Source organism: Talpa europaea (assembly GCF_964194135.1).
Source record: "Talpa europaea genome assembly, chromosome: 14".
Classification (NCBI taxonomy): Eukaryota; Metazoa; Chordata; class Mammalia; order Eulipotyphla; family Talpidae; genus Talpa; species Talpa europaea.
Genome location: NC_140082.1, coordinates 71,560,647 through 71,632,735, shown reverse-complemented (window position 1 = coordinate 71,632,735; position 72,089 = coordinate 71,560,647). Strand labels below are relative to the sequence as shown.

Genomic DNA, 72,089 nt, shown 5'->3' with positions numbered 1-72,089 from the left:
TAAAAAAAAAAAAAAAACAGAAACAACAAGTGGTGGCAAGGATGTGGACAAAAAGGAACTCTCATAAATTGTTAGTGGGAATGTAGACTGTGCCAATCTCTATGAAAAACAGTATAGTGGTTTCTCAATATATTAAAAACAGATCTACCGTATGACCCTGCAATTCCACTCCTAGATTCACCATAGCACTATTTACAATAGGCAAATTATGGAAGCAACCTCAGTGCCCAAGGACAGATGAGTGGATGAAGAAAATGTAGTGTATACAATGGAATTCTATTCAGTAGTGAAAAAAGATAAACTCATGCCATTCACAGCTACATGAATGGAGCTATAAGGGATCATGCTCAGTGAAATAAGTCAGAAGGAAAAAGAAAGATATCAGATGGTTTCACTTACAGGAGGAATGTAGGAGAACCAAATAAGGGATTAGGGAAAAAATAGTAACAATAAAAAACACAACAAAACAAAACAAAAATAAATAGACAACTATAAATCAGAGACATTCTTCAGGGGAGGGGGAGGCAGAGGGATCAAAATGAGGGCGGGAAGAGCACAAGGGACTATGGTGATGGCTCTCGGGTGACTTCATGGTGGAAATTCTATGGGGACTACAACTGAGAAAAGAAAGCAAACATTGTAAAAAAAAAAAAAAAGAACAACAATGTAAAATATATATATAGATAATTTTTTTTAAAAAAGAAAATGTAGCATATATACACACAATGGAATACTACTTAGTTATAAAGAAAAAGATGAATTCTTGCCATTTGTAATAACATGCATGGATCTGGAGAAGATTATGCTAAGCAACATAAGCCAGAAGGAAAAAGAAAAACACTCAAATATGAAATATGGAGAACGAAACAGAGAAACTGACAAAACCAAACCAAAACAAGCCCTAAAAAGCTGACAATAAAGTTGAGGTTACCTGAGGAGGACAATATGTTCCTCTAAGGACAAAATGTGATGAGATCTACAAAAACCCTACTAGAACTAGTAAGCAAATTTAGTATGCTTGCAGTATAACAAACTAATTGTAGTTCTGCAATTATCAACACAAAATCAGAACTTGAAATGACTTAAATCTGTTTAAAATAGCATCAAGAGGGCCTCCCCTTGTGGCGCCGCAGTTGAGCGCTGGGCTGCGAGGCTGCCCTACAGCCTCTGCCGTGCCAGTCTGATCCCTGGCCACCGGAGAGGGTCCCACATGGCGCGACAGACCTCTCCTGCTGCGCCTGCTGCTCCCCTCAGCAGTATATTTCTTTGTCAGTCTGCCTGTTCTGTTCCCCACTCTGGCTCTGGTGAGTTCTCTCACCCTCCCATGCTTCTGACTGTATCCAGTGCTTGTATAAATAAATAAATCTTTAAAAAATAAATAAAATACAAAAAATAAAATAAAATAGCATCAATAAATATGAAAGAGGCAGCAGTCCTTCTGCCCACCTGTGACTATGCAGGTGCTTCCTTTCACCAATTCTCTTCCTCCTCAGGGCAGCAGCTTCCTGCCTGCCTGACCTGTACCAGCTCTTCACTGACCTCCCTCAGCAGAGACTGCTCTCCTCAAGACTGCTCGCCTACAACCATGCAGGCCTCTCTCAGCAAACCTGTCCCTTTCAGGGAAGCTCTTTCTGCCCACTTGTGTCTATGCAAGTGTCTTTTACTCTCCTGTCCCTTTCCCTAATAAACCTGCTCTTACAAATATAACTAACGTCTCTGTCTCAAGGAAAAACTCGCCTGGGAAACATACCACGTGCTGCTGAAAGGGGAGCTCTGGTGACACCTTTCCCAGAATGAACCCAAGGACCCCGCACTCCAAACCCATTGACTCTGAAAATGACATCACTATTCAGCTATCACCAGCCACTGCAGCACGAGTTCGGTCTCCAGCCAGGGAGCTAACCCACATGGCGCAGCAGACCTCTCCTATCTTGCCCGCTGCTCCCCTCAGCAGTGTATTAGAGTAGATCCGCCTGTTCTGCTCCCCACTCAGATTCTCTGGTGAATCCGCTCACCCCCCACACCTCTGGCCTACACCCCAGTTCTTCTATGAAAAAATAAAGAAAATTTAAAAAAAGAAATATGAAAGAGTAGAGATAATTCTGACAAAGGGTACGAAAAATAGATACACCCTAAACTATAAAACATTGCTGAAAGTAACTGAAGAAGGTCTTTTTAAAAAGGACACCATAGGGGCCTCCCTCGTGGAGTAAGGGTTAAGACGCAACCTATGAAGCAATCCGCAGCCACTGCAGCACGAGTTCAATTCCCGGCCAGCCAGGAAGCAACCCACCTCTCCTGACTTGCCCGCAGCAGACCTCTCCTGACTTGCCCGCTGCTCCCCTCAGCAGTGTACTTCGGTCAATCTGACTGTTCTGTTCCCCACTCTGTCTCTGGTGAATCCTCTCACCCGCCCCACACACACCTCTGGCCAACCCCAGCTCTTGCATGCATAAATAAATAAATCTTTTCAAAAAATGATGGTAGCATGTGGCAATTTCTAACATTCAAAAAAAAAAAGGGCAAGATACATGCTGTTCTTTTTTTTTTTTAAGATTTACTTATGCATACAAGAACTGGGGTACAGGTCAGAGGTCCTAGGGAGGTGAGAGGATTCACCAGAGACAGAGTGGGGAGCAGAACAGGCAGAATGACTGAAATACACTGCTGAGGAGAACAGCGGGCAAGACAGGAGAGGTCTGCTGTGCCATGTGGGTAGCTGGCAGGCCAGGGATCAAACTTGTGCTGCAGTGACTGCAGATAGTTTCACAGTGCTTAACCCCTTGCGCCACCAGGGAGACCTGATACATATTGTTTAAGTCAGAAAACAAAATATCACTAAAACATCAATTTTTTTAATATTTTATCTTATATAATTCTTACATCATTTTTCATCTTTGTACAATGTATGCATTTTCATTTTGGTTATATTCCCCATACAATTGCACCCCCCCTTATTTTGACTCTAGTTCTTCCTCTCCTCACTCCTCCCTAATCCCCCTCCCCCGCCCCGTAGTGTGTCTCTGGTTTATAGTTGCTTGTTGATTGGTTTATAGTTGCTTGTTGTTGATTATTACTTTGCATTGATTAGTCTTTTTCCTGGTCCCTTATTTAGGTTTTCTAAATTCCTGCTATGAGTGAGACCATCCGGTATTTTTCTTTCTGACTTACTTCGCTGAGCATGATCCCTTCTAGCTCCACCCTTGTTGCTGCAAACTGCATTTGTTTGTCTTTTTTGATTGCTGAATAATATTCCATTGTGTATATGTACCACATTATCTTCTTATCCAGTCATCTATTTTGGGGCATTTGGGTTGTTTCCAAAGCTGAGCTATTGTAAATAGTGCTGCTATAAACATAGGGGTACAGGTGCCCTTTGGAATTACTGTTTCTGTGTCATTTGGGTAAATACCTAGGAGTAGAATTGCTGGATTATATGGAAGCTCTATGTTTAGTAGGTCAAGAAATCTCCACACAGCTCTCCATAGTGGTTGGACCAGTTTGCACTCCCACCAACAGTGCAGGAGAGTTCCTTTTTCTCCACACCCTCGCCAACATTTGTTGTTGCTAGTTTTTTTAATATGTGCCATTCTCACTGGTGTAAGATGGTATCTCATTGTAGTTTTGATTTGCATTTCCCTGATTACAAGTGATGATGAACATTTTTTCATATGCCTGTTGGCCATTTGCATTTCCTCTTCAGAGAAGTTTCTTTTTAGCTCTTCTGCCCATTTTTTGACTGGATTATTTTCTTTGTTGTTGTTGAGTCTCATCAGCTCTTTGCAGATTTTTGTGATCAGTCCTTTATCATTAGTGTTGTATGCAAAAATGTTCTCCCAGTTGGTGGGGTTTCTCTTTGTTTTTGTTATTGTCTCTTTTGCTGTGCAGAAGCTCTTTAATTTGATGTAGTCCCAGCTGTTTATCTTTGCCTTCACTATCACTGCTTTGGGTGATGTGTCTGTAAAGATGTCTTTGATGTGCAAATCCCGTAGTGTTTCGCCTATATTTCCTTCTATATATTTTATGGTTTCAGGTCTTATGTCTAGTTCTTTAATCCATTTTGAGTTGATTTTTGTGTATGGTGTGAGGTAGTGGTCAAGCTTCATTCTTTTGCATGTAGCTACCCAGTTTTCCCAGCACCATTTATTGAACAAACTTTCTTTGCTCCAATGCATAGTCTTTGCTCCTTTGTCAAAGATTAGTTGACCATAAATCTGTGGGTTTATTTCTGGATTTTCTATTCGATTCCATTGGTCTGTATGTCTGTTCTTGTTCCAATACCATGCAGTTTTGATGATTATGGCTTTGTAGTATAGTTTGAAGTCTGGGAGTGTGATGCCTCCATTCCCTTCTTTTTTTTTTTTTCAGGAGAGCTTTGGCTATTCGGGGTTTTTTGTGATTCCATATGAATTTCATCAATAATTGTTCTATTTCTTTGAAGAATGACATTGAAATTTTGATTGGAATAGCATTGAATCTGTATATTGCTTTTGGAAGGATGGCCATTTTAATAATGTTTATTCTTCCAATCCATGAGCAGGGGATGTCTTTCCATTTCTTTGTGTCTTCTTCTATTTCTTTTAACAGTGTTTTATAGTTTTCTTTGTATAGGTCCTTTACCTCTTTTGTTAGATTTATTCCCAAATATTTGATTTTTTTTGTTTCAATAAAAAAAGGGATGGTTTTTTTGATTTCTTCTTCTTCAGATTTATTGTTTGTGTATAGGAAAGCTACTGACTTTTGTGTGTTGATTTTGTATCCTGCCACTTTACTGAACTGATTGATGAGTTGAATTAGTTTTTCTGTGGAGTTTTTGGGGTTCTCTATGTATATTATCATATCATCTGCAAATAGTGATAGTTTGACTTCTTCTTTTCCTATTTGGATTCCTTGGATGTCTTTCTCTTGTCTTATTGCTCTGGCTAGGACTTCCAGTATTATATTGAAAAGCAGTGGTGAGAGTGGACATCCTTGTCTTGTTCCAGATCTTAATGGAATTGCTTTCAGCTTTTCACCATTGAGGATGATACTGGCTGTTGGCTTGTCATAGATGGCCTTTATGATGTTGAGGTATGTTCCTTGTATCCCAAGAATTTCAAGGGCTTTTATCATGAATGGGTGTTGCACTTTGTCAAAAGCTTTCTCAGCATCTATTGATATTATCATATGGTTTTTATATTTCTTTTTGTTGATGTGTTGGATAACGTTGATTGATTTTCGGATGTTAAACCATCCTTGTGTCCCTGGAATGAATCCTACTTGGTCGTGGTGAATTATCTTATGGATACATTGTTGGATTCTGATAGCTAAAATTTTATTGAGGATTTTTGCATCAGTGTTCATTAGGGAGATTGGCCTGTAGTTTTCCTTTTTTGTGTTGTATATCACTTATATCTTGATAAAGTTGTTTGAAAAAAAAAAAAGATCAAGAAGGATATGGGTCATGTAGCTAACAAACCACAGTTTGCAGAACTGAACCAAGGGCTTCAGCCCTCTTTTCTTCTCTGAGTCAGGACCAGGGCTTTTCAAAAGCTCCAAATGTGCATTTTACAAAGGCAATCAGAGCAGCCAGGCTCTCCACCTCTGCCCCCCATCCTTACTGCCTCTCTTCACCTCAACTCCCCAGTTTAAGAGGTTATGAAACATTATATGCTTATGAAACTACATCTCCACCTCACTTCCACCATGAGACAGACTTAAAATTCAGTAACTCCAAGAAGAAAGATATTTTATTGTGTGAACAGAGTCCCACCAGAAGGAATGCACTACCAGAGATTCCAGTTGTTTCCATTGTATTCTTTTTTTTTTTTTAAGATTTATTTATTTATACAAGAACCAGGGTACAGGCCAGTGGTGAGAAGGGTGAGAGGATTCACCAGAGACAGAGCGGGGAACAGAACAGGCAGACTGACTGAAACACACTGCTGAGGGGAGCAGCGGGCGAGACAGGAGAGATCCGCCTCACCATGTGGGTTGCTCCCTGGCTGGCCGGGGATCGAGCTCATGCTGCAGAGGCTGTGGATTGCTTCATAGTGAGGTGCTTAATCCCATGCGCCACTAGAGAGGCCTTCAGTTGTATTCTTAATTAAGAGATATATGTCCCTCTGCCACAGTATAGAGGAAAACACCCAGACACCACTAAGGGTCACTGAATGTTACAATCAGATTTAACTGCATGTAATAGAAAACCCAATCATTTACATACAAGAATTTATTGTCTCACTTTTATTAAAGCCCAGAGGTAAGAAAAAAGGGACTATTTTGACAACTCTGTGATGTCATTAGGCTCTCAGGCTTCTTCTGTCTCCTTTAATATGTGGCTTCCATCCCCGAGGTCACATGATGTCTGCTGGAGATCTCTGATCTGAGCAGCAGGAGCAAGGAAGGGAGAAAGGCAAAGGGCGGTATCCCCACTGCCCTGGAAGGCAAAGTGGTGCTACCCAGAGGAGGGAGAGGTGATCACCAGGCGGTCAGGTGCCTGACCATTTGAGTCAAAAAGATCGTGGACACCAGAACAAGCCTGGGCTGGCACTTGGGCTGGCTTGTACCCTTGTGGGCGCTCCCTGAAAGAGTGGATCACCAGAGCTGAAACATGACCTTTGGGTAAACAGTTGACATTTGAACAATATAGATTTGAACTGTGAGGTTCATGTCTAAGTGAATTCTGTCTTTTTTTTTTCCCCAGTGGAGAGTACACAGGCAGTACTCCATCAACACAAATTGGACAGTCCAGTTTCTCACATTTGGAGAAACTGCCAGGGTCAGCACATCCAGAGTGCAGTGGATAAACAACACCCTGGGAAAACCACCTTCATGACCATGGTATTGCCCCTGCCAGGTAAGTGTGCAGATTTTCTTGTTAACAGACCAGTAAACACAGAATATTGATAAACACAGACCAGTATTATAAATGCATTTTCTCTTCTTTCCAATTTTCTTAATAACCTTCTCTCTAGCTTACTTTACTGTGAGAACACAATATATAATACATATAACATATAAAATATGTGTTATCAGTAATTTATGTTATGGTAGCAGATGACTATCAGTAATTAAGTTATAGAGAAATCAAAAGTTACACTCAGGTTTTTTACTGCTGCGGAGAGAGGTGCATGTGGTCAGCGCTCCTATTATTCAAGGGTGGACTGCAAGGCACAATAATTGAGTGTGGTGCTAAGATTTTCTTTCCCTTGCAGAGATTCCACGAAAGAGCTCCACTTCTGTGTCCTGGTCCCACCCTTCAGGGACTGCATTACAAGTGCAGGCAGGGCCTCTCCCCATGGAGTTAACCTGGCACTGGGAAACACCATAAAGGTTCTGCCCTTGCAGCTTTCTCCCAGGCTACTCAGATACCCAGTGTTTCTGAACTGCCTGTGGTAAGCTGGGTGAACAGGCACAGTCAAGCAAGAGGAGTATTTGTTGTGCCTGAGCACATACTTGAAAAGTGGTTACATTCCCCAAATTCAGAAAAGTAAGTATATTATCATCAGGGGAGGTAGAAAAGCAGTGGGAGTTCTGTTCAAAATGAAGGAAATGTTTCTATCAGGTAGTGAGAGGTATAGAAAAGGCAGTCAGAAGGCGGTTGCTCTCATCAGCCCTGGCTCTTCTCTCAGCCAACAACATCTGCCCAGCCCCCATTCTCTGATGCTAGAGCCAGGAGCATATGCCCCGCACCCCAAGTGGCCTCACCATGCCTTATGAAACTGAGCTTCTGGCTGCTTCACACCTGGGAGGCATCAGGTATTTGACCAAGTGGTTGGCTCTCCAACTGGAGGTCTCCCTTAAGCACAAGCTTGGGAAGTAGGCAGCCCCCCTACCCCAAAAGAGGAGTGTTGCTGCCTTCACCATGGTGACCATCTGGGTATTTTTTCCAGATTTGGTGCTCTGACCATACTCCTCCAAGGACCAGCTTCTCCTCAGCTGCTGGGCTCCTCCACCAGTGTCGGTGAACAAGATCCAAGTGAGCCCAGCTGTATTCCCTCAAAACTCATAAAAGCACTAGAGGCCCCAGGACACAACACCAGGAGAGGGTAGGAAGCCTGGAAGGGAATATCCTGGACTTCTGGGCCTCCTGCCCAAGCAGAGTACTTCAGTTACAATTATAATAATAACATTCTTTTTGTTTAAAAATAGATTTAAGAGAACTAAGGGCTATAAAGTAAAATAAGTCTCCCTCTTCCCACACTTAGGGGGCACTCCCAGGAACCACAACAGGTATAATTTTATAGAAATATTCTTTCCAAGCGTATTCTGCTGAATGCACTTGAAATGATTTTATTTATAAATAATTCATTTAATAATAGTGACTAATTTATAATGTACACCTTATTTACACTGAAATTGTAAGTGGAAAAACTAAAGTAACTAAAAACAAGTGGCTGATCACCCCCCCAGAGTGCAGTTTTTGAAATGACCACCAGGTGTCAGAGTTATCAACAATATTCTCAAAAATACGACTGGAAAGTTACAGGGGAAAAGTGCCTGGTTGGAAATGAGATGGCAAGATCCCTCCCTGAACAGAGTTTATTTGGCCCTTTGACCCAGTATTTCATCTAGTTAGGGTTGGGGGAAGGGATTAAATGAACCTGCAGAAAAAAAAATATTTATTTCTTAGACCACAGATTCCCCTTCAGCTGGGTACCCTTTGATCTTTACAGCTCTGTTAAAGCGCTATTACATTTCACATGGGAAATAGAAGAATGGCTGGAAGTTAACCCTTCTACAGCTGCGAGGCTACTTTTGAAAGCCAGAGCCATATTTCCACTCCCCAGTCGGCAGCTGAGAAGGAGTGGAAAGAGAGAGGGGGACACCCACAGGAGGAAGCTTTGTTAAAGCCATCCCTGATTTTCAAAAGGAAATTCCACTTCTTCATGAGTTCTTCCTACTTAACCTTCCTACTTAACCTCACTTCCAATTTGACTGCTCACATATATTTCCTTTACCAGGCCAGATCTGGCTGTTGTCTAGAGCTGCCCAGCTAGGAAACATTGGCCTCCATGCTTGAGAGCAGCGGGTAGGGCGGCTCCCACCACAACTTTCAGGATGTCGCCCAGGGGTAGTTACACTGCTCTTCCTCCAGGGGTCAGGGGTTGGCACTACACATAGGCTCAAGGACTCCCAGCGACGCCCATGGCAAGCCTCATCCTGTATATTTTTGAATTTCAAATATCCAGGCGAGGAGGGATGGTACTGAAACATTTACAACAAAATGAGTGTGAGAAGGGGACGACCTTGGCTCCAGAATGAGCAAACCTCTTCTTGGAGGGCACAACTAAGAAGTATCAGAGAGAAAGGAGAATCCTTGGTATATGTCCCAGCTGACGTGTCTAGGCTGTTCCTTGGATCACATGCCACTTCTGGCTGTGGGGCTAGGACGGGGTTAACAGACCCATATATCCTAGAGCTTTTCATAGGTGCAACATTTCTATGGATTAAGATGCCAAGCTTGTGGAAGTGGGTAGGAAACAGGAGAAGAGAGGTAAGAAAGCAGTTCAACTTTTCACTGACCATGTTATTGATATTGAAATACTACTTGAGACTTGTGATTTCCATGAATTGTGACAGGCAGATTAAGGCAACCTTTCCAGGTGATTTGAATGACCTCATCTGCTAAACTGGCACATTCTATGTAGGCCAAATGAAGCAACAGTAATTATTTAAGTCACTATACAACTTAAATGCTACATACATAATTTAAGATGATACACCTGGGGTGCCATACACATAATAAAAATGCCAGCTATTATTAAAACATAGGTAGTATTCATATTCAGATATGAGTATGCATTGTGTTTGATGTTTCAAACATAATATACAAGCCAAATGCTTCACTTAAAATAAAAAGGGATAAAACAATGTTTATATTGGGATCCACATTAATCTACCATGACTGGTATAATAACTGTTGCTTTGATGTGGCCAATGCTGGTATGGCAACTGAGATTTTTTTTTCCATTATCCCATTGCATATAAGAGGTAAAGAACAGAAAGAATCTCTCATAATGCTAACCATACTATACCCCTGATCATTTCAGTGTTCTGGGAATGTTCTCCCTATGGAGATCAGACTGAGCCAAAGGAGTGGCCTCATCTGCTCCAGGTTTGTCTACCTCAAGGAGGCCAGGATAAACATGGGCCTTCCCTGAGGGTACCAAAGACACTACTTGGTGACTCCTGGACCCACCATATTCCTGATAATTCAAAGAGCATCCCAAATCCCTGAAAAGTCTTGCTATCCATCACAGTTTCTAATTCATTAGGTCACTTGAATGACAAAGGTTTCACAAGCCCAAAACAGACATCACTGGTGTAGGTATATCTTGAGATCCCCAGCTCCAAGGTCCTCTGGAGAAGAAACAACAACCAACAGTGTCTCGCGGGTGCGCCTCACAGAGTCAAATACCTGCTTGCCACCCACCCCCTCCAGTTTAATCACGCGTTGGGTAGGTGAGTCAGAGAGGAGGTGGGTGGTTGTGTTTGGTTTTGCCATGTTTTTGGTATCCTAATAACAATGGCTCCTCCCTCTACTTAATCTTTCCACAGAGACCCCACCTCCAAGCCTAGCACTCAGTCAAAAGGCCTGATTCAGAACCTCCAGTCTCTTCACCAGTACCCAGGCTGTTTCCCTTCTATAAAGTGAGTGAGGAAATTGTTAATATGAACACATAAAAATAAAAGACTTCCTGAATTTCCTGAATCAGGTATGAGTTTGGGGGTAAGATAAGGCCAAGTTAAAAACTCAAAGGTCACCGACCATAATTATCCCTTCCATAAGGGCAGCCTTCCGCACCTGTAGCCAAGCAGCTTCTGAGGCTGACAAATAGCTGTGCCTGTCGAAACGCCAGAGGAAGCATTCCTCACCAGGTCTCCCAGCCCTAGCTTCAGCGACAGGGACCAGAAAAGTAAACAGACTAAACCAAGAGAAACAAGAGAGAACTGGTTCTCCTGCTCTCTAGATGGTTCATGACATTTCGATTATATTCAACACAATACAGCTGAATTATTTTTAACCTTCAAGGGAACTCCTGGCTTCACAAAAGAAATATTAGATGGTAGAGTTGAAGGATAGTGAGAAGCAGAGACCAGGAAAAAATTCACCGGTAGAAATGAGCCTGAAAATGGTACTCTCCACAGTGTGGGATAGGTAATGTATGGCACATTTTATTCAAGGAACTATGAATGTTTTGTTTTAGGTGTTGCTTATTGGCAATTTATCTCTCAGCATTATATTCTGAATTTTCTTTATGCAGTTTCACCACTAGTTCAGCAAACGGCAGAGAACCCTCAGTCCTGATCTTAGTAACTCTGCTGCATGTTTACTAGATTATAATAGAACAGCTCAAGATAATCCCACCTAAAGTCAACACAAGAGTTCTTAATGCAGCCTTTTGGACAACTTGACTCAGGGTCTAAACAAACTGACCTCACTTTTTATACCTCTACCGTGGGGTGGGAGGTGAGAGAGGAGAGAAAAGTCCATTCCTCCTTTATTCCACTTTTCTTCCCCACCCCATGCTATGAAAATCTTTCAAAACTTATCAAACGTATAAAGTTCTTTTGATTGTGGTACTAGAATTTAACACAAGACTTGCAAATTCTAGTGCTTTACAGGTGCCAAATAGATTTCTTTCACAGTATCATCTTGAGCTGAATTCTTCTGACCCTGAAGCACCTGCTTTTTTAATATATCCATCCTTCTTGAAATAAGCCCACTTTTAATAGAGACATGGGTATGAGAAATAGCTTACTTTTCCCTTAATTCTATTACCAGAAAAACAATACACAAGTTTGATCATATCTGGCAGCTGACCGCCAACCTCAACATTTGGGAAGCAATAGGGAGTAATGGAGATTCTGGTGAACTGGTAAGCACATAACTAAAAGTAGCAGCCTCTGTTTGTTTCACCGAAAAGTGGGTTCATGTCTCTAGAGAAGGAAGAAATCCCGATTCTTACGTATACTCTTCCAATATTTAAATATGGACTAGTAGCTTTAAAAAAAAAAAAAAAGGTCATTAGGTCAGCACTTTGCTACTTTCTTCTAATGTCAAAAGGTACTATGACTGGAAATAAAAGAACTACCCTGGAAGTCAGGTACCCAAGTCTGTTAAACCTAGCTCAGACACCAATCAATACTTTCTATCCCGAAGCAAGACACCTAACTACCTTGGACCTGGTCTGAACAATTTAGAGGTTCAAAAATCTTTTTAATCTTGAATTATTATACTATAGTATTAAATATGTTTCTAGACTGTCATTTCCCACAAGAATAACCACAAATGTAATTTAAATGGGAAAACACACACAAGATATAGCATTATGCCACACCAGGGTCTATGAATGCTATTTAGACATGATCTTGCTATGGCCAAGCTACTTGGTTAATAAAGCCACCAAAATGCCAACATTATTTCAGAGAAGATCTCCTCTATGATAGCACCAATCATTGGAGAAAATAAAAATTGTCCTATGTCCTGTGTATTATGACTGTGAAACAAAAATATCCTAGGTCTTTTGAGCCAAAACCCAGGATTCAAAGGAACACTGAGTGAGAAAGCAAAGCTGACCAATAGGCTGTCTTGAGCAACAAGCCCTGCTTTTCAAGTTCATGCTCAGTGTATCTGTAGTGAGATTCGTAGTTGCCACATCATGGCCTCCTGCATGAGCCAACTGTACTCGAACAACTCTTGTTACAAAACCCTTGGCTAGAGCCCACATGTGTACGCAAGCACACAGCTCACCCTGCAATAAGTACACAGGATTTCAGATATGGGAACTTTTCCTTCAGGGAGCACAGGAAGGAAATAAAAAATATTAAGCTGGAAGATAATTAGTAATGGGTAAGTGGGGGGATTTTCCCATTGTAAAGGTTAAAAATAGGCACATCTCAGAGCAAATAAAAGTGTTCATATTCTTGGGACATATAAAATACACAGCTTTGGCAAACTGAAGGCTCAAACAGGAGTAGAAAACCAAGTGAATTATAGCTGGCCAGCTTCCTTACACAGCTCGGCTTCAAGTGAAGTTGGGAGGGGGCATTTGGCACCTACATTCCTAAATGCTTTTGTTCATCTATTGTGAACAATGGACCCTTTTATTTTGCTATTGGCTGCTGTCAATAAGTATCTAGTATGTTAAAAGAGTGAATTTTTTTTTTAAGATTTATTTATTTATTTATACAAGCACTGGGTACAGTCAGAAGCACGGGAGGGTGAGAGAATTCACCAGAGCCAGAGCAGGGAACAGAACAGGCAGACTAACGAAATACACTGCTGAGGGGAGCAGCGGGCGGCAGGAGAGGTCTGCGCGCCATGTGGGACCCTCGCCGGTGACTGGGGATCGAACCGGCTCTGCAGAGGCTGCGGGCAGCTTCACAGCCCAGGGCTCAACCGCTGCACCACCGGGGAGGCCCAAGAGTGGATTATTTTTGACTCTAAAACCTAACATGATGTATCTCTTCAGTTCTGTCTCTCTTAGAGGCATTTTTCTCACTGTGCCCTGTTACTGCCCTGGCTTAAGTAAACAACATCTATTCTAAGTCAGTTCATTCTTACCCTAAGGCCTTTGTGTTGTCTGTTCTCTTTACCTACAATGCTCTTTACCGTTCACAAGGGCAGTCCATTCAGATCTCAGCTGCCAGGTTACCCATCAGAGAGGCCCTCTCTGGCCACCCAATATAAATTATCTACCCATACGTCCTATGTCACAGCACCCTATTTTAATTCTCTGCCCAATGCTTTATGCCACTTTTATATATTTCCTCATTCCCTATCTTCTCTTGCTAGTTTATAAGCTCATGGAAATAAGAATTGTTGTGTCTTGTTTGCTACGTATTTCCAGCATCTAGATCAGTACCCTCAATAAATATTAGTTGAGGGACTCCTGGTGGCACAAGGAGTTACACCTCAGCACTGTGAAGCTATTAGCAACCACTTCAGCACGAGTTCGATCCCCAGCCAGGGAGGTGCCCCCCATAGCACAGCAGACCTCTCCTGTCTCACCCGCTGCTACCTTCAGCAGTGTATTTCAGTCAGTCCGCCTGTTCTGCCCTCTACTCTGGTGAATCTTCTCACTACCCCCAACCTCCACACCTCTGGCCTACACCCCAGCTCTTGTATGCATAAACAAATAAAATAAATCTTTAAAAAATAAATAAATACTAGTTGAAAGAATGGGTGGATGATTGGATGGACAGAAGGATCCATCCACCAAAGATTTATGAAGTGCCCTATGAAGCACTGGGAATTCAATGAAGAGTAAGACCTTCCTTCAATGGCTCCACAGACTATGAGTGAGAACAAATATTTGTACGACACAATATACAAGAAAAATGCTTATAGATGTGTACCAAGCCTCCTACCCAAGATAAGTGTGAGGACAATTTCTAAGGAAAATTAACAGTTGGCTGAAAGGGCAAAGGATACTCTGTTGAGGAATATTGCAACCAAAGTATTAAATCTGAAAGCAGAGCATGGGTTCCAGGTGACCTAGGAGGTCTGATGTAGCTGTGCCACAGGTAAAGGAATGAAAGAGGGCCTCAAAAAGGGACATGGGAGCCTTGGAGATCAATCTCTGGACATTGGATTTTAATGTCCTAAATAAGTAATGGGAGCTACTGAGACATTTTTAAGTAGGGAAGTAATGTGATGGTTTTATGCTTTATAAAGATAATCTTGGCAATGACAGCAACTAGTTAGAGAAAAGAACAAAGCACTCAGTAAGTGTTGTCTAGCCAGGTTAAAAAAAAAATGCAAAGAATTCCAACTCTTAGTGGCAATGGAGATAGAAAAGAGGAGACAGATTTGAAAGCTATTTAAAAGGTAAAATCAATAGAGCTTCGGGGAAGTTAAGAGAAAGGATGGGGTTAAAGAAAATCCCAGTTTCTGGTTTGTGTCATCAAAATTAATGGTTCTGCTTTGGGCCTGTGAAGCCCTGCATTCGTTCTGTTTGTAATGACTGAATCTGAGTCTGTTTGCTTACATGAGCTCATGGACACTTGCCCAAGTAGCTATCTATAATCCTAGAACAAATGTTAGTTTTCTACTTAATAGGTAAATTTGTATAGAACTCCCTCTGATGTGTGTGTGCATCAAATCTACAATGTTAATGATTTATCTGTTCATGCAGATACACATGTTATTATTTCAATGTACAGCCATTTTTGGAGGCACACACTGATCCATCACCACGGAAGGATGACTATTGGTCTAAATATAGATATGCCTGTCACCTCAGAGAAAGAACAGGCCAGAAGTCATGATTCTACTTACTCTAAGGAAGTCTTAAAGTAATAAAATTGAGAAACAAATTAATGTAATTTTTCTTAAGTCTGCAAATCTGATCTAAAAACCAAATTATGATTGCCTCACCTAGGTTTCACTTTTCTTGGTCTTAATTGCTCATTTAGCCCCCAGCTCCCTCTAAAGCTGCCCTGCCCCCTCCCCAAGATATTTCTCAAAGTCCTCAAAGGGTATCTCACAGATTCTGAAAAGCAAGTACAATCAGCTATCTGGCCAGACACCCTGCAGGGATATCCAGTTTTTCCTTTTCTCCCTCGATAGCTCCCATCTGCTGCTACTACCTGAGAGGCCAAATAAAGAGCACTCAGTAAGTGTAATCTCTGGTGCCAGCTTGGGTGTAGATCCTGACTTTGCCACTTAATGAGCTGTCTGATCTAGGGCAAGTTATTTAGCTTCTCTGGCTGTTTCTGCCCTTGTAAAATAAATAATATTATCTATAACCTACCTCATGGATAGCTGTGATGCTTAAATGAGTTAATATTTACAAAGTACTCACAATAATGCCTGCACATAGTAAGCACTCGGTAAGTGTAAGCTATTATTCCTACTATTGCTGCTCCTGCTGGCACTGGGGAAACTTCTGATAGATCCTGCCATAAAGTGCAAAGCTACAGGAGTTATATTATTAAGGTAAGAAACAATGCCCTCCTTTTTTTTTTTTTTAAGTTTTTTATTTATTTATGCATACAAGAACTGGGGTGCAGGCCAGAGGTGTTGGGGGGTAAGAGGATTCACCAGAGACAGAGTGGGGAGCAGAACAGGAGACTCTACTGAAATACACTGCTGAGGGGAGCAGTGAGCAAGATAGGAGAGGTCTGCTGCACCTTTTGGGTTAACTCCTGGCTGGGGGATCGAACTCATGCCCTCATGCCGCAGTAGCTGGAGATGGCTTGCACCACCAGGGAGGCCCCAGTGCCCTCCTTTCATAATACGGTACCAAAAGGGTCACAAAACTGTACTACTTATGCCCAGTGCTTTCTGAAATTACCAGTAAGAGAGTACTTTACACTTTCACTTGAACCCTCCTCACACCACCCTCCCCAAGGACAGAGACAGGAGTCTGAGGCACCCAGCTACAAGACAAATGAGTGACAGACACCACACGGTGTCCCTCCCTCAGGCAAGGCTTTGTTACAGGGTCAAGTAGGTCCAGCCTGGCTCTAGCTCCCTTAGAATGAGTTCTTTCCAAAAGAATCCTTCCTTCCTCACCTAAACAGACTCCTGGAAACACTGATTCCCAATTGTTCTAAAGAAAAAGTTTAAATCATCCTTTTAAAAGAATGAAAGACCAGTTGTATCATCAAATTACTTGTAGATGGAAAGCAACAGATAAACTAGGTAAAAATATGCTCAGTTGAAGACTAAATAGTTCTGATATGGACTTCTTTCTTTGATGATGAAGTATCTGTGAAGTCTTAACATTATGACAGGGAGATGAAAAAGAAATTTTAAATATGAGTCCATCAACCCTAGCATCAAAAACCACCCAATTCATAGGAATAATTGTAATAAAGATATGCAAGGCCTACCAGAAAATAAAGAAGCCTATTTAAAACCTATATAGAGAAATATGACATATTGCTAGACAAGAAGATTCAATATTATAAAGATACATGTCCTCCCCAAATTGATCTGCAGACTTTATTAAATTCCTTTCAAAATCTCAGCAATTTTTTTGTGGAAATTGACAGGATGATCCCATATTTTATATGAAATGCAAAGGGACAAATATGGCCAAGACAATCTTGAAAAAGAAAAACAAAATTGAAGGCCTCCCCAGTGGCACAGCGGTTGAGCGCTGGGTTGCAAAGCTGCCCGCAGCCTCTACAGTGCCGGTTCGATCCCGGGCAGCTCCTCGGCCACCAGAGGAGGGTCCCACATGGTGCGCAGACCTCTCCTGCCGCCCGCTGCTCCCCTCAGCAGTGTACTTTGGTCCTTCTGCCTGCTCTGCTCCCCACTCTGGCTCTGGTGAATTCTCTCACCCTCTAGCGCTTCTGACTGTACCCAGTGCTTGTATAAGTAAAATAAATAAATCTTTAAAAAGAAAAAAGAAAAACAAAATTGAAACAAAACTGAAAATCATATATTGTATTGTAAACCAGTATTACTGCTATTAAAAAAATACAATTTAACAAAGAAATTGAAAGAGTTACACTGCAGTGGCAAAACTTACTATACAATTATAGCAATTATGTCAGTACAGTATTAGCACAAACTTTTGCCAGTTAAAGCATAAAGTTACACAAACCAATGAAACTAAGAGTTTAGAAATAGGCTATCATCTGTACAGCCCTCGAACTTATAATAATGATACAATTGTAGGACAGAGAGGAAAGGACAGTCTTTCAAAATGGTGCTGGGTCATTTGAATATTCAAACAGAAAAACAAATAAACTTTGACCTCTGTCTCACAACAATCACAAAACCTAACTCTAAAAGGATTGTAGGGAGCCTCCCTGGTGGCGCAAAGGGTTAAGCACTGCACTATAAGCAATCCGCAGCCTTTGCAGCACTGAGTTTGATCCCCAGCCAGCCAGGGAGCAAACCACATGGCGAGGCAGACCTCTCCTGTCTCCCAGCTGCTCCCCTCAGCAGTGTATTTCAATCAATCCACCTGTTCTGCTCCCCACTCTGTCTCTGGTGAATCCTCTCATCCCCTTCACCTCTGGCCTGTACCCCAGTTCTTGCATACATAAATGAATAAATCTTTTAAAAAATAAAACGATTGTAGACATAAGCTGGAAAGCCAAAATATTCAAACAACCAGAAGATATTTTAGGAGATTATCTTCATGCCCTTCAGGACAGGCAATGACTTCTAAAAAAATTTGTGTCTACAGGACACAAAAAGCATAAACCATAAAGGAAACAACTAATGAACTGAATTTCATTATGAACTTCTGCTCATCAAGACACCATTATGAGGGGGCCTCCCTGGTGGCGCAGTGGTTGAGCGCTGGGTTGCGAAGCTGCCCGCAGCCTCTGCGGCACCGGTTCGATCCCCGGCTGCTCCCCGGCCACTGGAGGAGGGTCCCACATGGCACGCAGACCTCTCCTGCCACCCGCTGCTCCCCTCAGCAGTGTACTTCGGTCCTTCTGCCTGTTCTGCTCCCCGCTCTGGCTCTGGTGAATTCTCTCACCCTCCCGTGCTTCTAACTGTACCCAGTGTTTGTATAAATAAATAAATTAAATTAAATAAATCTTTAAAAAAAAAAAAAAGACACCATTATGAGAATGAAAGCAAAGCATGCAGTGGGAGAAGGCATTTACAGTATTACACATTCACCAAAGGACTCATATCTAGAATGTATAAAGAATATCACAAATCATTAGGAAACAGATGCAATAAGTTTAAAAAGGGGCAAAATACCTGATAAAAGAAAATATCCAAATAGCCAGAAAAAAAATATTTAAAATGGGCTCAACATCATTAGTCATTAGAGAAATGCAAATTAAAAGTACAGTAAGATACTACTGCAGTTGGACCTCCCTGGTGGTGCAGGCAGTAGAGCACAGCGCTGTGAAGCTGCAGCATGGATTCCCCAGACAGCCAGGGAGATACCCACATGGCACCACAGATCTCTCCTGTCTCGCCGCTGCTCCCCTCAGCAGTGTATTTCAGTCCGCCTGCCTGTTCTGCTCCCTACTCTGTCTCTGGTGAATCCTCTCACTCTCCCACACATCTGGCCTGTGCCCCAGTTCTTGTATAAATAAATAAATCTTTTTTTAAAAATTTTAAAAAAAGATACTACTGGAGTCCTGGTAATATTCTATTCCATGATTTGGGTGGTGGTTTCATAGGAAAAAAAGTCATTGAGTTGTATACTTTGGATTTGTACACTCTTCTACGTATGTTATGGTTTAATAAAAATGTTTACTAAAAAAAAGAAAGAGAGAGACTTTGGCCATTTATATCAACCAAATGCAATGTGTGGACCTTGTTTGGCTCTTGCTTCACACAAGCCAACTGTTAAAAATAATTTATGAGACAGTTGGGGAAAATTGAACACTTGACAACATATTTGATAATTAAAGGATTATTTGGTTTTTGAGTGTGATGAGGGTACTGTGGAAATGTTTTCAAGGAAGTTCTTCTCTTTTAGAGCTACAAACTGAAGTACAAATACATATATTACAAATATCTTGAATTTGCGTCAAGACAACTATAAGAGGAAGGATGGATAAAACAAGAACATATTGATTGATGACTATTGTAGCTGGATGGTGGGCCCATGGGAATCACTGTACTATTCTATCTCTGTGTATGTTTAAAATTTTGCAGAGGGCCTCCCTGGTGGCGCAGCAGGTTGAGTGCAGCGCTGTGAAGCTGTCCGCAGCCTCTGCAGCACGGGATCAATTCCCAGCCGGCCAGGGAGATTCCCACATGACACAACAGACCTTCCTGCCTCACCCGCTGCTCCCCTCAGCAGTATATTTTGGTCCGTCTGCCTGTTCTGCAACCTGTTCTGTCTCTGGTGAATCCTCTCACCCTCCTGCACCTCTGGCCTGTACCCCAGCTCTTATATAAAAATAAATAAATCTTAAATAAAACAAAACAAAATAAAATTTTGCAGAATAAAAATCTCTTTAGGGGCCTCCCTGGTGGCTCAAGAAGTTAAGATGCAGCCTACGAAGCTACCTGCAGCCACTGCAGCATGAGTTTGATCCCTGGCCAGGGAGCTACCCACATGGCACAGCAGACCTCTCCTGACTCGCCCACCACTGCCCTCAGCAGTGTATTTCAGTCAGTCCACCTGTTCTGTTCCCCATTCTGCCTCTGGTGAATCCTCTCACCCTCCCCCCCACAACTCTGGCCTGTGACCCAATTCTTTACAAATAAATAAATCTTTAAAAAAAAAAAAAAAAAAAACCAAGAGGGCCTCCCTGGTGGCACAAAGGGTTAAGACACAACCTACAAAGCTACCTGGAGCCACCGCAGCATGAGCTCAATCCCTGGCCAGGGAGCTACCCATATGACACAGCAGACCTCTCCTGACTCACCCGCTACTCCCCTGAGTACTGTGTTTCAGTCAATCCACCTGTTCTGTTCCCCGCTCTGTCTTTGGTGAATCCTCTCACTACCCACACCTTTGGCCTGTACCCCAGTTCTTATATGCATAAATAAATAAATCTTTGGGGAAAAAAAATAAAAATCTCTTTTAAAGCTATAGCAAATTCAAGGTTTAGACTTTTTGGCTATTAGTGACTCTTCTCTTCTACCTCCCCAACCTAATCAAATTATACTATATATAGTGAAATGGAAACCACAGACATTGAACCCTTGGGCTACAGAGACTTCCAGAGGTCATCTTGGTCATTCTATTATCAAGCAGAATGTCTGAAACAGAGGAGAATCCATACCACATCTGTGCACTGACCAGCGTAAGTCAATGCCTACTCTCAGAGAAGCACTTAAAGAGAGGCCTCCCTTGTGGCACAGGGGTTAAAGTCTCAGCACTATGAAGCCATCACCAGCCACTGCGGCATAAGTTCAGTCCCCGGCCAGGGAGCTACCCACATGGCACAGCAGACCTCTCCTGTCTTGCCTACTGCTCCCCTCAGCAGTGTATTTCAGTTAGTCTGCCTGTTCTGTTCCCCACTCTGTCTCTGGTGAATCCTCTCATCCCCTGCACCTCTGGCCTGTACCCCAGTTCTTGTATGCATAAATAAAAAAAAAATAAATTAAAAAAAAAGCAGTTAAAGAAACATTACTGGGAACCTGGATATGGCAGAGCAGTCATTTACCCATATTCTTTAGGGTGTGTGCCAGTATAAGGTATCTAAGCAGTCTAGTTGTTCACCCTAAAACAAGACTTTTTTAAAATTTATTTTATTTATTTATGCATACAAGAACTGGGGTGTAGGGCAGAGGTGCGGGAGGGTGAGAGGACTGATCAGAGACAGAGTGGGGAGCAAACAGGCAGATGTATTGAAATATACTGCTGAGGGGAGCAGCAGACGCAACAGAAGTCTGCTGTGCCATGTGGGACAGCGCCCTGGCCAGGGATCTTACTCCTACTGCAGTGGCTGCTGAACTCCTGCTGCAGTGGCTGCAGATAGTCTCATAGTACTGAGACTTAACCCCTGCGCCACCAGGGAGGCCTAAACCAAAAGAGTCTAGAAGAAGCTCCTATGACCTCCCCTGAGCTGACCCTACTCCTAAATATTAAGTTTATGTTAACTAGCCCCATCTAAGCTAGATATCGGTGTCTTCTTGCCTGGCAAGGACTGCCAACAGAGTAAAATATAGCAAGTTTGTATTTAACACTGTGGATAGGTTCTTGGAAACTTCCACTTTAAGCTAAACAACATATAACAAAAGCAGGCCCTTAAATGATATCATTTTGTTCAACTTTGGCATAGACTGTGTTTTCTCATCAACATTTTAACACCACTTAATAACTTAATGAAATAATATTACTTAAGGACCTGCTGTGAAGTATGAATTCCTGTATAAATCAACACCAGGATGCCAGACTGAACTGAAGTCCCCTCAGTTTACCAACAAATCTCCATGTTATACCTACCTTGGTATGCTAACACTTGTAGACAAAATGCTGTATTTCAACAGGGACTTCTTGGAGAAATGAACTGTATCCTTGATAAGGAGCTTCCAGGCACTCCCTGTGGTGGCTTCCACAGGAAGGAAAACCTTTTAGTGTCCTTCCACAGGCTCACTTATCTACTACTAATTAGGCCAGTGAAATGATGAGGGCTTCAAAGGTGAAGAACCAAGGTTTCATATATAAAAGAAGAGCAAAGTTCAAAAATTAGTTTACAGGACTTGCCCCATTTCTTCTTTTGACCCACAGGAATTTAAATGTGTACTTTTTAGTCTAACAGCCATCTCTGAAAAATAATGTAGTGGAAGGTTTCAGGACACAGTTTCGATGCACCCAGTTCTCCCACACACCAGCTTTGTAGCCTCAAGTTTTTTGTGCTTTTTGTAAAAATGGGGATAATAAAAACACAAATTCTCTAAGGTCAACAAGATTAAAATAGCACAATATATGTAAAGCACTTAGAACAATGCCTGGTTAAGCGTCAGCTCTTTATATTATTTATTTCAGAGGCCCTGCCAAGGACATGTGCCATCACGGGAAAGAACAGATAGAATGAAAATAGTGGACACTAGGAAAGAAAATGTAGAGAACAAAATGCAATGAAAATCTGTGGTTAAACCTCACATCTATTTCTATTTTCACAGTGTTAGTCAAAATTTTGGGCATAGAGAAAAAGATTCTCATAAGGGGTCTGAGGTATAGCAGGGAAGTTAAACATCCTTATTTTTCAGAAATGTATAGAGAAAGGCTGTATGCAGAAATATATGTAGAAATATGAAGATCCAAACTCTATTAAATGAGGTATTAAAGGAACCAGCAAATCTGTAACACTCTGTCAGTCCTGACTGAGCCAAGCACCCTTTCACAAGCCACAAAAACACAGCTAAGAGCCACTCTTTAACTCTTTTGTTGTTAATGACTGGCATTCACCAGCTCCTTCAACCAACTTTTTTTTTTAATTTAGGCTATTATAGTGCTTGGCATTGGCCCATACATTCAATATTATTTAGCAAAGGTCACAATTTTTAAATAATAATAATTAATTAAAGAAGTCCAGGGATGATTTTAACATTTTTTTAAACTTTGTTAAAATTAGCTAGGAGTCTTAAATTTTTAAGTCTTAAAAGTCTAGCCGTTAGATCATTACTTCTATATGGGCTATGTAAACATATTCAGAAAACATATTTTCTCCTATGTTGTTAACAATCATGATCATGTTTTACCATTGATTATTATTTATGATTATTATAATGACAGAGGATGAACAGCATATATGAAGCCAAGAATAAGAAAAACTGCCCAAAGGGCCTGTTGTCTAATATGCTGGGACTCCAGGGGCTATTAATTATTTATCTACTTTTCAAAGTTAATAAATAGGAATGTCTTTTTGCCCTTTATTCCCTAGATGACTCTAACCAAGTGAGAAAATGGGTATGTATGTACTACAGAGTTAGCAGAGAAGATGCAGGTGATGGAAAGGAGGTGGTTCTAAAAAAAAAAAAAAAAAAAAAGTATATTTAATGTTAATTAAATATGCATAATACTGCTTTCTCTGGCATGTTTTTATTTATGATTAAATCCTCATGAGAACTTTGATGGCTTCTGAGTGAACTTTAAAAAAACATGAGTGATATTACTCAGCATTCAAAAAAGATAAACACATGCAATTTGCAGCAACATGGATGGCGCTGGAAAGGATCATGCTCAGCGAAATAAGCCAGAAAGGAAAAGAAAAATACCGGATGGTCTCACTCATAGCAGGAATCTAGAAAACTTAAATAAGGACCAGGAAAATGAATAACTGTAAGAAAGTGAAAATCAAAATCAACAAAAAACTATGAACCAGAGACACTCTATGGGGGGTGGGGGGCGGGGAGGGGAGGGATTGGGGTCAAAATAAGGAGGTTGCAATTGTATGCGGAATATAAAAATAAAATTTATTTTAAAAAAATGAGTGCATTAAAGCCATAAATATTTATTAACACAAAAAATAAGTAAAATTCAAATAATTTCTGTTGACACTTAAAAACCTATACTTAGAAAATGCAAACACTGGAAAAAAGTATAAAATGAAAAAAATAAGAACTTGCTCCTCACCACCCCAGTCCTCCCACCTAAAGGTAATCTACTATTTATGCTTTTCTATACTACCCATAAAAGTAATGCCTGGATATATGTATTCATTTACTTAGCAAAATGAATCATATTTTGCATACTTTTATTACGCGCATTTTTAACTTAATAACATATCTTTTTTTCCCCCAAATTATGTTTACTGAGGTAAAGTAGGTTTCTTTCTATCCGCTCAGGGGATGGGAGGCTATAGGTTCAAAGCTCTACAAATAATGTTGTGATACTATTTCCATTCTTTTTTAATGGAATGCTTCAGTGACTACCTTTGCACACATAGCAGCTCAATGTTATGTGCATTTTTTAATGTGACCTACCAAAGTCAGTGCAGCAAACAGTCGACTCCAAGCAGTCTATTACCAGTTGTGGGGTGGGGGGGGAGAGAACAATCTAGTGCTTTGGTATATTTCTGTTCCTTCAGAACTTTTCCTTAGACTGTTTATGCGTACCAAATGCATCTCAGGAACAGTTTGAGATGGCTGCTGAGAAAAGCAGTTTTCATTGAGAGGAAGGCGAACACTTCCACTTGTTCACTTCTGAATATAAATGCTCAGTGGCAAGGCAGGAGTCCTGTCTTTGCACTCAGATCCACCTGATGTGCCACTCCTACCCACTTTACAGGAGTGTACTGAATGCTCACGGCATGAGTGGAATGTTGATAGAATGGGAAAAATAAGCAAGCACTTGCACGGAGAGACATACATGGAACAGCAGGCAAAACTCCCAGATTATGTATCTTTCACTCTCTTACACAGGTATTAGAAACACTCCACCAGAGGAAGACTAATATGAAGCACAATATTCAGAGGTGTCTGCGTAAAGATGCACAGGAACACAGCTAAATGGCAGAGTTGGAATAAAAAAGTGACTAGAGTCCACAACTCAGAAATAGCAACAATAATATGACTATATCTTCACATTTAGTTGCTTCAAATCTTTTTTGAAATGATGGGAGGATTTCAATTATATTTTGAAACCTCTCAACATAGTATTTTTGTTATATTTGTTTTCTCACTTAACTCACACATCAACTCTGGGGCAGGTAAGCCAGTGTCATAACACCCACTCCAAAAACATGAAATCAATGAAGGGCAGCAGTTAAATGACTGGTTCAAGGTCAAACATTTAAGTGTTCTGACTCCAAGAATCATGTTCTTTCCTGAATTCAGCCAGTTGACCCAAGCCCAACAAGTTCAGTTTGTCAACTTTAGAAATCTCAACAAAGAAAAGCTAGGATAATCAAGCTAGAGATATTTAAATATAAATGTAATCTTCTGGGGCCTCCCCGGTGGCGCAGCGGTTGAGCGCTGGGTTGCGAAGCTGCCCGCGGCCTCTGCGGCGCTGGTTCGATCCCCGGCTGCTCCCCGGCCACCAGAGGAGGGTCCCACATGGTGTGCAGACCTCTCCTGCCGCCTGCTGCTCCCCTCAGCAGTGTACTTCGGTCCTTCTGCCTGCTCTGCTCCCCGCTCTGGCTCTGGTGAATTCTCTCGCCCTCCCGCGCTTCTGACTGTACCCAGTGCATGTATAAACCAAACAAACAAATAATAAATAAATAAGACATGCCTCTAGAAAATTAAAAAAAAAAAATGTAATCTTCTCAGGGTTATCTCGGGTCCTGAAAACTACCTTTTCCTGAAAGAAATTAATAAACTGAGTAATATTGGTACTGATATGTACCAGGTTGAAATACCAAACTTAAATCTTGATAGAAGAGTAACAATCTATATTTGTTTTACAAAGATTTTTATGAAAATTTGGTTTTATATTTCATTACAAACTCCCATGCTATCTTGGCTTTTTAAAATCTGGTGTAGATGGGGCCTCCCCGGTGGCGCAGCGGTTGAGCGCTGGGTTGCGAAACTGCCTGCGGCCTCTGCGGCGCCGGCTCGATCCCCGGCTGCTCCCCGGCCACCAGAGGAGGGTCCCACATGGCGTGCAGACCTCTCCTGCCGCCCGCTGCTCCCCTCGGCAGTGTACTTCGGTCCTTCTGCCTGCTCTGCTCCCCGCTCTGGCTCTGGTGAATTCTCTCACCCTCCCGCGCTTCTGACTGTACCCAGTGCATGTATAAACAAAACAAACAAACCAGCAAACAAATAAATAAAGCATGCCTCTATTAAAAAAAAAAAAAAATTAAAATCTGGTGTAGCTCCTCATTTTTACAGTTAAGACATTGTTTTAAGGAGTGGTTTGCCATTTAGAAACCTAACACATTTCTTGAGTTGTTTTTTTTGTCAGTCAGGACTGGCTTAGATGAGTGCTTTTCAAACATTTTTCAGGAAGGCCTATCGAAAAAGTGTATTTTACTTCTAAAGCACAGATAAGGTACTGTCATTGAAACAAAAAATTTTACAATCACCTTCGTATGATTTACTTAGATATTTTCTATGATTTTTTAATTTTCCATTCATTTTTTAAAATCATAATTATAGACTAATTCACCGATTTCATGACTCACAAATGGTCATGCCCCACAATCTGAAAAACACTGGCTTAGATGAACAATACAAAGATCCTGCCTCAAAGAACTTACACCCTCGTTGTTGAAAGGAAGAAAAAATGTGCATGCATATGGACCTCATAAATTCAGAACTCTAATAAGAGCAATCTTGGTCACGTTAAATAGAAAAGCTGGGATATCCTATTGAGTACAGACAGCAGTTGATTCCAGTTTCTTTTTCCTTTCATCCTTTCACTTTTGCCAATGAAGTGTGAGCCTTATCTTGTCCACCACTAAGTGATTGCTTTCTTTATAAGAACTATAGACTATTCAGAAGCTAGTGCTATGGTTCCAATAAATCATTGTAAACGATTCTGGGAAAATTAAAGTTTGGACTCCTTAACAGTATGGTTGTTCAAAGTTAATATGCCAACAGGGTTCTCTGAAGGTGTTAACTATCTAGTAATTCAGGCTCTGTTGGATACAGTGACAATGCCCTATGAACTTAGCTAGAACTCTGGTCTGTCTAGGTGAATAAAAACAGTGATTATGAGTCACCTCACAATGACACCAACTGGAAGTATATTTAAGAGGTGAGAATTACAAAGCTAAATCTCTGTAAGGGCCTACATTGGTCTTCCTTGTTCTCCTTCCTGTCTGAGGAGCCACAGAGCTCAGAATTCTTTACTAATTTCTCATAAGCATCATCTTTTACATTCTAAAGTCAAAAAGGGTGGTCTCCAAAGGCCTCATAGTTACTTTGAGTCATTAATATTTTAAGTTTCAGCGATAAGATGCCTTAGTTGAGTAAACGTTTTTTCCACAGGGGAACTTTAGAGAAAAAAATGTTTACGTTTCTGAGATGTTTGTACATCTCAGGTGAACGTGTATGAACACAGACGTGTAATAATCATCTGTGGTGACTACGATTATTGCTGCATTTCTATAGCCACAAAAATGGGAGTCACGGTGACACAGAAGCCTCACATTCCACCTAAAAATTTCAAGCCTGGAGCTCATGTTGAGTTATAATTCTCCTTACAAAAGATTCGAATCCTGCTTCCCCCAAAATGCAGGCTTTGAAGCAATAGCTGGGTCAGTATTACTGTCGCCTAAACCGGACAGAGACTCCAGAAGCAGCTGGAGGGGAGGAGGTGCTGAGCGAGAGCTAAAAATGAGAGAAACCCCCAGTCAAGTCCCTCCCCTCCTCTCCTCTCCCGCAGCCTTTTTGGTACTCCCGGTCAGATTCCGCTTTCACAGATGCTTCCACCTCCCGGGGTGGCGCACGGGTTCTCCCCGGCGCGTCCTCTCAGCCCCCCGAGGACGGGCCGGCCACGGCGACTGCGCGAGGCGCCGGCCGGTAAAGTCACGCTTTTCCATACTCGAGCCGGCGGCCGTTCGTCCCGGTTCTCGTCCTGGTTCCCACTGCGAGCGGCCGGGGCCCGCCGCCGCCCTGCGCCTCGAAGTTCTCCTCACGAAGCCCGGCGCCCTGCTCGACCCGGGCCGTCGGCCGGGGAGGGCGGCCCGCGGCCCCCGCGCGCCTCCAGCGCCCAGGTCGCGCCGGGGCCCTCACGCCCGCGCTCGCGGCCGTCCCGGGCGCGCCGGCCTCGGGGGCGGTGACAGGCTCCGTCCTCGCGGCCCGGGCCCGCCGCGGCGCCGGGGGGCGTCCGGGCGGGCCGCGGCGCTCAGGCGCGGGTCGGGTCGGCCCCGCAGCCCCGGAGCTGCTCCCCGAACGCCCGGGCCTGCCCCCCGCGCACGTGCCGGGTGACAGGCCCCCCTATAGGCTCCATACCTGCCGCCGGAAGTGAGTGAGGAGGGCAGTATAGGCATTTCCTGTGACGCGGGCGCCTGGCCTCCATTAGGCAGCAGCTGGGGGAAGAATCAACACACCAGGGAGCGGAGCGGAGCGGACCCGAGGACAGAGGCGGCAGCTGCCTCCGCCGCCACCCGCCGCCGCCGCCGCCGCCGCCGGGGCTCAGCCCAGCGGCGGGCCCCGCGCCCCGCAGCCGCCCCGCGGCGCCCCCGGCGCGACCCCCGGGCCGCGCACCCCGAGCTGCCTCCGGGAGGGGGGGGGGAAAGGGCCCGGATCCTCCTTCTCCCCCTCCTCCTCGCCCTCCTCCCTCCTCGTACCCCGGCCCTGACCCCCCCCCACCTCCCCGGCCCCTCGCCCGACCCTCCCCGGCCCCCGCCTCCCTCCCCCGCCTCGCCCCGCCGGCTTCCCACCACGGCCTCTCTCGGCGAGGAAACTCTGGCCTCCGCTTCCTCCTCCTCCGACTCGGACACCGGCGGAGCCTCCCCGCCCCCGCGGAAGAAACCCCGAGCCTCGGCGGCGGAGGGAGCAGGAGAGCCCGGGGCTTCGGCAGGCAGAGCAGGCCTCTCCCCTCCGACCTCGTCGTCCTCGCCCTCCTCCTCCTCCTCCTCCGTGGTGGTGGTGGTGGGACTCTCCCCGGCCGCCGCCCCTCCGGCCGCCGCGGCCGTCCCCCACCGGAGCAGCGGCCACAGCCCGGTCGGCGGCAGCATCATGCAGGCCAACGGGTCCGGAGGAGGAGGAGGAGGCGGCGGCGGCGGCGGCGGGGGCGGCGGGGGCCAGGGACAGACCCAGGAGCTCGCGTGCCTGGCGGCCCAGAACGGGGAGTCGTCGCCGTCGTCGTCCGCGGGGGACCTGGCCCACGCCAACGGGCTGCTGCCCGCCGCCCCCTCCGCCGCCAGCAACAATAGCAACAGCCTGAGTGTCAATAACGGGGTCCCCGGCGGGGCCGCCGCCGCCGCCACCGCCGCCGCCGCTTCCTTGGCCGCCTCGGACCTGGGCAGCAGCCTCAAGAAGAAGAAGCGGCTCTCCCAGTCGGATGAGGATGTCATCAGGCTGATAGGACAGCACTTGAACGGCCTAGGGCTCAAGTAAGTCCCCCGCAGGCAGCCGGCGGGGACGGCCGGGCCGGGGTGCGGGCGGGGGCTGCGGAGAGTTCCCGCGGCCGGGACCGGCGGGCCGCTCGGCCTCCCGGGGCAGGCGCCGGCCTGCAGGGACGGGAAGGCCCGTCAGCCCGGCCGGTTGTGAGGCGAGACGGGCAGCCGGAAGGGACCGTTGAAGCCCAGAGACGGGCCCTCCCCACGCGCCTCCAGAGCCCGATTGTCTGTCAGCACAGACGCGGGGGGCGGATGGAGCCGGGGATGATGAGCCTGCGGGATCCGCTTTTCAAGTGCCTCCCAGAGGCTTCTTTGTGGGACACCCCCGCCCCCAGCCGTGATAGACGCCCGGGCAGACCGCCGGGTCAGTCGCGACGGTCGTCCACCCGTGCCTGGGGAACCGCGGGGCCGGGTGACTCGGGAGGAGGTCGGTGAAGAAGTCTGACGGGAGTAGTGAAGGAAGCCGCCTGGTCGGTGCCATTTAAAGGCCCTTATGTGCTTGCAAGGGGCCTCGTAACTGGTGTGCAAACCTAATTTAATACCCAGGAGATGATTGCCTCTGAAAAGGGTCATCTGATCTGGTGAATCATTTATTTTCGAATACAATTTAGGTGGCCTTGTACACCTAAAATAGGGTGAAGGTAGACAGCGACCTTGGGCGAAAACCACCGTTTGGTACACACAAAGAAAAGCTAAGGGGTAGAAGGTAGGATGGGCGGGAGTGCCCTGGACCACCTGGAGGAGGTGGGCTGAGCACGACCAGAATAAGAGGAAGGGGGGAAACATGCAACAGTTTCCTAGCTTCAAAGGGTAGATTCAGCTCTTTAGCCAGTGTGTACTTTGGGGGTGATAGATTTGTTCTGGGAGAAATGGAGCACTTTTTAAATGACATAAGTGTTTGGGGTCTCAGATTATTATTGTACTGTTTAAAAATAAATGGAGCTGAATTAGAAAGCATTGAAATTTAAAAATTATGTAAGGCCTATAAAGGAAGTTTCTTAGGCATCATAATATTTGCTGGAAGAAGCCACATTTGATCAATCTTTTAAACTCTCAAAGAAAAATATATTGTAAGAAGATTTTACTTGGTTACCTAAGGAATAGGATTAGTATGGAAACAGATTGTGTAAATGCTAACAGAACATATTACTGAGACAAGAAGCAAGCTGACAGCAGCAGGAGGAAATAACTCGTGACTGTTTGGAACCTACACCATAGTAAATTTGCTATTTTTAGTATAGAGAGAAAGGGAATGATTTTTGATGCTGGATTTATTTTATTTGAAAGATTGACCAAGTAGAATTTCTGTGCAAAAATAATACCTGGATGTGAAACTCATCTAACACAGGTCGTTTATTTACCTTATGGAGCTCTAGTTGTTTTTATCCTTCAAAATGTAGTAATGGAGTTACCGTGTAGATCCTGGCTTTTCAATTATTTACAACACACCTTATATTTCATTTAACTTCTGAGGCATTAAATAGCACAAGTATGAAGAACTTAATTTTGATTCAGTTTCAAGAATTTGACTAGACATAAGTGTAGGTGATGGCAGCATTAAAATCTGTTAGTTGAGCCAAGCACATTAAAGCTATTTTTTTCTTCATGAGGTTTCTTAAAAACTTTTGCAACTGTTTTCATAGACATTAATTTATTTGGAAGAGTAAAACCCTAAAGTTGGTCAGGTCTTTTTTACACTGTATCTCTCCTGCAGCCAGACTGTTGATCTCCTCATGCAAGAGTCAGGATGTCGTTTAGAACATCCTTCTGCTACCAAATTCCGAAATCATGTCATGGAAGGAGACTGGGATAAGGTAAAGTAGGGCATATAGAGCTGTGTGACTGCTGCTAAAATTATATATTTGATGTGCATTTTGTGACATTTCTGTTTTTTTTTTTTTATACCAATTTTTGCAGGCAGAAAATGACCTGAATGAACTAAAGCCTTTAGTGCATTCTCCTCATGCTATTGTGGTAAGAGGCGCACTTGAAATCTCTCAAACGTTGTTGGGAATAATTGTGGTAAATACACTTTCGTTCTTAGTTTCACATTTATGCTTATTTTAGTAGGTTATTGATAACTCTGGGCTCCGGCTCTTTTAAAGGATAAGACTGAAAAATAGGGTTCATATATTTAATTTTGTAAACTAGAGTGAGTTTGTGATGTTTTAAAGTTTGAGGTTTTTATTTTAAAATCATTCTTAACAAATGTGTGCTTTGAAACTAGTTTATAAATTAAGCTTTTACAAATTAAATGATCTTCATACTTTTAGTTCTATTAATAAGTTTTATGTTTATAGAATTGAAGATAGATTATTACTTTCATATAAAATACTGAGTGTTAGTAAACAAAATGTATGTATATCCATAAAACCTTGAGTTGATGATGTAGCAATTACCCTCTTTTTAATCTTTTGGAATTGTAGTTAATTCTAACCAACTCTGTTGGTGTGCTCACCATTTCCATTCCAGTTGTGTGAATTGACAGTGTCGGTTTGTCTCTGTATCATTTTGGTAGGGTTTTTAATGCAAATTTGACCACTGGGCTCTGCTTACTGACCTTATTTCCCCCACAAGATCAATTTAGTTGTTTAAATGTCAGCTTCTTTCATAAATCTTAATGAATTCTTTATAGTGGTAGGCTTTAATTCTTTAGTAGTAGATGTTGCTGAGAGAGAGGCGAGGATAAGTTTTTTTCTGAGTGCTTGTGATTGGAAACCATGAAGAATCAGCGCCTGGCTGCTGACTTTTTAAACTTCTAGCTGATTCATTTGTTGTCAAAAGCAACTTCCTGTCTGGTGGGGGAGGGAAAGAAGGAGCATAGGAAGTGAAGTAGAGAAACCAGCTGTTCACTAAATATTAGTGAGTGTTACATTTTGATTTATTTTAAATTGGGTCAAACAGTCTTTCTGCCATTGTTTGTAAACCTTCTAGAGCCTCCTATTTTTGTTTTGGGAAGGAAGTTTGGAATCTTTGTTACCAAAGTTTTCAAATTTTTAATGATTTTGTATAATAGCCTAAAGAATAGACTTCAGATGAATTAATGGTACAAACAAGGGTCAACAAATAAGGGTTCATTTAAATTGATGATCTAGTATTTTTTTTCTTTCAGTAAATACTTAAAATATTAAAAATTTTTAACTTACTATTGAATCAGATAATTGATAATAAGTTAACTCAGGGAATAGTCAATTCCATGGTAAATTTTTAAAATTAAAATAGCTAAACATCTATATTTTAAAATATTGCAAATTTCTGGTAATATTTGGGATTTAGAAAAACACCTAGCTATATTTTTATTGGACAGTTTAACATAAACTGTTAGCTCTGACAGAATGGAAATTGACCCTAAAATAAAGACAATTAAATGGCCCAAAAAAGGATTGAGGTTCTTTTCCTATTGGATAAGATAACACTATTTGTGTGATGACAGTAAAAAACTTACCCAGAGGCTGTTTTAAAATAAGTGTGCATTCTTGAAGGACTTTTTTCTTTTTTAAACTTTAGCCAAATTTTATCTATAGTTTAGCAGTAAGAGCTTCTTTAATAGGCTCACTTCCCCTTTTTTTGTTTATAGTAATTGGAGATTTCTGTATTAATTTAGATTATGATTATTGTTAGAAACTTTCATTAGAAGCAACATGTAAACTGAAGAAAGGTAACTGTAGATAATAAGGCAGAATCCTTTCTTTTTACAGCCTGTTCAGTCTGTAGAGCACTCTAGGATCTAATAAAAGATGAAGATTAAATCTCTGGCTGAGCCTCATTCCATCAGACTATTTAGGTATTTATATAAAGAAAGAGGTTCCAGTTTTATCTCACTTTAAGCATTGATGAATCAATTGCTTTTAAAAATTAAGTTCAGCATTTTTTAAAGTGTTCTTCTCCATTCTAATTGTGTTTAGATTTAGTCCTCTCCCCCCCTCCATCTCCAGAAGATAATCTAATGTAAGCATAAGTTCCTTTTTAATACCTTAGACAATAACTATTAGGGTTCTTATTTTTTTAAAACACAATTATTTTAACTGTTTATACAGACACATTTGATAATTTACTCTGGTAGGCTTAGATTATGTTTTGTCTTTTTTTTTTTTAATATTTATTTATTTATACAAGCACTGGGTATAGTCAGAAGCGCAGGAGGATGAGAGAATTCACCAGAGACAGAGTGGGGAACAGAACAGGCAGACTGACGAAATACACTGCTGAGGGGAGCAGCTCGAACCGGCGCTACGGAGGCTGCAGGCAGCTCGCAGCCCAGCGCTTAACTGCTGCGCCACCAGGGGAGGCCCCTATGTTTTACTTTTTAAACCCGGATGTTTTTATTGGTCCAGACCATTCTTCCCTGCCTCCCCATATTTAAAATAGTTTCCACTCAAATGATATTACAAATACTAGAGTTTACTCTGAATTTTTCTGGAAGCTGAACTTTTTTTTCATTTGTGTTCAGATATGCTTAGCCATGTCTGGGAGAACTTGTCTGGATGAATAGCGAAACTTTTATATGTCTAAAGGTAGCTGATTACTTTTAGTATAATAGAGATCAACTTAACAAAAGTGTCCAGCTATGTATGTACCAAAATTAGTATTTTTAAGGAGCTTGGTTTAAATACAGGTCATTTCTCCTTTCTCTGAGTCATGATTTAATTGATATAACTTGGTCATAACCCTATTCCAAAGTTAATCAGAAGGCTGCCCTTGATAACCAGACTTCCTGTATATCATAACTTTGGGTTTTTCTTTTATATTCATTTTAATCTAATTAAATGGGAAAGGAATAAAACATTCCAAAGGGTGGGGGGGGGGCGCCAAGCAGCAGGAATTACCATGTGAGACTCTCTAAGCTGTCCTAACCAGGAGTTTGAAGTTTTTATTAGATAGTAAAAAAGAGAAAAAAATGTAAAAATGTTAATGGGCCCAAAGATGAAATATAGAGACCAGAAATAATACTTTACAGATTTTATTTTCTTCACCTGATTCTTGTTTTCATCTTCATTTAAGGTGCTCATGATCTTTTAAAAAAAAAAAAAAAAGAAAATCGGAAAGCCCTGTCCCCACCTCAGCAAACTTCAGTTTTACCTGATTTTTAAAAACTTTTTCAGTAAATAACAATTGCTGAAGATGTTTATTTTCTTGAAATTTACATTTTTGTGCTTTAAATTTGGAGAAGATACACTTTTGTATCACAAATGGAGAGCTTTCCATTCTATATGTGTCAAATAAATATTTTCTCAATCACATTTCTAGTTATGCATGCCAGCAGCATGTTACCATTCATATGTCCAGGATTGATATCCGTTTAAGGGTATTCTTTGTCTTAATCTAGACAAAATGACTCAGAGAGAAATGTTCTTGCTCTGCTTTTACAGCATTTCCTATATATATAAAAATATGTGTTTATATTGGCTTTTCAAAGTTTTACTTTGCTTGCTTTTTTTCTCCTGCTCTACCCCCATTTAAAGTGAATAACATGTTCTAGCAGGATCTTGGTGGGAAAATAAGGGGGAAATAGCATGGACCACTGTCCCTACACAAATTGGAATGGATGGTTAGGATTGTACAGCTGTCCAGACGATTGATACTGCCCCCCAAAAATAAGATTTGCTCTGAATCTTAAAATACAGTTTCCCTCAAGTTCTCAGTTGCTAAGAAATTAATTGAATAAATAATATACATATAGTGGTCAGTTTCATCTGGCATTTAAATGAAAAAATTCTGAAAGATTCTCAAGTTTACACTTAAAAACACTATGTAAAAAACTTTTAACAGTATATTGATAAATGGAAATACATACACTCTTTATTAAAGAGTTGAAGTGTTTTTGTTTTTTCCAGAAGATAAAGTGATGAGAGTGTCCAAAATAACCTCAAATATAAAATCCTTTGATTTTTGAATTGTTTTTATTTTGCTTAACCGTGTCTGTGTGTGTGTGTGTGTGTGTGTGTGTGTTGTAAAAATTTGTTATGTGTAATATTTCTAGAGTTATAGTTTATCTCATAATTTGAATTTTTACTGTCTTTTAGCTATAGATTTAAAATTAGATTATTATCAAACACATTATGTATCTTATAAAAGATGTATTTAAATGTATGCCTAATTTATGTGAGAGGCTTTATTTTTATTTACAAGCTTATAGGTTATGCTTTTCTTTTAAATACTCCCTAATGGAAAGTCTTTAGGGCAGGTCATTATACTCTTAAGTCTATAGAGACATGGTAATTTCTCCACATTGTTTTTTTATAGTATTTTTTAGTATTTTCAAGCTAAGCATGTTATTGAAGAAACAAAGACTGTCATTTGGATTTTTTTTTTTTTTAAGTAGATTTGAGTTCTTAGTCGTTTTTGAAGACTTCTTAGGAATATGGTGGCAAACATTTCCTATCTACTAAGTTTTCTACTGACATCAGTTGACTTGCTCAAGCATCAAAAGTAGATGAGGTAAAAGAGTTCATATAAGCAGCGAGTCTTTATTAGGTCTCAGGTTTAAAAGAAATTTCCAAATTTGATATTCACAACATCTCTTTTCTCTAGAAAAATGCTGCTAAGGTTGTGATGTTCACTTTCCAGTTAAAAGTAAAATAAAGAAACATTTAATAGTACTGAAGCCAAACACGTATAAGAAAAAACTAAATGTGGAAGTGCTTCACAATAAGCTGGAAGTAGTTTTTTTTTGAGGGGGAGGGTGTTGATAATTGTCTGCTTCGTAGTAAATGTATCAGGGCTCAGATTGCCACCAGTATACAAATATTGAAACTTTCTTAAAGTTGTTTACATTCCGTCTTCAATTAGAGACATCTCCATTGCCTCCTCAAGAGAGTGAGTCCATCAAACATGCTTGTCCTCTTTAGCCATGGGAAACTCAGTATTTTGCGCACCATTTGTTGGGCAGCTCTTACTCTTGATAAGCCAAAATCTTACACTTTGCTACTTCTACCCTGTGGCTTTAGTTCTGTTTTCTGGTCTACTTAGTCCTCCTTTCACAGTGTGACTTTTAAATAATCCTTCTATTAACTGGTTTTTCTCTATTCTTCAAATATTGTTACATAAAACTCTAAATGCTCTGTTATCAAAGTCAGGCTTTTTAAAAAGCAAATGTAAGAATATTTGTGGAATAGATTTAAATTTTCATACAAGAACTAAGTTCTAGGTTAGTGTTTTAGGGCAGAATTCATTTTTTTCCTCCCCTATGTTGATGCCTTGGTCACTAATAATCATACCTAATTTGAGATTATTTGCTCATAGCAGTTTTATTAAAATGTAGAATTGAACAAGTCACATTTAATCTATGACTCTATTAAGCCAAAATATTTTGAGTCATCTTAAAAGCTTTACAAAAGTTATATCAAAGGGCATAGTAGAATGGTTTCTACTGTTCTGTTTAGGCACAAACATTTTCTGAAACTTCCATCAACTTTTTCCTCTGACTGCTGCTTTCTGTCATGTCAGAGGATGAAGTTTTTGCTGCTACAGCAGAAGTACCTGGAATACCTGGAGGATGGCAAGATCCTGGAGGCACTTCAAGTTCTACGCTGTGAATTGACCCCACTGAAATACAATACAGAACGCATTCATGTTCTCAGTGGGTAAGTAAACTTAGTTTCTTAGACTCCAAGTTGATGAAGGGGTTGTTAATTTTATCAAGGTTTCCATTCCAAAATTACATTTCTTTAACATTTTTCCAACTTCTGATTATTGCTAAATTTTTATATAACAGTTTTCTGGATAAGTTCACTTGTATGTATACAACTATTTTTGTCAAGCTTTCCATATTAAAATAGAAAGATATTTGAGTGAAAGGGAGAACTATGTTTTGTTATTGAACTGTCATTTCATAATCTCCTATAAAAACTGTAAGCAATGTAGTTTCCAGTATAGGTGCACACAAGCATTCTTTTTTATTTTTTTTAAAGCTTTATTTATGCAGACAAGAGCTGGGGTGTAGGCCACAGGTGTGGGGCATGAGAGGATTCACCAGAGACAGAATGGGGAGCATAACAGGTGGACTGACTCAAATACACTGCTGAGGGGAGCAGCGGGTGAGACAGGAGAGGTCTGCTGCACCATGTGGGTTCGCTCCCTGGTCGGGTATCGAACTCATGCTGCAACTCATGCTTCATAGTGGAGACGTAATCCCTTGCACCACCAGGGAGGCCCCAAACATTCTTTTTTAATGAATCCTTATTATGTACTAGGTCCTTGGTAAGTACTTCATAGGTGTAATCTCATTTTATCTTTGTGTCAATCCTTTAAATGTTAAAGGACCCAAAGCCTTGATTCTAGATTTCCTTCTATTCTTTGCCTACACTCTTCACAGGTAATCTCATTCTTTTGTAGTATACTCTCCAGTACTGTCTATATGCCAGTGGGTCTTAAATTTCCCATGTTATCTGAACTTCTGCTGTATATATCTTATAGCCTACTTCTCTGTCTCCATTTGGATATCTAATAGATGTCCCAAGAGTTTCATGTTCAAAACAAAGTTCTTGATTCCAGTTGTCTCTGCTCCCATTCCACCCCTGGAGACATGTTCCTCCAATTATTTTCCTCATCTCAACAAAAAACTTAGACCTCATTCTTCCGTATTTTTTTTTCTAGCTTTAGCTTTGGCATGTATTGGCCTAACTCCAAAACGTCCTAAAATTGTTTGTTTCTCTCCTCCGTAAATCGTAATCATCTCTCCCAGAATGTTACAGTAGTCTCTTAATGAGTCACATTACCTTCACCCTTGCTCCCTTAACCCAGCAACCAGATAAATAAGCATGAGATGCATTAAGTCATTTCTCTCCCTTTCTTCAAACACACACACTTTCAATCCAACATCTCTGCACAAGCCCACAAGGTCCTTCATCCTTTCCTGCATCTTTTCTCTTATTCATTTCTCTCTAGTGATACTAATACTGTTTCTGTTCCTTAACTTGCCTTACCTTAAGGTATTTGCACTACTGTTTGCTTTGTTTTAAATGTTCTTCCCCAAGCTTTGCATAGCTGGCTAGTTGCTGCTCAGGTTCCAGTCCAAATATCTTCTCCTGAGGCTATCTTCTAGGCATTCATTCTTTGCCATATCCCTATGTTGTGTTTTGTTTTTGCTCTTCATAGCATTTTCCACTATATGATATGGCCCCAGCAAACAATATGACACATAATGAGTTTTCAGATATAAAAAGATGGACCTAAAGCGGTATAAGACTCATTTTAGGGTTTTTGCACATAAGGGAACTGAGCCTCAAAGAAGTTAAGTACCAAACCCAAATATAGCTAATAAGTCAGAACCAAGATTCTTAAAGCCTGATTTGACTTGATTCTCAAGTCATTGGTCTTTACCCACCACTGTATCTTGAAATGGTAAATTCTACTGGATATTTTAATATTGAGCTCACAACTTACTTTGTTTGGATTACCTCTTTCATGATGTCTCTGATTTCTGTATTTCTTCATTACCATTCACATGAAGAAACGTGCTTTGTTCTGCTAAATAACATATCACTTAATTGTATAGTTCTTACTCCAGAATTTCATCTGGAACTTCGTCAAGTTTATACCTTGAATTATTCACTTAAGGAAATGGGCCAGAAATTACAAGATAGGGAGTTAGCATTGGAGCCCAGGGTTTCTTTCTTTCAGTGCAGTATCCTTTCAGTAACACTCTGTGACTTCCCATAAGCAAATGTTCATTTGAAACCCTGAAGTTTTAGCATTCATAGATCGCTTTTGCAAAATTTGAGAGATTTTTCCCCACAAAGTTAAAAGTCAAGTTAAAACTTGACTCACAAATAATTATTTTAGAAACACTTTTTACAATATCCAGCTTCTTATAGGATGTTTTCAATCTGATTACTCATGCCATTGAAAAAAATTCCTGTCAGCTCAGGCACTATTATATACTAACTACTAAGGAAGCAAGTAGTTCTGTTAGGTAAGAAACTCTCATTTAATTATTATTTAGCTAAATAATAATTATTTGAGATGCTAAGTGAAATATGCTTTATGCAATTAAGAAAAGGAGGACATGATACGGTAACTGAGAGTTTTGTTCATATTTACATTATCTTTCACTAAGTTCTACCTGCATACCAGGTTCTACCTGCATACCAAATATTCCACCTTATTTAATTCTCACTGTCTTATTTAATACCCTTTTTACAAGTGAAAGAACAGATTTGTCTGGCAGAGTTCCAGTTTTAAAGGTTGTCCTTTTAAGAGCAGCCAGAACCAGTCAGGTCACATTTTCAGCAGGGGGCCCTGATGTGTTCTCCAGAATCCATGAACATTAGCATTTATGGCTTCTTCAGCACATACATACAGTAAATAAAAAAACCTCCCAGATGTTCTGCTTTGGGATTTCAGTACCTTTCAAAGGATGAGACAAGAACAAATATCCAGTTAATGCCATTGAGTGCTTTATGGTAAACACATGATGGTTTTTGTTCTTGTTGTTTTTGTTTAATTAGTTTATTATAGATACCTTTGAAAATTTTTGTTTCTGTGTTTGTTTCATTTCATGATTAAGAAGCAGTTAAGGTAGCCTAGTGGTTAAGAGCAAGTTTGCAACTAGAATTCCTGGGTTTCTATTCCTAGTCTGCCGCTTTACTCTAAGCCAATTACTTAAGCATTCTATGCCTTGGTTTTCTCATGAATAAATATAGCATAATAGTGTTCACATCATACAGAATTGTTATGAACATTAAATAATATTAGAACAGCCTGGCACAGAAGAAGAGCTACCTATAACAGTAAATACAAGAACATATTATTAGTAAATAGCAACATAAAAATATGTATATTTAGCTATTGTTTTTATAGTAATTATATCCAAGTGTCAGTTTGTATTAATGAATTTGGATCCACTGTAGAAATTTCTTCTTGATAGATACGTCATAGTAAGAAGTAGATAATCAGTATTTTTTAATTATGTTTAAGCCAAAGAAAAGGGTTTGATGTTTCATTCTTTCTCTGTCTTATTTTTAGGTATCTGATGTGTAGCCATGCAGAAGACCTGCGTGCAAAAGCAGAATGGGAAGGCAAAGGAACAGCTTCCCGATCCAAACTGTTAGACAAACTTCAGAGTAAGTCTTAATTTTTGGTGTTTCTGTGTTGTTTTTGGCTTTCTTTAGATGTTATGAATCATTTAGGAAGACTCCTGTCTAGATATACTCTTATTGAGTGGTGATATAAAAGGGAGGGAGGGATCCATTAACAGACACTGAGCAGATTATCAAACTCTGCCCTGGAGTCTAAAAAGCTAGCCCCAGGAGCCAGAGAGAGGATGCTGGTCACAGAGAGTTCCCTTTTCATTTGTTTATGTGGTGATGTGCCTCTTAAGTTTTTGTTTGGGGAGAATTATTGTGGTTAGAGAAAAAAAATATGTAAACCACAGTTTTAAGACATCAGTTTTTAAATATCTCATGGATAAATTGTTTTACCCTCCCCCCAAATATTTTGTGTAACTTCCAAGTTAGACTAGAGGTTTCATTTTTGCCATATTACATAGTAAAGACCTTCTTTCCCTCTCTAGTTAAATCATATCATTATGTTTCCTGTCTTCATGTTAGGGTGAGAGTGGAGATCCTAAGATCTCATCAATCCATGTTCAGTCAGGTACGGGGTATTAAGGGATTGGAACAGATCAGTATCAATATCAAAATAGCAATTATTCCCAAAATTATTATGATATCCTTGGCTTTGGAAGCAATTTGGCAGGACCTGGAACTTCTTCTAGGTTTATGCCTTGCTCTTGTTAAATGAAGATTTTTCTTAGATTCTCTGTAATGGTTAGTGTCCCATCATCACCACTTTTTTAACTTTTTGTTGGTAGTGGTTTTTCAGTTTTGTTTTTGTGTTTTAAGAAAAGACACATACAAATTTATGCCCTCCTACCCAGTTTTACTCCATCCTAATGACAGCATAGCTGTAGCTGCTGACAACTATTCATAAAGCTCAGATGTGAAATCACCCAGAACTGCCTTGTTAAAGGGACACATCATTAACTGCTATGTTAAAGGGTAGGGGCATATACAGCATAAGATGAGCTAGTGTCTTAAATAAAAGTTTATATTGTTTCAATTTTTTAATTCTCACTTGTATTTCTCTTTTTAAAATATCTTCTGTTAAAGCCTATTTACCACCATCAGTGATGCTTCCCCCACGGCGTTTACAGACCCTTCTGCGGCAGGCGGTGGAACTACAAAGGGATCGGTGCCTATATCACAATACCAAACTTGATAATAATCTAGATTCTGTGTCTCTGCTTATAGATCATGTTTGTAGTAGGTAAGAGGAAAACTTCATATATCTGAAATATAGGCTAACATTTTACAGACTCAGTCATTAATTTTATTTAAATGTTTTCCTTTTTAAAGATTTTTCATACAGCTATAAGACAACTGATGTCTGATTCAGCATTTTTTCACAAGTTAGAAGTTGAAAAAGAGAAATTTATATATTTTGATATATGGTAACCTAAAGCTGAAAAACCTATTGTCTCCTATCTTGTTTGGCTTTCATTAGTCATTTTATTTATCTGGCAAAATTTTTTAAAGACTTGTAACTGCGATTGTTTGTGGGTGCCAGAGAACACTTAGTGAATTTTTCTGGACATAATCACTATTTTAACCAGGCCCAAATTATTTTCTGCCTTTATGATCATTGAAATACTTTTTTCAACAAAAAGGTCTCCTCTTTCATAGAAGATGCCCTCTAAACTAAAAATGATTATAATAATAGACATTCACTTTCTGTTTTGGGTCTTGTTATTATACCTACCCATGTACATAATTTATCTTTCAAAAATTCAGGCTTCTCTGTTGATCTTAAGAGTAGTTTGAGGGCCTCCCCGGTGGCGCAGAGGTTGAGCGCTGGGTTGCGAAGCTGCCCGCGACCTCTGCGGCGCTGGTTCAATCCCTGGCTGCTCCCCGGCCACCAGAGGAGGGTCCCACATGGCGCCCAGGCCTCTCCTGCCGCCCGCTGCTCCCCTCAGCAGTGTCCTTCGGTCCTTCTGCCTGCTCTGCTCCCCGCTCTGGCTCTGGTGAATTCTCTCACCCTCCCGCGCTTCTGACTGTACCCAGTGCATGTATAAACAAAACAAACAAACAAACAAACAAACAAATAAATAAAAACATGCCTCTATTTAAAAAAAAAATTTAAAAAAAAAAAAAAAAGAGTAGTTTGAGTAGGGCCTCCCCGGTGGCACAGCAGTTGAGCGCTGGGCTGCGAAGCTGCCCGCAGCCTCGGCAGTGCCAGTTTAATCCCCGGCCGCCAGGCGAGGGTCCCACATGGAGCTCAGAGCTCTCCTGCCGCCCGCTGCTCAGCAGTGTACTTCGGTCCTTCTGCCTGTTCTGCTCTCCACTCTGGCTCTGGTGAATTCTCTCACCCTCCTGCACTTCTGACTGTACCCAGTGCTTATATAAATAAATAAATAAATCTTTAAAATAAAAAAAAAGATAATTTTTAAAAAAAAGAGTAGTTTGAGTAAAAATGACCCTACTTTCCAAATTTATAATAGAGCTTTAGTTTTTAATATACAGAAAAGCAAATTATGAAATCTTTCACAATCCAGGAAGGTAAACCAGATATGAGCAGTTGTAATATAGGTGTTTGATTTTTTTTTGCCAGTGACCAAAGAACTAATGAAAGTAGAATGAATAGGAGAGACAGAAGTATGTAATTATGAGTCTTTGGAAAAATGAGGAACTTCTAGATAACCATGTCTATTAAATATAAATATGTATATGTACATTATTAACCTGTACTTTTAAGTATTTTTTCAGGTACACATAATTTTGGTGCGTGCCTAAAATGTTGGAAAATAAAATAATTAGAAATCCCTCTTTAGGGGCCTCCCCAGTGGCGCAGCGGGTTGAGCGCAGCACTGTGAAGCTGTCCCCAGCCTCTGCAGTGTGGGTTCAATTCCTGGCCAGCCAGGGAGATTCCCACATGGCGTGGCAGACCTCTCCTGTCACGCCTGCTTCTCCCCTCAGCAGTGTATTTCAGTCGTCTGCCTGTTCTGCTCCCAGCTCTGTCTCTAGTGAATCCTCTCACCCTCCCACGCCTCTGGTCTATACCCCAGCTCTTGTATAAAAATAAATAAATCTTGCGCTTCCCCGGTGGCGCAGCGGTTGAGCGCTGGGTTGCGAAGCTGCCCACAGCCTCTGCAGCGCCGGTTCGATCCCCGGCCACCGGGTGAGGGTCTCACATGGCATGCAGACCTCTCCTGCCGCCCACTGCTCCCCTCAGCAGTGCACTTCATCAGTCTGCCTGTTCTGCTCTCCACTCTGGCTCTGGTGAATTCTCTCACCCTCCCGCACTTCTGACTGTATCCCAGTGCTTGTATAAATGAATAAATATATCTTAAAAAATATATATATATATATATAAAATAAAGTATTTTAAAAAATAAGTAAATCTGTTTTAAAAAATTAAAAAAAAAAGAAAAGAAATCCCTCTTTAACTCCGTTTACTCTTTAACACTGTTCTTATTTTCTTTAATTTTTGTCTTTTCATTTAAATTCAAATAGTGATGGAGATAATAGAATAAAAGCTATATAATTCCAAATTTTGTAACTCCTCTAGGGAAGTTAAGGTCATTGTTAAAGTTAAGGTAGTGGTGAACCCAAATCATCTTTTGGTTCAATTTATTGCTGGTATAGACTGACTTTGAAAGGTATTTATAGTAGCTTTTATGGTTCAGGAGGTATCAGTAGGTTAAGAACTTGCCTTCCTGTTTAAAAACCAAAATCAATGAGAAAAAGTGACCTACATTTTTCCAGAGTGCTTAGAATCTATACCAGCACCTATGAAACTAAATGATGGAGGGCCTCCCCGGTGGCGCAGCGGTTGAGCGCTGGGTTGCGAAGCTGCCTGCAGCCTCTGCAGCGCCGGTTCGATCCCCGGCTGCTCCCCGGCCACCGGAGGAGGGTCCCACATGGCGCGCAGACCTCTCCTGCCGCCCGCTGCTCCCCTCAGCAGTGTACTTCAGTCCTTCTGCCTGCTCTGCTCCCCGCTCTGGCTCTGGTGAATTCTCTCACCCTCCCGCGCTTCTGACTGTACCCAGTGCATGTATAAACAAAACAAACAAACAAATAAAGAAAGAAAAACATGCCTCTATAAAAAAATAAAATAAAAAAAATAAAATGTCAATAATAAAAAAAAAAAAAAGAAACTAAATGATGGAAAATAGTCTAACTTTTTCTAATCAGCAGGTCAGGGGTCATCAGGCCCCTATAAACCTGCACGGAAAGCATTTGCAAGTTTTACAGAGGAAAAAAGTTCAGCTTCAAAAATAACCATTGATTGGAAGGTCGTCTCTGTGAACTTTTAAAATCAAAACAAGATCTTGCCTCTTCGTTTCTCTGAGAAACCATTTCCCTCTACCTCCCTTAGAGCCAACTTCTTGAAATAGTTGCCTGCTTCCCATCATAGTACCTATATGCTTAATTTTCCTTCACTCTTCATATTTCTATAGTATTGGTCTTGCACAGTCAATACAATACCAGAACTGTTACCGATCTTGGAGAGGGACAACTTCTTTTATTAAATCCAGGGGCTGCTTTTCAGCCCAAATCTTGGCCTTTCTAACAACTCTGACTACTTTGCCTTGAAATGAAATCCAGATTTAGTTTTACTCCTGGCTACACCTTATGCTCCTTTTCTTTACCTTTTCCTTTAATGTTTATATGTTCCAGAATTGTTTCTTTTCTCATCCTACTCTTCTCCTTTGAGGTATTGTTCCTTGGTTCTAATGACTTCTAGGTCTGTCCTAGAGCTTACAGAATTGATTTCATAAGTCTTTTTTTTTTATATAGAGGCATGTTTTATTTATTTATTTATTTATTTGTTCGTTTGTTTTGTTTATACATGCACTGGGTACAGTCAGAAGCGCGGGAGGGCGAGAGAACTCACCAGAGCCAGAGCAGGGAGCAGAGCAGGCAGAAGGACCGAAGTACACTGCTGAGGGGAGCAGCGGGCGGCAGGATAGGTCTGCGCGCCATGTGGGACCCTCCTCTGGTGGCCGGGGAGCAGCCGGGAATCGAACCGGCGCTGCAGAGGCCGCGGGCAGCCTCGCAACCCAGCGCTCAACTGCTGCGCCACTGGGGAGGCCCTGATTTCATAAGTCTTAATGTAACAATTGGGTATTGCTCAAATACTTTAAATACAACATGTCAAAAGATAGCACTTCCCTGTCATCTGTTCCTACAAAGTCTGCTTTTCCTATTGAATTCCCTGTCTTTAGTAAAAAGCTACTATCTACCCAGTTTCTCCAAGCCAGAAAACTGGAAGTCAGCCTTGATTTTTCAGATGAAGGGCAAATTTTAAAGACAGCAAGGGGGAGATGTCAGGCATTGAGTCTTTATATTCAGTCTTGAGAGTATGTCTTTTATTACTGAACTAGGAAAACAGAATCAGAATTTATTCAACTCCTATATTCCCCACCCACCTAGAAGTCTTCAAAAAAAGTTGTGTGTAGTTTTATTGTTTGTTTTTTTTCTTTTATTTGCTTTTATTTATGCATATAAGAACTGGAGTGTAGGCCAGAGGTGCAAGGGCTGGGGTGGGGGTGGGGGGAGGCGAGAGGATCCACCAGAGACAGAGTGGGGAGCAGAGCAGGTAGATTCACTGAAATGAAATGTTGAGGGGAGCAGCAGGTGAGACAGGAGAGGCCCAGTGCGCCATTTGTGTTAGCTCTCTGGCAATATCTTTTTTTTTTTTTTTTTTTTTTTTTTAATTTTCTAGAGGCATGTCTTATTTATTTATTTATTATTTGTTTGTTTGTTTGGTTTATACATGCACTGGGTACAGTCAGAAGCGCGGGAGGGTGAGAGAATTCACCAGAGCCAGAGCGGGGAGCAGAGCAGGCAGAAGGACCGAAGCACACCGCTGAGGGGAGCAGCGGGCGGCAGGAGAGGTCTGCTCGCCATGTGGGACCCTCCTCCGGTGGCCGGGGAGCAGCCGGGGATCGAACCGGCTGCAGAGGCTGCGGGCAGCTTCGCAACCCAGCGCTCAACCGCTGCGCCACCGGGGAGGCCCTCTCTGGCAATATCTTGATAGCACTAAGATTTTAACCCCTGCGCCACTGGGGAGGCCCATTTTGTTTTTTTGTTATTTATGTTTTTCACAGTTAGTTTATAAATTTTTTTTAACGATTTATTTTTATACAAGAACTGGGGTACAGGCCAGAGGCGTGGGAGGGTGAGAGGATTCACCAGAGACAGAGTGGGGAGCAGAACAGGAAGACGACTGAAATACACTTCTGAGGGGAGCAGCAGGCAAGACAGGAGAGGTCTGCGGCGTCATGTGGGTATCTCCCTGGCTGGCCGGGAATTGAACCCTCACTGCAGAGGCTGCGGACAGCTTCACAGCGCTGCACTCAACCAGCTGCACCACCAGGGAGGCCCTAGTTTATAAATTTTTGGTTTAATTTGACCCAAAAGGAAAAGTGATTTTTTTTTTTCTTTTTAAGTTATTTTGTGGAGGGTTTTCACCAGCAACCACTAAAAGAATGTTTTGACAGGTAGTTTTATAAGTTCTTATTACAGAATATTTATAGAAGATTATGTTTGATTAAAATGGCTGCATTTTATTCAGTCTTGTTTGAGAAGATAATAGTATTTTTTAACACCATTTTAAATTTATTTTAAAAACTGAATGGGGGGGCGCTTATTAGTCTTTGAAAAGAATTATTATTTAAGTCATGCTAAAAGAGTAACAATTTAACTACCTATTAGTGACATTGGAAACAACTAATTATTAATACACTAGATGATTTGTCTCTTACAATTTTGATTGTGACTCTGTCCCTCCTTAAAGCAAATCTAAATTTGCTAGATTTAGATTTGTCTTTTCATTCATGATCAACTTTAACCACTTGAATTGTATTTTATGCCTTGATATAAAGTGTTTCTCACGGAAGTGACATCATCATTTATTATTATACATAGAAGGAGACTATTTTTGATTTACCCAGCAGTATCAATTTTATATTGATATTTTGATAAAAACAGGCCTTGGAGTCAACCATAGACTTAAATGTTAGTTCAATTGTTTATCAGTTTATGATATCTGGTAAGTTATTTGCCCTCTTTGAGCCTCATGAAAGTAGAGGTAGTTTTTAGAATTAGAAATACTATATATAAAGCATGTTGCAGTGTTTCAAATCTAGTACATACCTAATGTCAACTGCATTGATTATGTCTCAGCTCAGATAATTTTTTATAAAGTAAAAAACATATAACGTCATACTTTCTAAACACTAGCCATTAACTACATGTGACTTTTTAAATTTAAAAGCAAATAATTTAAGGGCCTCCCCAGTGGCGCAGCGGTTGAGCGCTAGGTTGCGAAGCTGCCCGCAGCCTCTGCGGTGCCGGTTCGATCCCCAGCTGCTCCCCGGCCACCGAAGGAGGGTCCCACATGGCGCGCAGACCTCTCCTGCCGCCCGCTGCTCCCCTCAGCAGTGTACTTCAGTCCTTCTGCCTGCTCTGCTCCCTGCTCTGGCTCTGGTGAATTCTCTCACCCTCCTGCGCTTCTGACTGTACCCAGTGCATGCATAAACAAAACAAACAAACAAACAAATAAATAAAACATGCCTCTATAAAAAAAAAACCTATAAAAAAAAGCAAATAATTTAATTAAGCAAATAAATTTAATAATTAAGTTTCTCAAGTGTACTAGCCACATTTCAAGTGCACAATAGCTTCATGTGGTTAGGACTACCAAATTGGACAATGTAGGTATGTACTACATCATTACAGAAACATCTGTTGTGAAACAGTGCTGATAATAAGAGATTGGAAAATGATAGACAAGATTTTAAAAGTGAATGCTGAGTGAGAATACCTGTTCTTGTGATAATTTCTCTTAACTTAGTAAAGTTAATTATAAACCATAGCATTCTTTGCTCTTAATATATAAGCCAGACTCAGGCGAAATGCTTTATGTTCATTTATTTCATCCTTCTATAAAGAATTCTGTAAGGCAAGTGCTATTTACTTTATGATTGGAAATTTGTGTTTAGGAAGACGAAATAAATTTCCCAGTAACACAATTAGTGAGTAAGCCACAATTTGAACCTAAGTCTGTCAGACCCTATTGCCTTGATTCTCAATTCTCACTGCAGGCCCTATTCTACATTGCAGCTCTTCACTACTCTCCCCAAAATATTAGCAGTTATTTTTGTTTTTATTTATTTTTTTTTTAAGATTTTATTTTTATATTTATTTATTTATTTATACAATCACTGGATACAGTCAGAAGCGCGGGAGGGTGAGAGAATTCACCAGAGCCAGAGCGGGGAGCAGAGCAGGCAGAAGGACCGAAGCACACTGCTGAGGGGAGCAGCGGGTGGCAGAGAGGTCTGTGCGCCATGTGGGACCCTCCTCCGGTGGCCGGGGAGCAGCCGGGGATCGAACCAGCGCTGCAGAGGCTGCAGGCAGCTTTGCAACCCGGCGCTCAACCGCTGCGCCACCAGGGAGGCCCAGCAATTATTTTTAAATATCTGTTGCATTCTAGGAATTTTTACAAGAACCCTGCTAGTTATATATTAACCCATTTTATACGTGAGGGAATGTTACATGACTTGCCTAAGACATTAAAGCTTATGATCCAGACTCATCCGACTGCAGTGCCTATTCTTTGTTATGCCAAGTTGCTTTTCTGTAAATGAAAATGTCTATCATTTCTTCTACAACAAGCTGATGCCAGCCCACTTAAACAAATACAAAAACCTGATTATTGATTTTTATATGAATTTACTTAAACCAAAAAATTCTGTGGATGCGTACTTTCTTTGTTAATCTTGAAAGGGGAATGAAATAATGAATTATAAATTGAAGCAGACATTAGATTTTACTGATTCCCCCCTAATATTACCTTGACTGATACTACATTTTCATTTTCAACATAACCAATATGAATTTCATTCTTAAGATTTAAAGTTTTGTTTTTTTTTTTAAGATTGATTTATTTATGCATACAAGAGCTGGGGTACAGGCCAGAGATGCGGGAGTGTGAAAGGATTCACCAGAGACAGAATGGGGAACAGAACAGGCAGACTGACTGAAACACTGCTGAGGGGAGCAGTGGGCGAGACAGGAGAGGTCTGCTTTGCCATGTGGGTTGCTTCCTGGGCGGCGGGGGGATCAAATTCGTTCGTGCTGCAGAGGCTGCTGATTGCTTCATAGTGAGGTCTTTAACCCCTTGTTGCCCCCAGGGAGGCCCAAGATTTAAAATTTTTGATCGCTAAAGTTTTATCTGTTGTCTAATATTTTTCATTAATATATTTTGAATAATTATTTGTGGACTTCTTTGTTTTAGGAGGCAATTCCCATGTTATACTCAGCAGATACTTACGGAGCATTGTAATGAAGTGTGGTTCTGTAAATTCTCTAATGATGGCACTAAACTAGCAACGGGATCAAAAGATACAACAGTTATCATATGGCAAGTTGATCCGGTATGTACTCTAGTATGAGTGTTTAAGTTGCAACAAAAGTTAGTTTTTAGTCCAATTGGCTGAGTACATATTTTCAAAGCATGTGTATATAAATAGTATTTTCCAAGAGCATTTTTTGGTCACCTTTGTTATGTCTACTTTTCTGTGTTGTCTAAATAACATATATAGGTAAAATATAAACAAAATTGTTCAGTGTTACATGGTAATGATCTGTGTGTACATTTACTAATTTAATCCTCTAAATAGCTTTGTGAGATACTAATATTTACTGTTTTCAGATGAAGAAACAGAAGTTAAATACCCAGACTCTCACAGCAACTAAATGGAGAGTTAGACTCAAATCCAGGAACAGTTTTACTTTAGACCGACTACCAGTTCATCTCTTTAATACTTGATTTACAAATTAACAGTGTCTTTTCTGTCATAAGTTAGAAAAGAAAATTACCATTTTGCCTCTAAAACATTGTCTTGCACAATTTGTAAAACTTAATGTTAAACACCTTCCCTTCTGCCCTGTCACACTCCTTTAGTTAGTTATACATAGGAAAAAATTGCATTTTGAATTTAAAATTCTAAGTTCTCAAATCAGTTCTGTCTTTGTGTATAAGCAGGTATAAACAGATTTGTAAAAATAAATACTTCCCCTTTTTATCAACCAATTGAACATTAATCAAGCAATCAAAGAAGTATATGATTCCAATTAAGTCAAGTCATATACTTGGTATAGGAGTCATTCACTAAAAATCATCAAATAAATTTTATTTAAATTTAAAACTTTACTTTTTTTTTTAAGCATTTTTTTAAAAGATTTATTTATGTATGCAAGAGCCAGGATGCAGCAGGCCAAAGGTTCAGGGGGTGAGAGGATTCACCAGAGACAGAGTGGGGAACAGAACAGGCGGGTTGACTAAAATGCACTGCTGAGGAGAGCAGCGGGCAAGACAGGAAAGGTCTGCGCCATGTGGGTAGCTCCCTGGCTGGGAATGAACTCATGCTGCAGTGGCTTTGGATAGCTCCATAGTGCTGCATCTTAACCCCTTGCACCACCAGGGAGGCCCCTAAATTTGAAACTTTAAATAAGAGTTAGGGTATGAGAGCCTCCCTGGTGGTACAAGGGGTTAAGCACAGCACTATGAAGCTGTCCGCAGCCTCTGCAGCACGAGTTCAATCCCTAGCCAATCCCCGGTCGGCCAGGGAGCTGCCTACGTGGTGCAGCAGACCTCTCCTGACTTGCCCGCTGCTCCCCTCAGCAGTGTATTTCAGTCAGTCTGCCTGTTCTGTTCCCCACTCTGTCTCTGGTGAATCCTCCCGCCCCCGCACCTCTGGCCTGCACCCCCAGTTCTTGTTTGTATAAATAAATCTGTAAAAAAAAAATTAGGATATATTGGTCCAACATAGTTTTAGACTCCTCTGTTAAAAATCTAGAAAAGAAACCATAAAAGGAAGTATTTTTTAAAAGAGGAGCATCAAATTTGAAAGCATGTATCACTTCTTTTTTTTTTTTTTTTTTTAAATTTTTTTTTTTTTTAATAGAGGCATGTTTTATTTATTTATTTGTTTGTTTGTTTGTTTTGTTTATACATGCACTGGGTACAGTCAGAAGCGCGGGAGGGTGAGAGAATTCACCAGAGCCAGAGCGGGGAGCAGAGCAGGCAGAAGGACCGAAGTACACTGCTGAGGGGAGCAGCGGGCGGCAGGAGAGGTCTGCGCGCCATGTGGGACCCTCCTCCGGTGGCCGAGGAGCAGCCGGGGATCAAACCGGCGCCGCAGAGGCCGCGGGCAGCTTCGCAACCCAGCGCTCAACCGCTGCGCCACCGGGGAGGCCCGCATGTATCACTTCTAATGCACCTGCAATATGGTACAAATAATGAAAGGGTAAATAAGAAGTCTTTGCCTTAAAGCAGGCACTCTCTTTGTACCATATACTTTTTTTTTTTTTTAAGATAGATTTATTTATTTTATACAAGCACTGGGTACAGTCAGAAGCGCAGGAGGGTGAGAGAATTCACCAGAACCAGAGGGGAGAGCAGAGCAGGCAGACTAACGAAGTACATTGCTGAGGGGAGGAGCAGTGGGCGGCATGAGAGAGGTCTGCGCACCATGTGGGACCCTCGCCCAGAGGCTGGGGATCGAACCGGCGCTACAGAGGCTGCGGGCTGCTTCGCAACCCAGCGCTCAGCTGCTGCACCAGTGGGGAGGCCCAGTACCATATACTTTTCTAGCAGTCTGGTGACAACTCTTCAGAATAATGTTTTAGATGCTTATACCAAAGCACATGGGAAGCTCAAGTATATAGTACATATCAATTGCTGAGAAAATCCAATCAGGGCCTCCCCGGTGGCGCAGCCAGTTGAGTGCAGCTCTGTGAAGCTGTCCGCAGCCTCTGCAGCACGGGTTCAATTCCGACCATCCAGGGAGAAACTCACATGGTGTGGCAAACCTCTCCTGTCCCACCTGCTGCTCCCCTCAGCAATGTCTTTGGTCCGTCTACCCGTTCTGCTCCCCCCACTCCGGTGAATTCTCTCACCCTCCCACCCCTCTGGCCTGTACCCCAGTTCTTGTATAAATAAATAAATCTTTAAGAAAATTTAAAAAAGAAAAAGAAAATCCAATCATATTGGAAACTAGTTGACAAAATAGTGCAGAAACAGATATGGCGTAATAATACGTTGGTTGCATCTTTATTAACAAATCAAATGACAAATTCTAGTAGCTGATCTAATAACTACCAGAGTTTTGAAGTCATAAGAACAGATATTTTGAGATACGTATAATAACTGTAATATGATGTTAAAATATTTGAGACTTCTTAATAGTCATGAAGTACTTCTTAATAGCCAATATAATATATATTAATATGCCTAATTGATCACATAATGCTTCCTAAGATAATAGTTGATAATAGTACCTTGTTAATGGCCTGCATTCAAGATTGAAGGCAATACTGAATTTCAGACTTCATTAGTGAAAGTAAGATTTGCATTTTTCCTCCCATTTAAGTTCATGGACCCCTACTTAGGCCTCTGGGTGGCTCCTTATTGATCTCAGGTTAAGAACCTCTATGAAAGGAATGTACAGCTTAGGAGGGGAAATAAAATTTAACAAAATAAGTATGTATGTATGTAAAGTATTGTGAATGCACAAAGGAGCTTCATGGGTGGGAGTACCTCATTTGAGCCTTGCTGTGCATAACACAGGTGAAGATAAGGAAATGGCATTCTAGGCGGAAAGGGACATTCCCTTGCCCTCCTTTCTCCAAAATAAGAGAATAGGATAACTAAAGCAAAGAGTGGGAAATAAAACTAGAGAAACAGTTTGGGATCTAATCCCAGCTTTGAATACTATTTTTTTTTAAAGATTTATTTTTTATTTATACAAGAACCAGGGTACAGGCCAGATGCAGGGGACGGTGAGAGGATTCACCAGAGACAGAGCGGGGAACAGAACAGGCAGACTGACAAAATACACTGCTGAGGGGAGCAGCAGGTGAGACAGGAGAAGTCTGCTCGCCATGTGGGTTGCTCCGAGGCCAGCATGGATCGAACCAGCGCTGCAGAGGCTACGGACAGCTTCACAGCACTGTGCTCAACTGCCTGCGCCACCAGGGAGGCCCCAGCTTTGAATACTATTTTGAAGAGTCGTTGCATTTCATTCAGTGATTATTTGCAAGATATCTGAAAAGAAAACAGTACCTAAACTATGCCTAAGTATTTTCCTAGTAGCACTGTGTAAGAGTTCCTTTCATATCCAAGTATTTATTGAGCACCGTTTGCTAGGGATAGACAGAATTGAGCATGTGATATAATGCAGTGTAATTGTTCTATAGTGAGTGCTACACAAGCTCAAAAGGAAATCCTGCTGGAACAGGAAAACAAGGAAAAATAAGAAGTAAGTCTTATGGTGAAGAAGGAGTAAATACTTAGGTAACTGGCTTTGGGGTGAAAGAAAAGTTAGGATTGGCTCTTGGGTGAAAGAAAAAATGGCTTCAGTGAGGATTTAGGTGGTTTGGGGAAGATGCTTTGTAGACCAGGAGATGAAGTTACTGAATTAAGTTACAGCCAGATCAGGGAGGATCTTGTATGCTTTACTAAGGAATTAGACTTTTATGCCAGTGTTTCCCAGGATGTTTTTTGCCAGAATACTGGGTATACAGAATGTTAATAGGTATTACACATGTAAAGGGTTTTTGTGGCCAAATTAGCTTGCAGAATTCAGAGTTAATGTTTACATCCCAATCTGTGTTATCAAGAGTTTGAGTTTACTATGCTACTATTTTATTATGTCAAATACTATTTGAAAAACTTTCAAGAAAATTTGTGATTTTTCTGGAATGGAGGGGAGGGGGGGTTAATGGATAGAAAAGAATACATAGAAAACCTTAAGATTTGAGTTCATGTGACTCCAGTACCTAATTTCCTTTAACCGATTTTCTTACCTTGACCAAAAAAAAATTTACCCATTTCCCACCTAAACCCCCAGTGTGGAGTACATGAACATGGTATTTCCACTTGAATAGGTTAGAGAGACAGTGTGCTAGTGAAAATATAATAGTAATAGCCTCATTTATTTTAGACTTTACCCCTTACCAGGATGATTTTTTATTAATGTACATGAAACAATTTGTTTTTGAGTTAAATACTTCAAAAGTAGTTTGTCATCAGTTTAGAGGCAAGTCTTTATGTAGACCTAGAGTACTACTATGAATGAAATTTTGTTTCTGAAAGATCTTGAACCAATCCAAAAAGGCTTACTAAATTATGCAAGACATTTTGACCTAATGATACGGTGTTCTGATACAGATACTCCATGCGTACTACCCTGCCAAAGAAAAACCAGAAGTAGTAGCATTGTTAATTATCTAATTTTTGTCAAAACAATGGTAGTTTGGACTAAGTATTTGAATAAGCAATAAACTTAAAGTCCAATGAAGGGCCTCCCCGGTGACGCAGCGGTAGAGCGCTGGGTTGCAAAGCTGCCCGCGGCCTCTGCGGCGCCGGTTCAATCCCCGGCTGCTCCCCGGCCACCGGAGGAGGGTCCCACATGGCGCGCAGACCTCTCCTGCCACCCGCTGCTCCCCTCAGCAGTGTACTTCGGTCCTTCTGCCTGCTCTGCTCCCCGCTCTGGCTCTGGTGAATTCTCTCACCCTCCCGCGCTTCTGACTGTACCCAGTGCATGTATAAACAAAACAAACAAACAAGCAAACAAATAAAGAAAAACATGCCTCTATTAAAAAAAAAAAAAAAGTCCAATGAAGAATAAAATATGTAAACACAATCCATTTCTCAGTGATATTTCTGAAGAAAAAATTCCCAATCTAGATTGAACAAAATAATTCCAGACCCATTTGAAAACTGTAACTCACTGCTTTTCCCCCACCTTCAAATTCTTACTCCTTCTATTCCCAGTTATGTCTCCTAGCAAGAAATCCAGAGTTTGCCTTTGAATATATCTTGTCTCATTCTATCCTGTCAGTTTTATGTCCTGGGTATATTTTGATCTGCCCTATTTCAGTCCTGACCATATTAGTTCAAGACCTCACTTCTTGTCTTAATCACAGCTGCTGTGTCAGCTTGTCATGGGTATCTTTTTATCTTTTATCTCTTCATTCTGATTCATTTTCCATATTGATGTTTGAGTTCTTGTCCTAAAACCAAATATCATTCGTTATTCCTCAGCTTAAAAATTTTAAATGGCTCTTCATTCACAAAATAAAATGTAACTTCTTCACCTAAAATAAAGATGTCAACTTTTCAAGCATCATCACTTGCCATTTCCATGTTGCACTCTAAAGTTCATCCTGTACAACTCAGAGTATGGTCTGAGAGCCAGGCAGCCCAGATTCAGATCCTCCACCCCAACCCCAATTCTGCCACACTCCGAACTACAAACAAAGGCAAATTTCTAATCTTTTCCCTGTAATATGGAAAAGGGGAATAATACCTACTTTTATATTTGTGAAGATTAAATGTGAATATTGTCCGAATATTGATAAGCACTTAATCTGGCAGCTCTGCTTGTGGGAATGTAAAATGGTTCAGCCACTTGAAAAAGTTTGGTAGTTCTTCAAAACATTAAACATTGAGTTAGCATATCAGAAATTCCATATATATGTATTGCATAAATATATATATATACACAGTTATATACAAGAAAAATAAGTGTTAAGTCTGCACGAAAACTGTACATAGTCATATATTCGTTATAGCATCACTGTTCATAATAGCCAAAAGGTGAAAACAATCCAAATGTTCATTAATTGATGAGTGGATAAGCAGTATAATCTATTCATAAAATAGAATATTATTCAGTAACAAGAAAGAATAAAATACTGGGTTTTTTAAAGATTTATTTATTTATGCATACAAGAGCTGGGGTACAGGCCCGAGGTGTGGGGTGAGAGGATTCACCAGCAACAGAGTGGGGAGCAGAACAGGCAGATGTACTGAAATACACTGCTGAGGAGGATGAGACAGGAGAGGTCTGCTGTGCCATGTGGGTCACCTCCCTGGCCGGGGATCAAACTTGGAACTCGTGCTGCAGCAGTTGCGGATTGCTTCATAGTGCTGACGCTTAACCCCTTGGGCCACCAGGGAGGCCCCAAAATACTGATATGTTTTACAACATAAATGAATCCCAAGAAACACGCTAAATCAATAAAGCTATTGATAGTTAAAAAAGAAATGTCTAGTAGGAGGCCTCCCTGGTGGCGCAGGGGTTAAAAACAGTGCTGTCAAGCTATTGCCAGCCGCTGCAGCATGAGTTCTATCTCCAGCCAGCCAGGGAGCAACTCATGTGGTACAGCAGACCTCTCCTGCCTCAACCGCTGCTCCCCTCAACAGTTTATTTCAGTCAGTTCTGCTCCCCACTTTCTCTGGTGAATCCTGCCTGTTCTGCTCCCCACTTTCTCTGATGAATCCTCTCACCCCCCCCACACCCTTGGCTTACACTCCAGTTCTTATATGTGTAAATAAATAAATCTTTAAAAAAAAAATGTCCTGCATAGACAAATCTGTAGAGAAAGTAATTGTTGCCAGGAATTGTGGGGAGGGGGGTTGACAAAGAATAATGGCTAATGACTATGGGGGTTTTGGTGGGGGGTGATGAAAATGTTCTAAAATTAGATAGTGATGATGGTTGTGCAATGCCGTGAAGATACTAAAAATACTGAATTGTATATTTTTAAAGGGTGGATTTATGGTATGTAAAGTATATTTCAATAAAACGGTCAAAAAATAAGAGGCATATTGTTTTATAGCTGTTTTCAGTTTTCTTAAAAGACTAAGTACAAAATCTGTGTCATCTTTGTATTTCCATCTAGCACACAATGCCTATTATAGTAGATGCTTAATAAACATTGCAGCATGAATGAGTCTGTGAGGAAGCAAGCTGTTAGAACTTAAGTTGGGGAGAAAACTGGTGAAATTTGAAGACGTCTCCAGATTAAATTATAGTATCAAAAGTATGTTTTTGCAGCTACTTAAGCTCTTGTGCCAGGAAAAAAAAATCAGTGACTTTAGGGATAGGAATTAATTGAATTGCCTTTTTTCCCTCCTTAGGATACACACCTGCTAAAACTGCTTAAAACTTTAGAAGGACATGCTTACGGTGTTTCTTATATTGCATGGAGTCCAGATGACAACTATCTTGTTGCTTGTGGCCCAGATGACTGCTCTGAGCTTTGGCTTTGGAATGTACAAGTAAGCAAGTTCCACATAATGATGTATCATTGTTTTACATCCTTGTTAATATTTTGACAGTATAGAAATTCTTCCCTCAGGTGTAACTTCCGCAGCACCAAAGCGTACATAGATGTCTACCATAGTCCATTGTGCTCTCTCCACCCACCCCATGTACCCCTGACCCCCCCCATGCCTCAGATCTATGGTCAGTTTTCAAGTGTTGTTTAAAAGTTTGCCTGACCCTTTGGTTTCTCTCACAACAGTTTTTGCAAGAATGATTAGTAAATACTTTCAGGGTGTTGTACTTTGTACTGTAAAATGTATACTATTTACTGTGGCAGATAGTACACATAAAGATTTTATGGATGTTTCATAGTTTCAAAATTGTACATGGAACTTACCTTTCACACATGGCAATAAAGCAAATTTTCCATTCCAGTGGAAATTGCACAGTTAACATTATAATCTGGATTTAATAAATCATTTAGTAAATGTTTTCAGTACCTAGATTAAAGGCTTTATTACTATTTCTAAATGAAAAATTGATCTTTATCCAGGGTCCCATTTTAGAAACACTCAGCGTTAAGTTCATTCCTTTTTCTACTGACCGTTTTGAAAATGGAGTCACAATTTAAATTTTTTTTTACTTCCTTCTGTAAGCTGAGTGGTTAGGTAATATTTTTTATTTTCTTCTAGGGAAAGGGAAGTCCAGGCTAGGTTTGGGGTGAAAGTATAAGTTGTGATGGAATAGGGTTTTGAGACTGGGAGTCTTGTAAGTTCCTTGATTTTTACAGAGAAATGAAAATAAAGGTACACAGAAATAAGTAGTAATAATGGCATAGATGACAGACTGAATACCTGAAGATTTATCACCTGAAGAATGATACGCCATAATTCTATTGTAAAATTTTAAAAATAAAGATTTTCGTACAAGTGAGTTTGACCTGAAAGACAAAATCATTTTTCTCCTTCAAAGAGAAGATACATATATTCATGAACTTACAATAGAGAGTCTTAATTTATAGTGCCTGTATAATTCTCCTTTGAGTCAGTTTTGAATTTCTGGACAGTTTTCTATGTTCTAGTTGAGCTGTTTTACTATTCATTACTTTGTAGATTTGTTGTGAAAGGGTGGTGTTTACAGTGACTTTTCAAATTGTTTCTTTATGTTTTTAGGCAAGTTCTTAATAGCCTCATATACTCAGTATTCTGGGACATATATCACAGGAGAAAAGACCATTTCTGCCTTCAAAACTTAATGTTTTAACATATTTGTGACTAGAAAATACCAAGAATTTAACTGATGCATGTGTATTTATTTGTACTTCAAAACTTATTTTCGCTTTTAATAACCAAAAAGGTTTATAGGTGAGAGAAGATAACAATATGAAGGATTCACGATAGCTGGGTTTTTTTAATTGTAAGGGAGAAACACCTGGTTTTCTATTTTTGTGTACTTTTTGCTTTTATTATTTGGCCCCATTTCCTGATAATACACTTTGTTTTCACTCTTTTTTTTTTTTTTTTTTGCTTTTGATTACCCATTTCTCACAGGAAAATTATGCCCATGTACTTTTTATTATACCAAGGGCAGATCTTATCTCTCAGATCCTGTTTGTAATCCATGAACAAAATGGAATCAAGACTAGGTTAAATGGTATGTGTCTACCTTCTAAGTTGAATAACTTAGAAAAATATCAGGAGTTTATTTGATGGTTGTAGCCACTAAATAGTCTTGCTTAGTTGGGAATGCTTTAGAATGGTACATTAAACAGTTAAAAAAAAAAAAAAAAATTCTGTTACTTTTAATTGAAATGGAGTTACATTAAGAAAGTAATTTTCATTTTTCTTTTCTCATCTTAAATATAAAATTTAGACTGCCTACACCTTAGCCTAGTTTAAGGACATAGATTTTCTACTCATTAATCATGTTCTTAAGAAACTGCTAGTTGCACTAACTGCAGTCTTAGAATAGAATATGGACTAAAGAGAAGTAGAAACTCAGAAGGAATAGGTAGTTAGTGTTTTCATCTTGATTGGAAAATATACATAGAAGTTCGGTGGGGGTTAGCAAAAACAACGAACATTCATTTTTATGAATTTTATTGGAGTTTATTTCATGTCTCTCTATTCTTTAGAAATAATGCCAGCCATCATTGAAGTCTTTAATTTTCTCTTCTGAGTATTGTAGTCTTCATAAGGCCTGTTTTTCTAAGTAGGAATACCAAGATAGCCAGATGTCCCAATTATTGTTTGTTTCTGTTTTAACACATTCCCTTTAGGGGGGTGTTTTGAAGGTCTTATTCGCAGTTTTCCTCTTTGTAGACAGGAGAGCTAAGGACAAAAATGAGCCAATCTCATGAAGACAGTTTAACGAGTGTGGCTTGGAATCCAGATGGGAAACGCTTTGTAACTGGAGGTCAGCGAGGGCAATTCTATCAATGTGTAAGTATTTAGTGCTCCCTTTCAAAAGTCTTCATCTTTAAAAGCAAATTTAGTTTTATTTAATGAATTCACTTGAATTAATACCTTTTATAAAATTACCTGAAGATAATGTCATCTTTTGCTATCTTTCGTAATATATTGAGTTTAATAAAACATTCAAAAATTGTTTTACTAAATATTTTGTTCCTACAAACAAGTTTCTATGTGTATAATGAAAGAGTTAGTACTTAAAGGTTTTTAGTTCATTGAATTTTTGTATCAAAAAAAGATCTGAATTTCAAGAGTACGTTGTCTTTTTAAATACTTTAGGAATGAAAGTGATGAATGCTATCAGAAAACTTTTCAATCTTTATTAAGTAATTGGTTTAAAAAGTCTTACTGTTCCATAAACTATAATACAAACACAGCATCATCTCACTATCTATCTAGAGTCCATGTCTCATATCATTGCCTAGTATGGCTCCCATAGGCATGTCCAGATTTTTTTTTTTTTTTAAAGATTTATTTATTTATTTATTTATTTGTTTATACAAGAACCCGGGTACAGGCCAGATGCGCAGGAGGGTGAGAGGATTCCCCAGAGACAGAGCGGGGAACAGAACAGGCAGACTGACGAAATACACTGCTGAGGGCAGCAGCAGGTGAGACAGGAGAGGTCTGCTGCACCATGTGGGACCCTCGCCGGCCAGCAGGGATAAAACCGGTGCTGCAGAGGCTGCGGACAGCTTCACAGCCCAGCGCTCAACCACCTGTGCCACCAGGGGAGACCCCAGATTTATTTTTAAAACTAAAATTGAACAGGTTTATAATCCCCATCAGATCATCTCCATGTAGCTAAAGATCAGTTCCAATGACTTTTATCTAGTCATTACAACTTAATGATTTTTTCATAAAACTGGGTGTGAGACTCGTGGAATCTAGTACCATATCATCTAAGCATGATTAGAATTCCCTGGATACAAGGTAATCATGTATGTTTCTGCCATTCCCATGCAGCACTTAAACCTTCAGAATGAGGATTTGGTAGGGCCCTAATCTTTAAAATGGAAAAGGGGGTGCCTTTTAGGACTTTGAGCATTCAATAAGATAATGGTCCTAAGAGCTTTGATATGCAGAGCATGTTACAAATTTGGTGGTTATTTAAAAATGTATAACAGATTTCTAAATTCTATAAAGGTATAATGTTTTAGTATTTTTTTTTCCACATTACAACTTCTGAGTACAGCACAAGTCCCAGTATAGTGAATTTTATTTTCTTTTTAAAGATTGATTTACTTATGCATACAAGAACTAGGGTGTAAGCCAGAGTTGCAGGGGGTGAGATGGATTCATCAGAGAGAGTGGGGAGCAGAACAGTCAGATCTGAAATACACTGCTGAGGGGAGCAGCGGGCCAGGCAAGAGAGGGCTGCTGCACCATGTGGATTGCTCCCTGGCTGGTGATCAAACTCCTGCTGTGGTGGCCGGCAATAGCTGGATAGCGCTGTCTTTAGCCCCTGCACCACCAGGGAAGCCCTCCAATATAGTGAATTTTAAAGGAATATTTGAATCTTTTTCAATAGTCAATCTGTGGAACAGTCAGGTTGAGAATCCATCTCAGGATAAAACAAGAATTATTACAAAAATATATCCTTAAGAGATTCTTTTGGTTTTTTACTTTCTGAGCACTGTTCAGTAATAGAATTAATAGTAATTTTCTCCTGCTCAGGATTTAGATGGTAATCTTCTTGACTCCTGGGAAGGAGTGAGAGTGCAATGCCTTTGGTGCTTGAGTGACGGGAAGACTGTTCTGGCATCAGATACACACCAGCGCATTCGGGGATATAACTTCGAGGACCTTACAGATAGGAACATGTAACTATTTTTGTAACCATTAAACAATTACCTGATTTACATTAAAATGTATAGTCAAATTTGCTTTCAGAAGAAGGGTTTTATGTTTCTGCTTTTGGGATTGTTCAGTAATTGGACTGATGATTAGATGGTGCTTAGTAATCATTATTTCAACTTTTTCTTGATTAAAGTATAGTGTATTATAGTGATTATAGACAAAACTGTAGTATGCTGAAGTAGGAACATGTTCTGTTTTGATAATTTGAATGTTTTCATACTTCCTATATTGCTTTTGTCTTTCCATTTCTTTGTGTCTTCTTCAGTTTCTTTTAACCTATGTTGCTTTTGACAAATTTTTTTTTTTGTTTGCAGAGTACAGGAAGATCATCCCATTATGTCTTTTACTATTTCAAAGAATGGCCGTTTAGCTTTGTTAAATGTAGCAACTCAGGTAAGTTTACATTATTCTCAAAAATATTTAACTTAGTTCAAACTTTGTTATTTGTAATATGTAGATACTTAGGTAAGCAAACATATATATTATGTATAAGTAGATATTTCTACTGGTTCTTTTTTTTTAAAGATTTATATATTTATGCATACAAGAGCTGGGGTACATACAGGCCAGAGGTGTGGGGAAATGAGGGGATTCACCAGAGACAGAGCGGAGAACAGAACAGGCAGATTGACCGAACTACACTGCTGAGGGCAGGAGTAGGCGAGGTTGGGGGGGGTCTGCTGTGCAGTGTGGATTGCTCCCTGGCTGGCCGGGGATTGAACTCAAGCTGCAGAGGCTGTGGACAGCTTCAGAGGTTGCATCTTAACCCCTTGCGCCACCAGGGAGACCCAATTTCTACTAATTCTTAACATTTTTACTCCATATGTTTTTTTATTTTGTTTTTGGTTTTTTGCATAGAAGAGCTGGGGTATAGGCCAGAGGTGCAGGGGTGAGAGTATTTACCAGAGACAGAGTGGGAAGCAGAATATGTGGATTTACTGAAATACACTGCTTAGGGGAGCAGTGGGCAAAACAGGAGAGGTCTGCTGTGCCATTATATGGCTCAGCTCCCTGGCTGGGGATCGAACTCAAGCTTCAGTGGTGATAGCACTCAGACTTAACCCATAGGCCACCAGGGAGGCCCTATGTGTTTGATTTTTAAGTGTGTAGTATCAGCCATGAATTTATCAGAACTGGCATTTTGCATAACTAGAAAGCGCTATCCATAATTACTAAAATTGTGTTGAGAGAGAATAAATGACAAATTCTTTTTGCTTACAGGGAGTTCATTTATGGGACTTGCAGGACAGAGTTTTAGTAAGAAAGTATCAAGGTGTTACACAAGGGTTTTATACAATTCACTCATGTTTTGGAGGCCATAATGAAGACTTCATCGCCAGTGGCAGTGAAGGTAAACTGTGTCGCTGTCATTTCAAATATATTGATGGATTATAATTATTTCTATTTTTGAAGCTAGTCATGTCTCCAAGTAAAGTCAATATATTAAATTTAAAAATTGTCTAAGCTATTTTGCTGTGCATTGTTAATCACTTGTTTTAGAATGACTTGAATCCTCCTTGTCATAAATCAGTAGTGCCTTTTCTGGCTATGTGAAAGGTTTGGTTCTTGTCAAATGAAAATGTAGTTAAATCACAAACTTACCCTGGTTCATCTGGTTTTTCATGAGACTGATGGTGTTCAAAGGTTAGTATTGTCTGAAAGTCAGTATTAATTATGTTTTACCTGACTTTAAACAGAATTGACTAAAGTTAGATTTTCACTGTTTGATAATTGATAGACACTGGTAGTATTCTGCTCATTGTATAAGATATTTACTCTTCTATCTTTACAAAAAACTGACAAAATGACACGAGTTTTCCTTTTGTGTACAAGGTGAATTTAAGGATTAGGATAAAGACATCAAGGAATTTATATTTCATCAATAAGCATATTGATTTATCTGTTCTTTCTCCCAAAAAATTCGTGTCAGATAAAATTCAGAAAAGAATGGATTTGTTAGATAACAATTATGAGTTTCTTTCTTTCCAGTCAAAACAATATTTTTTTTAATATTTATTTATGCATACAAGAGCTGGAGTACAGGCCAGAGGTGGGGGGGGGGGGGAGGCTGAGAGGATTCACCAGAGACAGAGCAGGGAACAGAACAGGCAGACTGAAATACACTGCTGAGGGGAGCAGCAGGCGAGTCAGGAGAGGTCTGCTGAGCCATGTGGGTTGCTCACACATGGCTGGCTGGGGATTGAACTCATGCTGCAGTGGCTGCAGGCATCTTCATATATTGAATCTTAACCCCTTGTGCCACCAGGGAGGCCCCTCCATTGGTTTCCAATTTCATGTGGTCTAGACATTAAAAGCCTTCTACTCTAAGCTCTTTTTTCCCTTATTCTATTAAGTCCTGCTTCTGATGGATTTTTTTCCCCTCTTAACTACGCCTCACAACCCCGTCCCACACCCATACCTCTTTTACCCTAGAAGTACTTAAAAATATATGTGGCTACCATTATCACTAGTGATGCCATTTTTTTTTTTTTACAGCTCACACTTACTATAGAATAAAGCCTAATGAATAATGCAATTAAATCAGATAATAATCTGTTCAGGGCTAAAAATGAAACATAGCTAAGAAGTAAGTGTTTTTGTGACTGGTGATTTTAGAATAGTTCTAAAAATGCCTTGAACATAGTGAATGCATCATCTGCCAAGAGGACCACAGTAATCCATTTACCATTATTTGCAAGAAGTATTTTTCAAAGACTACCCTCCAAGTCCCCAAATACATGAATGCCAGTGTAAAATAGACTAATTAGAAAATTGTCCCACAAAAAGTTATGCCATTGCTCAATCTTTTTCATTGTTCTGGCAGTATGAAAACTACTCATTTTTTTTTTTTTTTTACATCTATATACATAATGCATTACCTAGATTGATACAGCAAGGAGAGCTTGATCACAAAGCTGTTAATCTAACCTTGACTACTTTTTTAAGATTTATTTATTTATGCATACAAGAGCTGGGGTCCAGGCCAGCGATGCTGGGGATGAGAGGATTCACCAGAGACAGAGTGGGGAACAGAACAGGCAGATTGACCGAACTACACTGCTGAGGGGAGCAGCAGGCGAGTGGGGAGAGGTCTGCTGCACCATGTGGGTTGCTCCCTGGCCAGCCGGGGATCGAACTCGTGCTGCAGAGTCTGCGGATTGCTTCATAGTGCAGTGTTTAACCCCTCACGCCACCAGGGAGGCCCTAACCTTGACTACGTTAAATCTGATTTTTTGCTGCCTCTTCAGCAAGAGCTATCCTTAGATATGTGATCATATAAGCATTTTTCCTCTAATACTGGCAGATTTCAGTTGCATTCACACTTTTTCAAGCCCGTAATCTTTCTCCTTTATATACTTTTTCAGTTTGGGGAAAAACACAGCTTATTTTTCTTTTGGTGCTAATTTCATTTCATACAAGCAAAAGGGTTATCAAAAATTATTGAGTTACAGGGCCTCCCTGGTGGCGCAGCGGTTGAGCACTGGGTAGCGAAGCTGCCCGCAGCCTCTGCAGCGCCGGTTTGATCCCTGGCTGCTCCCCGGCCACCGGAGGAGGATCCCACATGGTGCGTAGACCTCTCCTGCCGCCTGCTGCTCCCCTCAGCAGTGTACTTCGGTCCTTCTGCCTGTTCTGCTCCCCGCTCTGGCTCTGGTGAATTCTCTCACCCTCCTGCGCTTCTGACTGTACCCAGTGCTTGTATAAATAAATCTTTAAAAAAAAAATATATTGAACAACAAATATTGCAAGAGGGCCTCCCCGGTGGCGCAGCGGTTGAGCGCTGGGTTGCGAAGCTGCCTGCAGCCTCTGCAGCGCCGGTTCCATCCTTGGCTGCTCCCCGGCCACCGGAGCAGGGTCCCACATGGCGCTCAGACCTCTCCTGCCGCCCGCTGCTCCCCTCAGCAGTGTACTTCGGTCCTTCTGCCTGCTCTGCTCCCCGCTCTGGCTCTGGTGAATTCTCTCGCCCTCCCGCGCTTCTGACTGTACCTAGTGCTTGTATAAATAAATAAATAAATACATCTTTTAAAAAAAAATATATTGCAAGAAAGATAAATCCAGTTCTACAATAAGTGGCTTTTAGTTTTTGCTTCACACACAATGTTCATATATAGTCTCCGTCCTTTATCTCTACATTAGAACTTTTGAAACCAGGGTGTGTTCTCTTACCACAAAGTAATTACCTTTTCACCACTCTAAAGTTTCCTCAGTTGGCAGTGCAGCCACTGAAAGTCCCCACGTTGACTAACAAATTGTTAGAGTGAATGCTTTTTCTATATTTAGTTAACCTTTACAGTAATACTTGGTGTTTGCTATGTGCTAGACTCAGTTCAGAACACATCTGCATATGCAGACTTATCCTTTTAACATGGTAGGTAAATACAAATCCTCAGATACAGATGAAGAATTACAAATAGTGGGTAACTTGCCCAAAGTTACACTACGAGTAGTCAGTGATAGAGGGAAGATAAGATCCTGATTCTCTAACTCCACAGTATACAGAACCAGTATACTGTTCGGTTGGTTGGTTGAAGAGTTTATCACAAAGATACTAAGTTGCAGAGGGTTTTGGTGTTCATGGTCACTTTAGGACACTTGAGGAGTCAGCAGAGCCATGTTAGAATGCAGATATAGGATAGTTGTTTAGACTCAGTAATAAACTCTTGAGCAGGGCCATCTGGATCTGAAGCCTAACTTCACCATTTATTACTTTGAGCAGGTTGCTTAACTTCATAATCCTCAGTCACTGTCCATAAAGGCATAGAGCATAGTACCCACCTCATAATGATGATGAAGATTAAATTTATTGTCGCTGTCCTAGATTCATTCACATTTCTATATATTACTCGTGTATTATAGAATAGTGTAGATAGATTTTTTTGGTGACTTAATGAGCACTAATTATCTTTAATAGGGGAAAATGTATATTTTATGAAGATAGTTTTTTCATAAGGTAATTGTTAAACTATTCGCTTATATTTGCACTCTTCAAGTTCCAATAATCAAATCATGTTCTTTGCGTAATGAATGATAAATTTAAAAATCAGTTGGTTTTGTTAATTCGTAACAATTCCCTAACCTTTCTGTGAATTGCTCTTTATTCAGATCACAAGGTTTACATCTGGCACAAACGTAGCGAACTGCCCATTGCGGAGCTGACAGGGCACACACGTACAGTAAACTGTGTGAGCTGGAACCCACAGATTCCATCCATGATGGCCAGCGCCTCAGATGATGGCACTGTTAGAATATGGGGACCAGCACCTTTTATAGACCACCAGAATATTGAAGGTAACACCATTATATAACATTCCTGTGTTTTCTCCAGATGAAGCATTGCCTTGCTTATTATAAAGTTGCCACATTTTTAAGCCGCACTTAATTAAAATCTGGATTTTTCTCCCTCCTTTAGAGATTGTACACTATTTTATTCCACAGAAGGCATCTAAGTAATCTAAAATACAATAGTGTATGTTTCATTTGTTTTTTGGTAACAATAGGCAGAATAAGCTGTCATGTACCATCTCATGTATATCATTAGCTCTTTGATTTAATGCTTTCAAAATCTTCACACAACAAAGCATTTTCTATGTTTAGGTACATGAGAACTAGCAAATACACAAAGTTTGAGAATGACCTTGATTATGGATTTTACTGAAAATGATCATCTGTTAACAACTATGTAGTATATACTGGGATAAAACTAAAATGTATCATGTTATCTATATGCCAAACAGCATGCTAGGCCCTTTTTATACATTATCTTACATACAACCTTCATATGCCTATAAGGAAAATATTTTATCCTCACTCCGAGGGTAATAAAACTGAAACATGGCAAGCCTCATTAATTTGTTGAGTGTTGCAAGATCTTCAAATCTAGGTCTGAAAGGTTTTTCCACTATTATCAAGTACTTTAGAGATGAAGAACTCTAAAACCAGAAGGATAACAGTTAAGAGATATGAGGAATTTTATGTAAATGAGTTATTGCTCTTTTTTTCAGATAGCACAAGTAAAATACTTGTTTAGAAGGAGATAATGTACCTCAAATAGATAAACTATTTTATCAAATAGATAAAATTATAGTACATCCCACCTAAGTATTTTAGTGGAAAAGATAACTAACTATTCTCGGTTATCATTGGAGAAGAGTTTCAGGATTAAATATGAGAAAATATATTCTCTATACTTTTTTTTGTCTGTGATACAAACTTGAAACACTTGACCAGATCTTACTAACTGGAGAGGATATACAGCTAATGAGGAGAGAGTTTTGAGAACTACGGCTGAGTTGCTTGGATTTTTGAAGGACCTTTTGGTATATGTGGATTACTGCATGACATTCCAGCATTCCTCTGAGAAGTAACTAAAACCAGAAATCTTTACCTCTTTTTGTTAGCTTATTTAGGTTTTAAGGCCCACTTTTAAAGATAAGTTGTTTTATGGGTCTACAACTATAATTATATGTGATCTTCTAATTTTATTCATCATTTTGAAGTTCTTTCTTCAGATAAGCATATTTGATTTGAAAGAAGTTGAAAAATATTAGACTTGTAGTAGCAAATTTACCTTGTAAGTGAATTTACATTCAACCTATCTTTGATAATATATTTGGTGAATTTAAATAATACAGATGAATACTCCCGCTGTAGTGGTTAAGTCAAATTTTGGCTCAGTTGTAAGATCTAGTCCAGTTTATCAGTTTTTCCATTATGCTTTGGCAACATAGGTACAGCCTTAAAATGGGAAAACAGCTTCTATATAACTATTTGGTTTATATACTTTTTGTGCAGGGTTTTTGTTTGTTTTATTTAGTTTTTTAAATCAACTTTATTGAGGTTAATATGCTTGCACTAAAATAGATCTATTTAAAATATGTAAAATAAAATTTAAATATATTAAAGTAAAATAAAATGTATAGTTTGAAGAGGTTTTTTTTTTTTTAAGATTTATTTATGCATACAAGAACTGGGGTACAGAACAGAGGTGGGGGTGTGGTGAGCAGAACAGGCATATCCTCTGAAATACACTGCTGAGGGGAGTAGCGGGCGAGACAGGGGAGGTATGCTGCACCATGTGGGTCACCTCCCTGGCCGGGGATCAAACCCATGCTGCAGAGGCTGCAGATGGATTCATAGTGCTGTGTCTTAACCCCTTGAGCCACCAGGGAGGCCCCTCTAGTTTGAAGAGATTTGACAAATGTTTGTGTTTTTGTAACCATTATCACAATCTAGACAAAGGAATTTTCCCTCTTGTCCTTTGCATTCAATCCCTACCACCTACCATAGCCCTGGCCCCAATTATTTGCTTTCTGGTACAATAGATTAACTTTCTATTTTCTAGAATTTCATATAAGTAGAATTATATGCAGTTATCTCCTAGGGTTTTTCCCTACATGTGAAAATATTTCCTAATTGAAGTAGTAATCTAACAGAAATTTTGAAAAATACAGATGAGGCTACAAATGTCATTCAAACATCATGACACCTTAAGATACTTTGTCGCTAATTTAAATAAAAATATTTAATCTAACAGCTCCATTTTAAACAAGAAAATGTGCTGACCCTCTATTATAACGATTCCATATTTTTTATTTATTTATTTTATAGCTGGGTTAAATGGGATAGGATCAAGTACTAATAAATACTACAATATAGATGAATGTTTATATGCTAAGTGAAAAAAGCTAGACACAGAAGGGCACATACTATGATTCCATGATCCAGAATAGACAAATTTATAAAGACAGAAAGTGTACGTCAGTGGTTTTTTTAGGCTGGGGAATGGGGATTTGTGTGTGACTGCTTGATGGGTCATGAATGGGTGATGAAAATGGTCTAAAATTCACTGTGATTGTTATGAATCCTATGAATATACTATAATGAATGGGTACATTGTGTAATATATGAATTATATCAATAAAAAGTATGAGGTGCCAGTATGATTACTCACTGGGTTTTCCACTAGAAATAGTCATATGATTTTAGACTGTAATATATAGCCTAAAACATGATGCAGGCACATTATTTCAGTGGATTATGATGAAAGTATCAAGAATTTAGTTTGTAATATGTTGATGTTAAAACTTTCTAACAGGTGAATTTTTTTTCTCCCCACCCCTCTTTTTCCTCTCCTCTCCCTATATACATTTCATCTTGTCTTCATTCAGAGGAATGCAGTAGCATGGATAGTTGATGGCGAATTTGGAGCAGACGACTTCTGTTTAACTTAAAATTAGTCGTATTTTAATGGCTTGGGATTTGGTGCAAACAAACATGATTGATAGCTGGACAGACATGCTCGTCATGAAAAAAGAACCATTTCTGAAGCCCGATTGGGGCCAAACATTTACACCTTGCTTCATAGTAACCAGTTGAGATGAAGCACGTCGTTAGAACGTTGTTGGACACCATGTTGAATTATCCCCCCATCGGTTGTGAAGAACTGTGCTACATTCAGGCTTACCCATTGAACTCAGTATATATATTTTTTCCCTCCTGCCTTTTGTCTGGCAGGATACCATTCTTGTCTCTTTTCTGTGTAATGAAGTTTAAATGCTTGTTTGGAAAACTTTATTTAACAGTTTAGAAGGCTTGATAGAAAGAGTGCATTAGTCTGAAGAGTATACATTGGATAGGAAAGAATTTCCTTCTTTTGTTTCTCCAAGTCTTTCCGCCTTATTTAGCTTGAGATCTTTGCAGCTTGGTTCATGGATTCTAGCCTTGCCCGTTGCGCAGTATATACTGATCAGATGAAAAACTAGTGAACTATGTCAAAAGCACTCTCAATATTACATTTGACAAAAAGTTTTGTACTTTTCACATAGCTTGTTGCCCCGTAAAAGGGTTAACAGCACAATTTTTTAAAAATAAATTAAGAAGTATTTATAGGATTAAAGTGACTTCATTTGTATACATTTGGAATTTAAACCAGCTTAAAAAGTTTCCTCTATGACTTAGATATGCAGTAGAACTGATGCTCTTCCGGAATACCACAGGAGACATGGTCAGAAACAGTGCTTGGAAGGACGTTACACAGGAAAATCAGAGTAAAACTTTGAAGGTTTTCCCCCTTTTGTTTTATTCCTGAAGGAACATCAGTACCTGATCTTGAAGAAATTCAAAATTCATAAAAAGAATTTTAAAATAACAACATTAGAGATCAGTAGTCTGTTTAAATTTTCAACAAAGCTTGTTCCAAGTTGTTCTCAACCCGGGAAATCATTTTGGTGTGATCTAGCAAGAGTAGAGATCAGCAGATATAATCACTTTGGAAGTTTATAGTATAATTGAGCTTATTAGAAGAATTCAGCAGGTAACAAACACTTAAACTGGGTCTCAATCCTCATAGTCATTTCTCTTAATTGCCCTTAATATTTTGACAGTTAGGGATACATAAATTTTTTAAAAAATTTCTTCTGTTTTTCAGATATTGCCATACTGAACCTCATTCTAAACTGGTGCTGTGGGTAGTCTTTCCTGCTCCCCTCCCTTTTGAGTTTAAGGAAAGGTTTCCTTCATGGAAAAGCACTTTTAAGAATTTCACATTTAAAATAAGCCAACAGTCTGGTATTCACATTGTGCTTTTAAAACTCCTAACAGCTTAAATACAACATACTAAGTCTCCTTTGAAATTTCCTCCCTTTTTTCAGTTAAGGATAATTATGGTGACCACAGCTATTATGTTGGGAAGAAGAGTGGAAATAACCCCAAAGTAAGATTCTGGTGAAGAAAGTCATGTACTCTGCTTAGGCCCAGCCAAGTCTATAATCTGTTACCATGAGGAGACTCCTTCAAGATCCGCAAAATAAAGAGAAAAAGGCTTGGATGTCAGGAATACTCCCACTGGGAGATGTGGCTAGGGGATGACTACAAGGAGAGATGGGAAAGTCAGTGAAGGAGAGAAGAAAGAAAAACACAATTGGCCTTAAAGTAGCATGGAGTCTCCCAATAACTCCTAAGAGAAAATGACAGATAGTGGTCAGCAGATTATTTTATCAAATTGGTATGTAAAAGATTTCTTTAAGCTCCATTTTGCAGAAACCACCACCTAGAGAATCAAGAATTCCTGTTTTGATACTTCTGAGTTAATTATATATCACAGTTTATCTGGTACTTCATTTTTCTTAAATTACTTTTTACTTTAAGCTTAAATAAAAATCTTCATTGGTAACTGTATATAATTAAGTGGCAACTTCTCTTTACCTCAGTACAGTTAAAACCATATTTTAAGTGATTCATGTATACCCTGAAGCCATTAACACACCCCAATCTCTACAGTAACATCACTAATAAAATGTGGGCAT

At 40.2% G+C, this 72,089-nt stretch overlaps 1 protein-coding gene across 5 annotated transcripts; it reads left to right on the top strand.

The window, feature by feature from the left end:
- Positions 1–28,660: 28,660 nt before the first annotated feature.
- Positions 28,661–69,979, top strand: WDR26 (WD repeat domain 26; the record flags this gene model as incomplete). 5 transcript variants are annotated; one of them, XM_084253994.1, is made up of 14 exons in its annotated part: positions 28,661–29,325; positions 31,046–31,145; positions 31,249–31,353; positions 36,778–36,914; positions 40,297–40,394; positions 41,442–41,598; positions 49,636–49,774; positions 57,331–57,471; positions 59,779–59,898; positions 61,606–61,751; positions 62,103–62,181; positions 63,010–63,139; positions 66,889–67,074; positions 69,954–69,979. In XM_084253994.1, the coding sequence occupies 14 exons, from the start codon at positions 28,949–28,951 to the stop codon at positions 69,977–69,979; spliced, it is 1,941 nt and encodes a 646-aa protein (XP_084110120.1). The 5 variants fall into 5 exon arrangements, with proteins under 5 accessions (XP_084110120.1, XP_084110119.1, XP_084110123.1 ...); XM_084253993.1 differs by having other exon boundaries at positions 28,949–29,325; positions 31,249–31,305; XM_084253997.1 differs by having other exon boundaries at positions 28,991–29,325; positions 31,249–31,305; positions 57,331–57,465.
- Between the last annotated feature and the right edge of the window lie 2,110 nt (positions 69,980–72,089).